The sequence below is a fragment of the Corythoichthys intestinalis genome, chromosome 14 (assembly GCF_030265065.1).
Source record: "Corythoichthys intestinalis isolate RoL2023-P3 chromosome 14, ASM3026506v1, whole genome shotgun sequence".
In the NCBI taxonomy this organism is placed as follows: domain Eukaryota; kingdom Metazoa; phylum Chordata; class Actinopteri; order Syngnathiformes; family Syngnathidae; genus Corythoichthys; species Corythoichthys intestinalis.
The window spans coordinates 55,957,325-56,028,778 of NC_080408.1; positions in this window are offsets into that span (position 1 = coordinate 55,957,325).

Genomic DNA, 71,454 nt, shown 5'->3' on the forward strand with positions numbered 1-71,454 from the left:
AAGTAATTTGCTGGGACTATTACAGAATAGGCTTGGGAAAGCCTGTCTACCTGTCAGGGGCAAGCAAGTAATGTGCAGGGGCTATTAGAGAATTGGCTTGGGAAGGCCTGTCTACCTACCAGGGGCAAGCAAATAATGTGCTGGGGCTATTCGAGAATTGTCTTGGGAAGGCCTGTCTACCTACCAGGGGCAAGCAAATAATTTGCTGGGGCTATTCGAGAATTGGCTTGGGCTATAAGAGAACTGGTTTGGGAAGGCCTGTCTACCTACCAGGGGCAAGCAAGTAATTTGCTGGGACTATTACATAATAGGCTTGGGAAGCCTTGTCTACCTACCAGGGGCAAGCAAGTAATTTGCTGGGGCTATTACAGAATAGGTTTGGGAAGGCCTGTCTAGCTACCAGGGACAAGCAAGTAATTTGCTGGGACTATTACAGAATAGGCTTGGGAAGACCTGTCTACCTACCAGGGGCAAGCAAGTAATTTGCAGCGGCTATTACAGAAGAGGCTTGGGAAGGCCTGTCTACCTACCAGGGAGAAATAAATCATGGGCTGAGGCGATGAGAGAATAGGCTTGGGAAGGCGTGTCTACCTACCAGGGGCAAGCAAGTAATTTGCAGCGGCTATTACAGAATAGGCTTGGGAAGGCCTGTCTACCGACCAGGGGCAAGCAAGTAATTTGCAGGTGCTATTACAGTATAGGCTTGGGAAGGCCTGTCTGCCTACCAGGGGCAAGCAAGTAATTTGCTGGGGCTATTACAGAATAGGCTTGGGAAGGCCTGTCTACCTACCAGGGGCAAGCAAGTAATTTGCAGCGGCTATTACAGAAGAGGCTTGGGAAGGCCTGTCTACCTACCAGGGAGAAATAAGTCATGGGCTGAGTCGATGAGAGAATAGGCTTGGGAAGGCGTGTCTACCTACCAGGGGCAAGCAAGTAATTTGCAGCGGCTATTACAGAATAGGCTTGGGAAAACCTGTCTACCTACCAGGGGCAAGCAAGTAATGTGCAGGGGCTATTAGAGAATTGGCTTGGGAAGGCCTGTCTACCTACAAGCAAATAATGTGCTGGCGCTATTAGAGAATTGGCTTGGGATATAAGAGAATTGGTTCGGGAAGGCCAGTCGACCTACCAGGGAGAAGTAAGTCATGGGCTGAGGCAATGAAAGAATAGGCTTGGGAAGGGCAGTCTACCTACCAGGGGCAAGCAAGTAATTTGCTGGGGCGATGAGAGAAAAGGCTTGGGAAGGCCTGTCTACCTACCAGGGGCAAGAAAATAATGTGCTGGGGCTATTCGAGAATTGGCTTGGGCTATAAGAGAATTGGTTTGGGAAGGCCTGTCTACCTACCAGGGGCAAGCAAGTAATTTGCTGGGACTATTACAGAATAGGCTTAGGAAGGCCTGTCTACATACCAGGGGCAAGCAAGTAATTTGCTGGGGCTATTACAGAATAGGCTTGGGAAGGCCTGTCTACCTACCAGGGGCAAGCAAGTAATTTGCTGGGGCTATTACAGAATAGGCTTGGGAAGGCCTATCTACCTACCAGGGGCAAGCAAATAATATGCTGGAGCTATTCGAGAATTGGCTTGGGCTATAAGAGAATTGGTTTGGGAAGGCCTGTCTACCTACCAGGGGCAAGCAAGTAATTTGCTGGGACTATTACAGAATAGGCTTGGGAAGGCCTGTCTACCTACCAGGGATAAATAAGTCATGGGCTGAGGCGATGAAGAATAGGCTTGGGAAGGCCTATCTACCTACCAGGGGCAAGCAAGTGATTTGCTGGGACTATTACAGAATAGGCTTGGGAAGGCTTGTCTACCTACCAGGGGCAAGCAAGTAATTTGCTGGGGCTATTGCAGAATAGGCTTGGGAAAGCCTGTCTACCTACCTGGGGCAAGCAAGTAATGTGCTGGGGCTATTCGAGAATTGGCTTGGGCTATAAGACAATTGGTTTGGAAAGGCCTGTCTACCTACCAGGGACAAGCAAGTAATTTGCTGGGACTATTACAGAATAGGCTTGGGAAGGCCTGTCTACCTACCAGGGAGAAATAAGTCATGGGCTGAGGCGATGAGAGAATAGGCTTGGGAAGGCCTATCTACCTACCAGGGGCAAGCAAGTAATTTGCTGGGAGTATTACAGAATAGGCTTGGGAAAGCCTAACTACCAGGGGAAAGCAAGTAAAGTGCAGGGGCTATTAGAGAATTGGCTTAGGAAGGCCTGTCTACCTACCAGGGGCAAGCAAATAATATGCTGGAGCTATTCGAGAATTGGCTTGGGCTATAAGAGAATTGGTTTGGGAAGGCCTGTCTACCTACCAGGGGCAAGCAAGTAATTTGCTGGGACTATTACAGAATAGGCTTGGAAAGGCCTGTCTACCTACCAGGGATAAATAAGTCATGGGCTGAGGCGATGAGAGAATAGGCTTGGGAAGGCCTATCTACCTACCAGGGGCAAGCAAGTAATTTGCTGGGACTATTACAGAATAGGCTTGGGAAAGCCTGTCTTCCTGTCAGGGGCAAGCAAGTAATGTGCAGGGGCTATTAGAGAATTGGCTTGGGAAGGCCTGTCTACCTACCAGGGGCAAGCAAATAATGTGCTGGGGCTATTCGAGAATTGTCTTGGGAAGGCCTGTCTACCTACCAGGGGCAAGCAAATAATTTGCTGGGGCTATTCGAGAATTGGCTTGGGCTATAAGAGAATTGGTTTGGGAAGGCCTGTCTACCTACCAGGGGCAAGCAAGTAATTTGCTGGGACTATTACATAATAGGCTTGGGAAGCCTTGTCTACCTACCAGGGGCAAGCAAGTAATTTGCTGGGGCTATTACAGAATAGGCTTGGGAAGGCCTGTCTACCTACCAGGGGCAAGCAAGTAATTTGCAGCGGCTATTACAGAAGAGGCTTGGGAAGGCCTGTCTACCTACCAGGGAGAAATAAGTCATGGGCTGAGGCGATGAGAGAATAGGCTTGGGAAGGCGTGTCTACCTACCAGGGGCAAGCAAGTAATTTGCAGCGGCTATTACAGAATAGGCTTGGGAAAACCTGTCTACCTACCAGTGGCAAGCAAGTAAAGTGCAGGGGCTATTAGAGAATTGGCTTGGGAAGGCCTGTCTACCTACCAGGGGCAAGCAAATAATATGCTGGGGCTATTCGAGAATTGGCTTGGGCTATAAGAGAATTGGTTTGGGAAGGCCTGTCTACCTACCAGGGGCAAGCAAGTAATTTGCTGGGACTATTACAGAATAGGCTTAGGAAGGCCTGTCTACATACCAGGGGCAAGCAAGTAATTTGCTGGGGCTATTACAGAATAGGCTTGGGAAGGCCTGTCTACCTACCAGGGGCAAGCAAGTAATTTGCTGGGGCTATTACAGAATAGGCTTGGGAAGGCCTGTCTACCTACCAGGGGCAAGCAAGTAATTTGCTGGGACTATTACAGAATAGGTTTGGGAAGGCCTGTCTACCTACCAGGGGCAAGCAAGTAATGTGCAGGGGCTATGAGAGAAAAGGCTTGGAAAGAACTGTCTACCTACCTGGGGCAAGCAAGTAATTTGCTGGGGCTATTACAGAATAGGCTTGGGAAGGCCTGTCTACCTACCAGGGGCAAGCAAGTAATTTGCTGGGACTATTACAGAATAGGCTTAGGAAGGCCTGTCTACATACCAGGGGCAAGCAAGTAATTTGCTGGGGCTATTACAGAATAGGCTTGGGAAGGCCTGTCTACCTACCAGGGGCAAGCAAGTAATTTGCTGGGGCTATTACAGAATAGGCTTGGGAAGGCCTGTCTACCTACCAGGGGCAAGCAAGTAATTTGCTGGGACTATTACAGAATAGGCTTAGGAAGGCCTGTCTACATACCAGGGGCAAGCAAGTAATTTGCTGGGGCTATTACAGAATAGGCTTGGGAAGGCCTGTCTACCTACCAGGGACAAGCAAGTAATTTGCTGGGACTATTACAGAATAGGCTTGGGAAAGCCTGTCTACCTACCAGGGGCAAGCAAGTAATTTGCTGGGACTATTACAGAATAGGTTTGGGAAGGCCTGTCTACCTACCAGGGGCAAGCAAGTAATGTGCAGGGGCTATGAGAGAAAAGGCTTGGAAAGAACTGTCTACCTACCTGGGGCAAGCAAGTAATTTGCTGGGGCTATTACAGAATAGGCTTGGGAAGGCCTGTCTACCTACCAGGGGCAAGAAAATAATGTGCTGGGGCTATTCGAGAATTGGCTTGGGCTATAAGAGAATTGGTTTGGGAAGGCCTGTCTACCTACCAGGGGCTAGCAAATAATTTGCTGGGACTATTACAGAATAGGCTTGGGAAAGCCTGTCTACCTACCAGGGGCAAGCAAGTAAAGTGCAGGGGCTATTAGAGAATTGGCTTGGGAAGGCCTGTCTACCTACCAGGGGCAAGCAAATAATATGCTGGGGCTATTCGAGAATTGGCTTGGGCTATAAGAGAATTGGTTTGGGAAGGCCTGTCTACCTACCAGGGGCAAGCAAGTAATTTGCTGGGACTATTACAGAATAGGCTTAGGAAGGCCTGTCTACATACCAGGGGCAAGCAAGTAATTTGCTGGGGCTATTACAGAATAGGCTTGGGAAGGCCTGTCTACCTACCAGGGGCAAGCAAGTAATTTGCTGGGGCTATTACAGAATAGGCTTGGGAAGGCCTATCTACCTACCAGGGGCAAGCAAATAATATGCTGGAGCTATTCGAGAATTGGCTTGGGCTATAAGAGAATTGGTTTGGGAAGGCCTGTCTACCTACCAGGGGCAAGCAAGTAATTTGCTGGGACTATTACAGAATAGGCTTGGGAAGGCCTGTCTACCTACCAGGGATAAATAAGTCATGGGCTGAGGCGATGAAGAATAGGCTTGGGAAGGCCTATCTACCTACCAGGGGCAAGCAAGTGATTTGCTGGGACTATTACAGAATAGGCTTGGGAAGGCTTGTCTACCTACCAGGGGCAAGCAAGTAATTTGCTGGGGCTATTGCAGAATAGGCTTGGGAAAGCCTGTCTACCTACCTGGGGCAAGCAAGTAATGTGCTGGGGCTATTCGAGAATTGGCTTGGGCTATAAGACAATTGGTTTGGAAAGGCCTGTCTACCTACCAGGGACAAGCAAGTAATTTGCTGGGACTATTACAGAATAGGCTTGGGAAGGCCTGTCTACCTACCAGGGAGAAATAAGTCATGGGCTGAGGCGATGAGAGAATAGGCTTGGGAAGGCCTATCTACCTACCAGGGGCAAGCAAGTAATTTGCTGGGAGTATTACAGAATAGGCTTGGGAAAGCCTAACTACCAGGGGAAAGCAAGTAAAGTGCAGGGGCTATTAGAGAATTGGCTTAGGAAGGCCTGTCTACCTACCAGGGGCAAGCAAATAATATGCTGGAGCTATTCGAGAATTGGCTTGGGCTATAAGAGAATTGGTTTGGGAAGGCCTGTCTACCTACCAGGGGCAAGCAAGTAATTTGCTGGGACTATTACAGAATAGGCTTGGAAAGGCCTGTCTACCTACCAGGGATAAATAAGTCATGGGCTGAGGCGATGAGAGAATAGGCTTGGGAAGGCCTATCTACCTACCAGGGGCAAGCAAGTAATTTGCTGGGACTATTACAGAATAGGCTTGGGAAAGCCTGTCTACCTGTCAGGGGCAAGCAAGTAATGTGCAGGGGCTATTAGAGAATTGGCTTGGGAAGGCCTGTCTACCTACCAGGGGCAAGCAAATAATGTGCTGGGGCTATTCGAGAATTGTCTTGGGAAGGCCTGTCTACCTACCAGGGGCAAGCAAATAATTTGCTGGGGCTATTCGAGAATTGGCTTGGGCTATAAGAGAATTGGTTTGGGAAGGCCTGTCTACCTACCAGGGGCAAGCAAGTAATTTGCTGGGACTATTACATAATAGGCTTGGGAAGCCTTGTCTACCTACCAGGGGCAAGCAAGTAATTTGCTGGGGCTATTACAGAATAGGTTTGGGAAGGCCTGTCTAGCTACCAGGGACAAGCAAGTAATTTGCTGGGACTATTACAGAATAGGCTTGGGAAGGCCTGTCTACCTACCAGGGGCAAGCAAGTAATTTGCAGCGGCTATTACAGAAGAGGCTTGGGAAGGCCTGTCTACCTACCAGGGAGAAATAAGTCATGGGCTGAGGCGATGAGAGAATAGGCTTGGGAAGGCGTGTCTACCTACCAGGGGCAAGCAAGTAATTTGCAGCGGCTATTACAGAATAGGCTTGGGAAAACCTGTCTACCTACCAGGGGCAAGCAAGTAATGTGCAGGGGCTATTAGAGAATTGGCTTGGGAAGGCCTGTCTACCTACAAGCAAATAATGTGCTGGTGCTATTAGAGAATTGGCTTGGGATATAAGAGAATTGGTTCGGGAAGGCCAGTCGACCTACCAGGGAGAAGTAAGTCATGGGCTGAGGCAATGAAAGAATAGGCTTGGGAAGGGCAGTCTACCTACCAGGGGCAAGCAAGTAATTTGCTGGGGCGATGAGAGAAAAGGCTTGGGAAGGCCTATCTACCTACCAGGGGCAAGAAAATAATGTGCTGGGGCTATTCGAGAATTGGCTTGGGCTATAAGAGAATTGGTTTGGGAAGGCCTGTCTACCTACCAGGGGCAAGCAAATAATTTGCTGGGACTATTACAGAATAGGCTTGGGAAAGCCTGTCTACCTACCAGGGGCAAGCAAGTAAAGTGCAGGGGCTATTAGAGAATTGGCTTGGGAAGGCCTGTCTACCTACCAGGGGCAAGCAAATAATATGCTGGGGCTATTCGAGAATTGGCTTGGGCTATAAGAGAATTGGTTTGGGAAGGCCTGTCTACCTACCAGGGGCAAGCAAGTAATATGCTGGGACTATTACAGAATAGGCTTAGGAAGGCCTGTCTACATACCAGGGGCAAGCAAGTAATTTGCTGGGGCTATTACAGAATAGGCTTGGGAAGGCCTGTCTACCTACCAGGGGCAAGCAAGTAATTTGCTGGGGCTATTACAGAATAGGCTTGGGAAGGCCTGTCTACCTACCAGGGGCAAGCAAGTAATTTGCTGGGACTATTACAGAATAGGCTTAGGAAGGCCTGTCTACATACCAGGGGCAAGCAAGTAATTTGCTGGGGCTATTACAGAATAGGCTTGGGAAGGCCTGTCTACCTACCAGGGACAAGCAAGTAATTTGCTGGGACTATTACAGAATAGGCTTGGGAAAGCCTGTCTACCTACCAGGGGCAAGCAAGTAATTTGCTGGGACTATTACAGAATAGGTTTGGGAAGGCCTGTCTACCTACCAGGGGCAAGCAAGTAATGTGCAGGGGCTATGAGAGAAAAGGCTTGGGAAGAACTGTCTACCTACCTGGGGCAAGCAAGTAATTTGCTTGGGCTATTACAGAATAGGCTTGGGAAGGCCTGTCTACCTACCAGGGGCAAGAAAATAATGTGCTGGGGCTATTCGAGAATTGGCTTGGGCTATAAGAGAATTGGTTTGGGAAGGCCTGTCTACCTACCAGGGGCAAGCAAATAATTTGCTGGGACTATTACAGAATAGGCTTGGGAAAGCCTGTCTACCTACCAGGGGCAAGCAAGTAAAGTGCAGGGGCTATTAGAGAATTGGCTTGGGAAGGCCTGTCTACCTACCAGGGGCAAGCAAATAATATGCTGGGGCTATTCGAGAATTGGCTTGGGCTATAAGAGAATTCGTTTGAGAAGGCCTGTCTACCTACCAGGGGCAAGCAAGTAATTTGCTGGGACTATTACAGAATAGGCTTAGGAAGGCCTGTCTACATACCAGGGGCAAGCAAGTAATTTGCTGGGGCTATTACAGAATAGGCTTGGGAAGGCCTGTCTACCTACCAGGGGCAAGCAAGTAATTTGCTGGGGCTATTACAGAATAGGCTTGGGAAGGCCTATCTACCTACCAGGGGCAAGCAAATAATATGCTGGAGCTATTCGAGAATTGGCTTGGGCTATAAGAGAATTGGTTTGGGAAGGCCTGTCTACCTACCAGGGGCAAGCAAGTAATTTGCTGGGACTATTACAGAATAGGCTTGGGAAGGCCTGTCTACCTACCAGGGATAAATAAGTCATGGGCTGAGGCGATGAAGAATAGGCTTGGGAAGGCCTATCTACCTACCAGGGGCAAGCAAGTGATTTGCTGGGACTATTACAGAATAGGCTTGGGAAGGCTTGTCTACCTACCAGGGGCAAGCAAGTAATTTGCTGGGGCTATTGCAGAATAGGCTTGGGAAAGCCTGTCTACCTACCTGGGGCAAGCAAGTAATGTGCTGGGGCTATTCGAGAATTGGCTTGGGCTATAAGACAATTGGTTTGGAAAGGCCTGTCTACCTACCAGGGACAAGCAAGTAATTTGCTGGGACTATTACAGAATAGGCTTGGGAAGGCCTGTCTACCTACCAGGGAGAAATAAGTCATGGGCTGAGGCGATGAGAGAATAGGCTTGGGAAGGCCTATCTACCTACCAGGGGCAAGCAAGTAATTTGCTGGGAGTATTACAGAATAGGCTTGGGAAAGCCTAACTACCATGGGAAAGCAAGTAAAGTGCAGGGGCTATTAGAGAATTGGCTTAGGAAGGCCTGTCTACCTACCAGGGGCAAGCAAATAATATGCTGGAGCTATTCGAGAATTGGCTTGGGCTATAAGAGAATTGGTTTGGGAAGGCCTGTCTACCTACCAGGGGCAAGCAAGTAATTTGCTGGGACTATTACAGAATAGGCTTGGAAAGGCCTGTCTACTTACCAGGGATAAATAAGTCATGGGCTGAGGCGATGAGAGAATAGGCTTGGGAAGGCCTATCTACCTACCAGGGGCAAGCAAGTAATTTGCTGGGACTATTACAGAATAGGCTTGGGAAAGCCTGTCTACCTGTCAGGGGCAAGCAAGTAATGTGCAGGGGCTATTAGAGAATTGGCTTGGGAAGGCCTGTCTACCTACCAGGGGCAAGCAAATAATGTGCTGGGGCTATTCGAGAATTGTCTTGGGAAGGCCTGTCTACCTACCAGGGGCAAGCAAATAATTTGCTGGGGCTATTCGAGAATTGGCTTGGGCTATAAGAGAATTGGTTTGGGAAGGCCTGTCTACCTACCAGGGGCAAGCAAGTAATTTGCTGGGACTATTACATAATAGGCTTGGGAAGCCTTGTCTACCTACCAGGGGCAAGCAAGTAATTTGCTGGGGCTATTACAGAATAGGTTTGGGAAGGCCTGTCTAGCTACCAGGGACAAGCAAGTAATTTGCTGGGACTATTACAGAATAGGCTTGGGAAGGCCTGTCTACCTACCAGGGGCAAGCAAGTAATTTGCAGCGGCTATTACAGAAGAGGCTTGGGAAGGCCTGTCTACCTACCAGGGAGAAATAAGTCATGGGCTGAGGCGATGAGAGAATAGGCTTGGGAAGGCGTGTCTACCTACCAGGGGCAAGCAAGTAATTTGCAGCGGCTATTACAGAATAGGCTTGGGAAAACCTGTCTACCTACCAGGGGCAAGCAAGTAATGTGCAGGGGCTATTAGAGAATTGGCTTGGGAAGGCCTGTCTACCTACAAGCAAATAATGTGCTGGTGCTATTAGAGAATTGGCTTGGGATATAAGAGAATTGGTTCGGGAAGGCCAGTCGACCTACCAGGGAGAAGTAAGTCATGGGCTGAGGCAATGAAAGAATAGGCTTGGGAAGGGCAGTCTACCTACCAGGGGCAAGCAAGTAATTTGCTGGGGCGATGAGAGAAAAGGCTTGGGAAGGCCTATCTACCTACCAGGGGCAAGAAAATAATGTGCTGGGGCTATTCGAGAATTGGCTTGGGCTATAAGAGAATTGGTTTGGGAAGGCCTGTCTACCTACCAGGGGCAAGCAAATAATTTGCTGGGACTATTACAGAATAGGCTTGGGAAAGCCTGTCTACCTACCAGGGGCAAGCAAGTAAAGTGCAGGGGCTATTACAGAATAGGCTTGGGAAGGCCTGTCTACCTACCAGGGGCAAGCAAGTAATTTGCTGGGGCTATTACAGAATAGGCTTGGGAAGGCCTGTCTACCTACCAGGGGCAAGCAAGTAATTTGCTGGGGCTATTACAGAATAGGCTTGGGAAGGCCTATCTACCTACCAGGGGCAAGCAAATAATATGCTGGAGCTATTCGAGAATTGGCTTGGGCTATAAGAGAATTGGTTTGGGAAGGCCTGTCTACCTACCAGGGGCAAGCAAGTAATTTGCTGGGACTATTACAGAATAGGCTTGGGAAGGCCTGTCTACCTACCAGGGATAAATAAGTCATGGGCTGAGGCGATGAAGAATAGGCTTGGGAAGGCCTATCTACCTACCAGGGGCAAGCAAGTGATTTGCTGGGACTATTACAGAATAGGCTTGGGAAGGCTCTTCTACCTACCAGGGGCAAGCAAGTAATTTGCTGGGGCTATTGCAGAATAGGCTTGGGAAAGCCTGTCTACCTACCTGGGGCAAGCAAGTAATGTGCTGGGGCTATTCGAGAATTGGCTTGGGCTATAAGACAATTGGTTTGGAAAGGCCTGTCTACCTACCAGGGACAAGCAAGTAATTTGCTGGGACTATTACAGAATAGGCTTGGGAAGGCCTGTCTACCTACCAGGGAGAAATAAGTCATGGGCTGAGGCGATGAGAGAATAGGCTTGGGAAGGCCTATCTACCTACCAGGGGCAAGCAAGTAATTTGCTGGGAGTATTACAGAATAGGCTTGGGAAAGCCTAACTACCATGGGAAAGCAAGTAAAGTGCAGGGGCTATTAGAGAATTGGCTTAGGAAGGCCTGTCTACCTACCAGGGGCAAGCAAATAATATGCTGGAGCTATTCGAGAATTGGCTTGGGCTATAAGAGAATTGGTTTGGGAAGGCCTGTCTACCTACCAGGGGCAAGCAAGTAATTTGCTGGGACTATTACAGAATAGGCTTGGAAAGGCCTGTCTACTTACCAGGGATAAATAAGTCATGGGCTGAGGCGATGAGAGAATAGGCTTGGGAAGGCCTATCTACCTACCAGGGGCAAGCAAGTAATTTGCTGGGACTATTACAGAATAGGCTTGGGAAAGCCTGTCTACCTGTCAGGGGCAAGCAAGTAATGTGCAGGGGCTATTAGAGAATTGGCTTGGGAAGGCCTGTCTACCTACCAGGGGCAAGCAAATAATGTGCTGGGGCTATTCGAGAATTGTCTTGGGAAGGCCTGTCTACCTACCAGGGGCAAGCAAATAATTTGCTGGGGCTATTCGAGAATTGGCTTGGGCTATAAGAGAATTGGTTTGGGAAGGCCTGTCTACCTACCAGGGGCAAGCAAGTAATTTGCTGGGACTATTACATAATAGGCTTGGGAAGCCTTGTCTACCTACCAGGGGCAAGCAAGTAATTTGCTGGGGCTATTACAGAATAGGTTTGGGAAGGCCTGTCTAGCTACCAGGGACAAGCAAGTAATTTGCTGGGACTATTACAGAATAGGCTTGGGAAGGCCTGTCTACCTACCAGGGGCAAGCAAGTAATTTGCAGCGGCTATTACAGAAGAGGCTTGGGAAGGCCTGTCTACCTACCAGGGAGAAATAAGTCATGGGCTGAGGCGATGAGAGAATAGGCTTGGGAAGGCGTGTCTACCTACCAGGGGCAAGCAAGTAATTTGCAGCGGCTATTACAGAATAGGCTTGGGAAAACCTGTCTACCTACCAGGGGCAAGCAAGTAATGTGCAGGGGCTATTAGAGAATTGGCTTGGGAAGGCCTGTCTACCTACAAGCAAATAATGTGCTGGTGCTATTAGAGAATTGGCTTGGGATATAAGAGAATTGGTTCGGGAAGGCCAGTCGACCTACCAGGGAGAAGTAAGTCATGGGCTGAGGCAATGAAAGAATAGGCTTGGGAAGGGCAGTCTACCTACCAGGGGCAAGCAAGTAATTTGCTGGGGCTATTAGAGAATTGGCTTGGGAAGGCCTGTCTACCTACCAGGGGCAAGCAAATAATATGCTGGGGCTATTCGAGAATTGGCTTGGGCTATAAGAGAATTGGTTTGGGAAGGCCTGTCTACCTACCAGGGGCAAGCAAGTAATTTGCTGGGACTATTACAGAATAGGCTTAGGAAGGCCTGTCTACATACCAGGGGCAAGCAAGTAATTTGCTGGGGCTATTACAGAATAGGCTTGGGAAGGCCTGTCTACCTACCAGGGGCAAGCAAGTAATTTGCTGGGGCTATTACAGAATAGGCTTGGGAAGGCCTGTCTACCTACCAGGGGCAAGCAAGTAATTTGCTGGGACTATTACAGAATAGGCTTAGGAAGGCCTGTCTACATACCAGGGGCAAGCAAGTAATTTGCTGGGGCTATTACAGAATAGGCTTGGGAAGGCCTGTCTACCTACCAGGGACAAGCAAGTAATTTGCTGGGACTATTACAGAATAGGCTTGGGAAAGCCTGTCTACCTACCAGGGGCAAGCAAGTAATTTGCTGGGACTATTACAGAATAGGTTTGGGAAGGCCTGTCTACCTACCAGGGGCAAGCAAGTAATGTGCAGGGGCTATGAGAGAAAAGGCTTGGGAAGAACTGTCTACCTACCTGGGGCAAGCAAGTAATTTGCTGGGGCTATTACAGAATAGGCTTGGGAAGGCCTGTCTACCTACCAGGGGCAAGAAAATAATGTGCTGGGGCTATTCGAGAATTGGCTTGGGCTATAAGAGAATTGGTTTGGGAAGGCCTGTCTACCTACCAGGGGCAAGCAAATAATTTGCTGGGACTATTACAGAATAGGCTTGGGAAAGCCTGTCTACCTACCAGGGGCAAGCAAGTAAAGTGCAGGGGCTATTAGAGAATTGGCTTGGGAAGGCCTGTCTACCTACCAGGGGCAAGCAAATAATATGCTGGGGCTATTCGAGAATTGGCTTGGGCTATAAGAGAATTCGTTTGAGAAGGCCTGTCTACCTACCAGGGGCAAGCAAGTAATTTGCTGGGACTATTACAGAATAGGCTTAGGAAGGCCTGTCTACATACCAGGGGCAAGCAAGTAATTTGCTGGGGCTATTACAGAATAGGCTTGGGAAGGCCTGTCTACCTACCAGGGGCAAGCAAGTAATTTGCTGGGGCTATTACAGAATAGGCTTGGGAAGGCCTATCTACCTACCAGGGGCAAGCAAATAATATGCTGGAGCTATTCGAGAATTGGCTTGGGCTATAAGAGAATTGGTTTGGGAAGGCCTGTCTACCTACCAGGGGCAAGCAAGTAATTTGCTGGGACTATTACAGAATAGGCTTGGGAAGGCCTGTCTACCTACCAGGGATAAATAAGTCATGGGCTGAGGCGATGAAGAATAGGCTTGGGAAGGCCTATCTACCTACCAGGGGCAAGCAAGTGATTTGCTGGGACTATTACAGAATAGGCTTGGGAAGGCTTGTCTACCTACCAGGGGCAAGCAAGTAATTTGCTGGGGCTATTGCAGAATAGGCTTGGGAAAGCCTGTCTACCTACCTGGGGCAAGCAAGTAATGTGCTGGGGCTATTCGAGAATTGGCTTGGGCTATAAGACAATTGGTTTGGAAAGGCCTGTCTACCTACCAGGGACAAGCAAGTAATTTGCTGGGACTATTACAGAATAGGCTTGGGAAGGCCTGTCTACCTACCAGGGAGAAATAAGTCATGGGCTGAGGCGATGAGAGAATAGGCTTGGGAAGGCCTATCTACCTACCAGGGGCAAGCAAGTAATTTGCTGGGAGTATTACAGAATAGGCTTGGGAAAGCCTAACTACCAGGGGAAAGCAAGTAAAGTGCAGGGGCTATTAGAGAATTGGCTTAGGAAGGCCTGTCTACCTACCAGGGGCAAGCAAATAATATGCTGGAGCTATTCGAGAATTGGCTTGGGCTATAAGAGAATTGGTTTGGGAAGGCCTGTCTACCTACCAGGGGCAAGCAAGTAATTTGCTGGGACTATTACAGAATAGGCTTGGAAAGGCCTGTCTACCTACCAGGGATAAATAAGTCATGGGCTGAGGCGATGAGAGAATAGGCTTGGGAAGGCCTATCTACCTACCAGGGGCAAGCAAGTAATTTGCTGGGACTATTACAGAATAGGCTTGGGAAAGCCTGTCTACCTGTCAGGGGCAAGCAAGTAATGTGCAGGGGCTATTAGAGAATTGGCTTGGGAAGGCCTGTCTACCTACCAGGGGCAAGCAAATAATGTGCTGGGGCTATTCGAGAATTGTCTTGGGAAGGCCTGTCTACCTACCAGGGGCAAGCAAATAATTTGCTGGGGCTATTCGAGAATTGGCTTGGGCTATAAGAGAATTGGTTTGGGAAGGCCTGTCTACCTACCAGGGGCAAGCAAGTAATTTGCTGGGACTATTACATAATAGGCTTGGGAAGCCTTGTCTACCTACCAGGGGCAAGCAAGTAATTTGCTGGGGCTATTACAGAATAGGTTTGGGAAGGCCTGTCTAGCTACCAGGGACAAGCAAGTAATTTGCTGGGACTATTACAGAATAGGCTTGGGAAGGCCTGTCTACCTACCAGGGGCAAGCAAGTAATTTGCAGCGGCTATTACAGAAGAGGCTTGGGAAGGCCTGTCTACCTACCAGGGAGAAATAAGTCATGGGCTGAGGCGATGAGAGAATAGGCTTGGGAAGGCGTGTCTACCTACCAGGGGCAAGCAAGTAATTTGCAGCGGCTATTACAGAATAGGCTTGGGAAAACCTGTCTACCTACCAGGGGCAAGCAAGTAATGTGCAGGGGCTATTAGAGAATTGGCTTGGGAAGGCCTGTCTACCTACAAGCAAATAATGTGCTGGTGCTATTAGAGAATTGGCTTGGGATATAAGAGAATTGGTTCGGGAAGGCCAGTCGACCTACCAGGGAGAAGTAAGTCATGGGCTGAGGCAATGAAAGAATAGGCTTGGGAAGGGCAGTCTACCTACCAGGGGCAAGCAAGTAATTTGCTGGGGCTATTAGAGAATTGGCTTGGGAAGGCCTGTCTACCTACCAGGGGCAAGCAAATAATATGCTGGGGCTATTCGAGAATTGGCTTGGGCTATAAGAGAATTGGTTTGGGAAGGCCTGTCTACCTACCAGGGGCAAGCAAGTAATTTGCTGGGACTATTACAGAATAGGCTTAGGAAGGCCTGTCTACATACCAGGGGCAAGCAAGTAATTTGCTGGGGCTATTACAGAATAGGCTTGGGAAGGCCTGTCTACCTACCAGGGGCAAGCAAGTAATTTGCTGGGGCTATTACAGAATAGGCTTGGGAAGGCCTGTCTACCTACCAGGGGCAAGCAAGTAATTTGCTGGGACTATTACAGAATAGGCTTAGGAAGGCCTGTCTACATACCAGGGGCAAGCAAGTAATTTGCTGGGGCTATTACAGAATAGGCTTGGGAAGGCCTGTCTACCTACCAGGGACAAGCAAGTAATTTGCTGGGACTATTACAGAATAGGCTTGGGAAAGCCTGTCTACCTACCAGGGGCAAGCAAGTAATTTGCTGGGACTATTACAGAATAGGTTTGGGAAGGCCTGTCTACCTACCAGGGGCAAGCAAGTAATGTGCAGGGGCTATGAGAGAAAAGGCTTGGGAAGAACTGTCTACCTACCTGGGGCAAGCAAGTAATTTGCTGGGGCTATTACAGAATAGGCTTGGGAAGGCCTGTCTACCTACCAGGGGCAAGAAAATAATGTGCTGGGGCTATTCGAGAATTGGCTTGGGCTATAAGAGAATTGGTTTGGGAAGGCCTGTCTACCTACCAGGGGCAAGCAAATAATTTGCTGGGACTATTACAGAATAGGCTTGGGAAAGCCTGTCTACCTACCAGGGGCAAGCAAGTAAAGTGCAGGGGCTATTAGAGAATTGGCTTGGGAAGGCCTGTCTACCTACCAGGGGCAAGCAAATAATATGCTGGGGCTATTCGAGAATTGGCTTGGGCTATAAGAGAATTCGTTTGAGAAGGCCTGTCTACCTACCAGGGGCAAGCAAGTAATTTGCTGGGACTATTACAGAATAGGCTTAGGAAGGCCTGTCTACATACCAGGGGCAAGCAAGTAATTTGCTGGGGCTATTACAGAATAGGCTTGGGAAGGCCTGTCTACCTACCAGGGGCAAGCAAGTAATTTGCTGGGGCTATTACAGAATAGGCTTGGGAAGGCCTATCTACCTACCAGGGGCAAGCAAATAATATGCTGGAGCTATTCGAGAATTGGCTTGGGCTATAAGAGAATTGGTTTGGGAAGGCCTGTCTACCTACCAGGGGCAAGCAAGTAATTTGCTGGGACTATTACAGAATAGGCTTGGGAAGGCCTGTCTACCTACCAGGGATAAATAAGTCATGGGCTGAGGCGATGAAGAATAGGCTTGGGAAGGCCTATCTACCTACCAGGGGCAAGCAAGTGATTTGCTGGGACTATTACAGAATAGGCTTGGGAAGGCTTGTCTACCTACCAGGGGCAAGCAAGTAATTTGCTGGGGCTATTGCAGAATAGGCTTGGGAAAGCCTGTCTACCTACCTGGGGCAAGCAAGTAATGTGCTGGGGCTATTCGAGAATTGGCTTGGGCTATAAGACAATTGGTTTGGAAAGGCCTGTCTACCTACCAGGGACAAGCAAGTAATTTGCTGGGACTATTACAGAATAGGCTTGGGAAGGCCTGTCTACCTACCAGGGAGAAATAAGTCATGGGCTGAGGCGATGAGAGAATAGGCTTGGGAAGGCCTATCTACCTACCAGGGGCAAGCAAGTAATTTGCTGGGAGTATTACAGAATAGGCTTGGGAAAGCCTAACTACCAGGGGAAAGCAAGTAAAGTGCAGGGGCTATTAGAGAATTGGCTTAGGAAGGCCTGTCTACCTACCAGGGGCAAGCAAATAATATGCTGGAGCTATTCGAGAATTGGCTTGGGCTATAAGAGAATTGGTTTGGGAAGGCCTGTCTACCTACCAGGGGCAAGCAAGTAATTTGCTGGGACTATTACAGAATAGGCTTGGAAAGGCCTGTCTACCTACCAGGGATAAATAAGTCATGGGCTGAGGCGATGAGAGAATAGGCTTGGGAAGGCCTATCTACCTACCAGGGGCAAGCAAGTAATTTGCTGGGACTATTACAGAATAGGCTTGGGAAAGCCTGTCTACCTGTCAGGGGCAAGCAAGTAATGTGCAGGGGCTATTAGAGAATTGGCTTGGGAAGGCCTGTCTACCTACCAGGGGCAAGCAAATAATGTGCTGGGGCTATTCGAGAATTGTCTTGGGAAGGCCTGTCTACCTACCAGGGGCAAGCAAATAATTTGCTGGGGCTATTCGAGAATTGGCTTGGGCTATAAGAGAATTGGTTTGGGAAGGCCTGTCTACCTACCAGGGGCAAGCAAGTAATTTGCTGGGACTATTACATAATAGGCTTGGGAAGCCTTGTCTACCTACCAGGGGCAAGCAAGTAATTTGCTGGGGCTATTACAGAATAGGTTTGGGAAGGCCTGTCTAGCTACCAGGGACAAGCAAGTAATTTGCTGGGACTATTACAGAATAGGCTTGGGAAGGCCTGTCTACCTACCAGGGGCAAGCAAGTAATTTGCAGCGGCTATTACAGAAGAGGCTTGGGAAGGCCTGTCTACCTACCAGGGAGAAATAAGTCATGGGCTGAGGCGATGAGAGAATAGGCTTGGGAAGGCGTGTCTACCTACCAGGGGCAAGCAAGTAATTTGCAGCGGCTATTACAGAATAGGCTTGGGAAAACCTGTCTACCTACCAGGGGCAAGCAAGTAATGTGCAGGGGCTATTAGAGAATTGGCTTGGGAAGGCCTGTCTACCTACAAGCAAATAATGTGCTGGCGCTATTAGAGAATTGGCTTGGGATATAAGAGAATTGGTTCGGGAAGGCCAGTCGACCTACCAGGGAGAAGTAAGTCATGGGCTGAGGCAATGAAAGAATAGGCTTGGGAAGGGCAGTCTACCTACCAGGGGCAAGCAAGTAATTTGCTGGGGCGATGAAAGAAAAGGCTTGGGAAGGCCTGTCTACCTACCAGGGGCAAGAAAATAATGTGCTGGGGCTATTCGAGAATTGGCTTGGGCTATAAGAGAATTGGTTTGGGAAGGCCTGTCTACCTACCAGGGGCAAGCAAATAATTTGCTGGGACTATTACAGAATAGGCTTGGGAAAGCCTGTCTACCTACCAGGGGCAAGCAAGTAAAGTGCAGGGGCTATTAGAGAATTGGCTTGGGAAGGCCTGTCTACCTACCAGGGGCAAGCAAATAATATGCTGGGGCTATTCGAGAATTGGCTTGGGCTATAAGAGAATTGGTTTGGGAAGGCCTGTCTACCTACCAGGGGCAAGCAAGTAATTTGCTGGGACTATTACAGAATAGGCTTAGGAAGGCCTGTCTACATACCAGGGGCAAGCAAGTAATTTGCTGGGGCTATTACAGAATAGGCTTGGGAAGGCCTGTCTACCTACCAGGGGCAAGCAAGTAATTTGCTGGGGCTATTACAGAATAGGCTTGGGAAGGCCTGTCTACCTACCAGGGGCAAGCAAGTAATTTGCTGGGACTATTACAGAATAGGCTTAGGAAGGCCTGTCTACATACCAGGGGCAAGCAAGTAATTTGCTGGGGCTATTACAGAATAGGCTTGGGAAGGCCTGTCTACCTACCAGGGACAAGCAAGTAATTTGCTGGGACTATTACAGAATAGGCTTGGGAAAGCCTGTCTACCTACCAGGGGCAAGCAAGTAATTTGCTGGGACTATTACAGAATAGGTTTGGGAAGGCCTGTCTACCTACCAGGGGCAAGCAAGTAATGTGCAGGGGCTATGAGAGAAAAGGCTTGGGAAGAACTGTCTACCTACCTGGGGCAAGCAAGTAATTTGCTGGGGCTATTACAGAATAGGCTTGGGAAGGCCTGTCTACCTACCAGGGGCAAGAAAATAATGTGCTGGGGCTATTCGAGAATTGGCTTGGGCTATAAGAGAATTGGTTTGGGAAGGCCTGTCTACCTACCAGGGGCAAGCAAATAATTTGCTGGGACTATTACAGAATAGGCTTGGGAAAGCCTGTCTACCTACCAGGGGCAAGCAAGTAAAGTGCAGGGGCTATTAGAGAATTGGCTTGGGAAGGCCTGTCTACCTACCAGGGGCAAGCAAATAATATGCTGGGGCTATTCGAGAATTGGCTTGGGCTATAAGAGAATTCGTTTGAGAAGGCCTGTCTACCTACCAGGGGCAAGCAAGTAATTTGCTGGGACTATTACAGAATAGGCTTAGGAAGGCCTGTCTACATACCAGGGGCAAGCAAGTAATTTGCTGGGGCTATTACAGAATAGGCTTGGGAAGGCCTGTCTACCTACCAGGGGCAAGCAAGTAATTTGCTGGGGCTATTACAGAATAGGCTTGGGAAGGCCTATCTACCTACCAGGGGCAAGCAAATAATATGCTGGAGCTATTCGAGAATTGGCTTGGGCTATAAGAGAATTGGTTTGGGAAGGCCTGTCTACCTACCAGGGGCAAGCAAGTAATTTGCTGGGACTATTACAGAATAGGCTTGGGAAGGCCTGTCTACCTACCAGGGATAAATAAGTCATGGGCTGAGGCGATGAAGAATAGGCTTGGGAAGGCCTATCTACCTACCAGGGGCAAGCAAGTGATTTGCTGGGACTATTACAGAATAGGCTTGGGAAGGCTTGTCTACCTACCAGGGGCAAGCAAGTAATTTGCTGGGGCTATTGCAGAATAGGCTTGGGAAAGCCTGTCTACCTACCTGGGGCAAGCAAGTAATGTGCTGGGGCTTTTCGAGAATTGGCTTGGGCTATAAGACAATTGGTTTGGAAAGGCCTGTCTACCTACCAGGGACAAGCAAGTAATTTGCTGGGACTATTACAGAATAGGCTTGGGAAGGCCTGTCTACCTACCAGGGGCAAGCAAGTAATTTGCAGCGGCTATTACAGAAGAGGCTTGGGAAGGCCTGTCTACCTACCAGGGAGAAATAAGTCATGGGCTGAGGCGATGAGAGAATAGGCTTGGGAAGGCGTGTCTACCTACCAGGGGCAAGCAAGTAATTTGCAGCGGCTATTACAGAATAGGCTTGGGAAAACCTGTCTACCTACCAGGGGCAAGCAAGTAATGTGCAGGGGCTATTAGAGAATTGGCTTGGGAAGGCCTGTCTACCTACAAGCAAATAATGTGCTGGTGCTATTAGAGAATTGGCTTGGGATATAAGAGAATTGGTTCGGGAAGGCCAGTCGACCTACCAGGGAGAAGTAAGTCATGGGCTGAGGCAATGAAAGAATAGGCTTGGGAAGGGCAGTCTACCTACCAGGGGCAAGCAAGTAATTTGCTGGGGCTATTAGAGAATTGGCTTGGGAAGGCCTGTCTACCTACCAGGGGCAAGCAAATAATATGCTGGGGCTATTCGAGAATTGGCTTGGGCTATAAGAGAATTGGTTTGGGAAGGCCTGTCTACCTACCAGGGGCAAGCAAGTAATTTGCTGGGACTATTACAGAATAGGCTTAGGAAGGCCTCTCTACATACCAGGGGCAAGCAAGTAATTTGCTGGGGCTATTACAGAATAGGCTTGGGAAGGCCTGTCTACCTACCAGGGGCAAGCAAGTAATTTGCTGGGGCTATTACAGAATAGGCTTGGGAAGGCCTGTCTACCTACCAGGGGCAAGCAAGTAATTTGCTGGGACTATTACAGAATAGGCTTAGGAAGGCCTGTCTACATACCAGGGGCAAGCAAGTAATTTGCTGGGGCTATTACAGAATAGGCTTGGGAAGGCCTGTCTACCTACCAGGGACAAGCAAGTAATTTGCTGGGACTATTACAGAATAGGCTTGGGAAAGCCTGTCTACCTACCAGGGGCAAGCAAGTAATTTGCTGGGACTATTACAGAATAGGTTTGGGAAGGCCTGTCTACCTACCAGGGGCAAGCAAGTAATGTGCAGGGGCTATGAGAGAAAAGGCTTGGGAAGAACTGTCTACCTACCTGGGGCAAGCAAGTAATTTGCTGGGGCTATTACAGAATAGGCTTGGGAAGGCCTGTCTACCTACCAGGGGCAAGAAAATAATGTGCTGGGGCTATTCGAGAATTGGCTTGGGCTATAAGAGAATTGGTTTGGGAAGGCCTGTCTACCTACCAGGGGCAAGCAAATAATTTGCTGGGACTATTACAGAATAGGCTTGGGAAAGCCTGTCTACCTACCAGGGGCAAGCAAGTAAAGTGCAGGGGCTATTAGAGAATTGGCTTGGGAAGGCCTGTCTACCTACCAGGGGCAAGCAAATAATATGCTGGGGCTATTCGAGAATTGGCTTGGGCTATAAGAGAATTCGTTTGAGAAGGCCTGTCTACCTACCAGGGGCAAGCAAGTAATTTGCTGGGACTATTACAGAATAGGCTTAGGAAGGCCTGTCTACATACCAGGGGCAAGCAAGTAATTTGCTGGGGCTATTACAGAATAGGCTTGGGAAGGCCTGTCTACCTACCAGGGGCAAGCAAGTAATTTGCTGGGGCTATTACAGAATAGGCTTGGGAAGGCCTATCTACCTACCAGGGGCAAGCAAATAATATGCTGGAGCTATTCGAGAATTGGCTTGGGCTATAAGAGAATTGGTTTGGGAAGGCCTGTCTACCTACCAGGGGCAAGCAAGTAATTTGCTGGGACTATTACAGAATAGGCTTGGGAAGGCCTGTCTACCTACCAGGGATAAATAAGTCATGGGCTGAGGCGATGAAGAATAGGCTTGGGAAGGCCTATCTACCTACCAGGGGCAAGCAAGTGATTTGCTGGGACTATTACAGAATAGGCTTGGGAAGGCTTGTCTACCTACCAGGGGCAAGCAAGTAATTTGCTGGGGCTATTGCAGAATAGGCTTGGGAAAGCCTGTCTACCTACCTGGGGCAAGCAAGTAATGTGCTGGGGCTATTCGAGAATTGGCTTGGGCTATAAGACAATTGGTTTGGAAAGGCCTGTCTACCTACCAGGGACAAGCAAGTAATTTGCTGGGACTATTACAGAATAGGCTTGGGAAGGCCTGTCTACCTACCAGGGAGAAATAAGTCATGGGCTGAGGCGATGAGAGAATAGGCTTGGGAAGGCCTATCTACCTACCAGGGGCAAGCAAGTAATTTGCTGGGAGTATTACAGAATAGGCTTGGGAAAGCCTAACTACCAGGGGAAAGCAAGTAAAGTGCAGGGGCTATTAGAGAATTGGCTTAGGAAGGCCTGTCTACCTACCAGGGGCAAGCAAATAATATGCTGGAGCTATTCGAGAATTGGCTTGGGCTATAAGAGAATTGGTTTGGGAAGGCCTGTCTACCTACCAGGGGCAAGCAAGTAATTTGCTGGGACTATTACAGAATAGGCTTGGAAAGGCCTGTCTACCTACCAGGGATAAATAAGTCATGGGCTGAGGCGATGAGAGAATAGGCTTGGGAAGGCCTATCTACCTACCAGGGGCAAGCAAGTAATTTGCTGGGACTATTACAGAATAGGCTTGGGAAAGCCTGTCTACCTGTCAGGGGCAAGCAAGTAATGTGCAGGGGCTATTAGAGAATTGGCTTGGGAAGGCCTGTCTACCTACCAGGGGCAAGCAAATAATGTGCTGGGGCTATTCGAGAATTGTCTTGGGAAGGCCTGTCTACCTACCAGGGGCAAGCAAATAATTTGCTGGGGCTATTCGAGAATTGGCTTGGGCTATAAGAGAATTGGTTTGGGAAGGCCTGTCTACCTACCAGGGGCAAGCAAGTAATTTGCTGGGACTATTACATAATAGGCTTGGGAAGCCTTGTCTACCTACCAGGGGCAAGCAAGTAATTTGCTGGGGCTATTACAGAATAGGTTTGGGAAGGCCTGTCTAGCTACCAGGGACAAGCAAGTAATTTGCTGGGACTATTACAGAATAGGCTTGGGAAGGCCTGTCTACCTACCAGGGGCAAGCAAGTAATTTGCAGCGGCTATTACAGAAGAGGCTTGGGAAGGCCTGTCTACCAACCAGGGAGAAATAAGTCATGGGCTGAGGCGATGAGAGAATAGGCTTGGGAAGGCGTGTCTACCTACCAGGGGCAAGCAAGTAATTTGCAGCGGCTATTACAGAATAGGCTTGGGAAAACCTGTCTACCTACCAGGGGCAAGCAAGTAATGTGCAGGGGCTATTAGAGAATTGGCTTGGGAAGGCCTGTCTACCTACAAGCAAATAATGTGCTGGCGCTATTAGAGAATTGGCTTGGGATATAAGAGAATTGGTTCGGGAAGGCCAGTCGACCTACCAGGGAGAAGTAAGTCATGGGCTGAGGCAATGAAAGAATAGGCTTGGGAAGGGCAGTCTACCTACCAGGGTTAAGCAAGTAATTTGCTGGGGCGATGAAAGAAAAGGCTTGGGAAGGCCTGTCTACCTACCAGGGGCAAGAAAATAATGTGCTGGGGCTATTCGAGAATTGGCTTGGGCTATAAGAGAATTGGTTTGGGAAGGCCTGTCTACCTACCAGGGGCAAGCAAATAATTTGCTGGGACTATTACAGAATAGGCTTGGGAAAGCCTGTCTACCTACCAGGGGCAAGCAAGTAAAGTGCAGGGGCTATTAGAGAATTGGCTTGGGAAGGCCTGTCTACCTACCAGGGGCAAGCAAATAATATGCTGGGGCTATTCGAGAATTGGCTTGGGCTATAAGAGAATTGGTTTGGGAAGGCCTGTCTACCTACCAGGGGCAAGCAAGTAATTTGCTGGGACTATTACAGAATAGGCTTAGGAAGGCCTGTCTACATACCAGGGGCAAGCAAGTAATTTGCTGGGGCTATTACAGAATAGGCTTGGGAAGGCCTGTCTACCTACCAGGGGCAAGCAAGTAATTTGCTGGGGCTATTACAGAATAGGCTTGGGAAGGCCTGTCTACCTACCAGGGGCAAGCAAGTAATTTGCTGGGACTATTACAGAATAGGCTTAGGAAGGCCTGTCTACATACCAGGGGCAAGCAAGTAATTTGCTGGGGCTATTACAGAATAGGCTTGGGAAGGCCTGTCTACCTACCAGGGACAAGCAAGTAATTTGCTGGGACTATTACAGAATAGGCTTGGGAAAGCCTGTCTACCTACCAGGGGCAAGCAAGTAATTTGCTGGGACTATTACAGAATAGGTTTGGGAAGGCCTGTCTACCTACCAGGGGCAAGCAAGTAATGTGCAGGGGCTATGAGAGAAAAGGCTTGGGAAGAACTGTCTACCTACCTGGGGCAAGCAAGTAATTTGCTGGGGCTATTACAGAATAGGCTTGGGAAGGCCTGTCTACCTACCAGGGGCAAGAAAATAATTTGCTGGGGCTATTCGAGAATTGGCTTGGGCTATAAGAGAATTGGTTTGGGAAGGCCTGTCTACCTACCAGGGGCAAGCAAATAATTTGCTGGGACTATTACAGAATAGGCTTGGGAAAGCCTGTCTACCTACCAGGGGCAAGCAAGTAAAGTGCAGGGGCTATTAGAGAATTGGCTTGGGAAGGCCTGTCTACCTACCAGGGGCAAGCAAATAATATGCTGGGGCTATTCGAGAATTGGCTTGGGCTATAAGAGAATTCGTTTGAGAAGGCCTGTCTACCTACCAGGGATAAATAAGTCATGGGCTGAGGCGATGAAGAATAGGCTTGGGAAGGCCTATCTACCTACCAGGGGCAAGCAAGTGATTTGCTGGGACTATTACAGAATAGGCTTGGGAAGGCTTGTCTACCTACCAGGGGCAAGCAAGTAATTTGCTGGGGCTATTGCAGAATAGGCTTGGGAAAGCCTGTCTACCTACCTGGGGCAAGCAAGTAATGTGCTGGGGCTATTCGAGAATTGGCTTGGGCTATAAGACAATTGGTTTGGAAAGGCCTGTCTACCTACCAGGGACAAGCAAGTAATTTGCTGGGACTATTACAGAATAGGCTTGGGAAGGCCTGTCTACCTACCAGGGAGAAATAAGTCATGGGCTGAGGCGATGAGAGAATAGGCTTGGGAAGGCCTATCTACCTACCAGGGGCAAGCAAGTAATTTGCTGGGAGTATTACAGAATAGGCTTGGGAAAGCCTAACTACCAGGGGAAAGCAAGTAAAGTGCAGGGGCTATTAGAGAATTGGCTTAGGAAGGCCTGTCTACCTACCAGGGGCAAGCAAATAATATGCTGGAGCTATTCGAGAATTGGCTTGGGCTATAAGAGAATTGGTTTGGGAAGGCCTGTCTACCTACCAGGGGCAAGCAAGTAATTTGCTGGGACTATTACAGAATAGGCTTGGAAAGGCCTGTCTACCTACCAGGGATAAATAAGTCATGGGCTGAGGCGATGAGAGAATAGGCTTGGGAAGGCCTATCTACCTACCAGGGGCAAGCAAGTAATTTGCTGGGACTATTACAGAATAGGCTTGGGAAAGCCTGTCTACCTGTCAGGGGCAAGCAAGTAATGTGCAGGGGCTATTAGAGAATTGGCTTGGGAAGGCCTGTCTACCTACCAGGGGCAAGCAAATAATGTGCTGGGGCTATTCGAGAATTGTCTTGGGAAGGCCTGTCTACCTACCAGGGGCAAGCAAATAATTTGCTGGGGCTATTCGAGAATTGGCTTGGGCTATAAGAGAATTGGTTTGGGAAGGCCTGTCTACCTACCAGGGGCAAGCAAGTAATTTGCTGGGACTATTACATAATAGGCTTGGGAAGCCTTGTCTACCTACCAGGGGCAAGCAAGTAATTTGCTGGGGCTATTACAGAATAGGTTTGGGAAGGCCTGTCTAGCTACCAGGGACAAGCAAGTAATTTGCTGGGACTATTACAGAATAGGCTTGGGAAGGCCTGTCTACCTACCAGGGGCAAGCAAGTAATTTGCAGCGGCTATTACAGAAGAGGCTTGGGAAGGCCTGTCTACCTACCAGGGAGAAATAAGTCATGGGCTGAGGCGATGAGAGAATAGGCTTGGGAAGGCGTGTCTACCTACCAGGGGCAAGCAAGTAATTTGCAGCGGCTATTACAGAATAGGCTTGGGAAAACCTGTCTACCTACCAGGGGCAAGCAAGTAATGTGCAGGTGCTATTAGAGAATTGGCTTGGGAAGGCCTGTCTACCTACAAGCAAATAATGTGCTGGCGCTATTAGAGAATTGGCTTGGGATATAAGAGAATTGGTTCGGGAAGGCCAGTCGACCTACCAGGGAGAAGTAAGTCATGGGCTGAGGCAATGAAAGAATAGGCTTGGGAAGGGCAGTCTACCTACCAGGGGCAAGAAAATAATGTGCTGGGGCTATTCGAGAATTGGCTTGGGCTATAAGAGAATTGGTTTGGGAAGGCCTGTCTACCTACCAGGGGCAAGCAAATAATTTGCTGGGACTATTACAGAATAGGCTTGGGAAGGGCAGTCTACCTACCAGGGGCAAGCAAGTAAAGTGCAGGGGCTATTAGAGAATTGGCTTGGGAAGGCCTGTCTACCTACCAGGGGCAAGCAAATAATATGCTGGGGCTATTACAGAATAGGCTTGGGAAGGCCTGTCTACCTACCAGGGGCAAGCAAGTAATTTGCTGGGGCTATTACAGAATAGGCTTGGGAAGGCCTGTCTACCTACCAGGGACAAGCAAGTAATTTGCTGGGACTATTACAGAATAGGCTTGGGAAAGCCTGTCTACCTACCAGGGGCAAGCAAGTAATTTGCTGGGACTATTACAGAATAGGTTTGGGAAGGCCTGTCTACCTACCAGGGGCAAGCAAGTAATGTGCAGGGGCTATGAGAGAAAAAGCTTGGGAAGAACTGTCTACCTACCTGGGGCAAGCAAGTAATTTGCTGGGGCTATTACAGAATAGGCTTGGGAAGGCCTGTCTACCTACCAGGGGCAAGAAAATAATGTGCTGGGGCTATTCGAGAATTGGCTTGGGCTATAAGAGAATTGGTTTGGGAAGGCCTGTCTACCTACCAGGGGCAAGCAAATAATTTGCTGGGACTATTACAGAATAGGCTTGGGAAAGCCTGTCTACCTACCAGGGGCAAGCAAGTAAAGTGCAGGGGCTATTAGAGAATTGGCTTGGGAAGGCCTGTCTACCTACCAGGGGCAAGCAAATAATATGCTGGGGCTATTCGAGAATTGGCTTGGGCTATAAGAGAATTCGTTTGAGAAGGCCTGTCTACCTACCAGGGGCAAGCAAGTAATTTGCTGGGACTATTACAGAATAGGCTTAGGAAGGCCTGTCTACATACCAGGGGCAAGCAAGTAATTTGCTGGGGCTATTACAGAATAGGCTTGGGAAGGCCTGTCTACCTACCAGGGGCAAGCAAGTAATTTGCTGGGGCTATTACAGAATAGGCTTGGGAAGGCCTATCTACTTACCAGGGGCAAGCAAATAATATGCTGGAGCTATTCGAGAATTGGCTTGGGCTATAAGAGAATTGGTTTGGGAAGGCCTGTCTACCTACCAGGGGCAAGCAAGTAATTTGCTGGGACTATTACAGAATAGGCTTGGGAAGGCCTGTCTACCTACCAGGGATAAATAAGTCATGGGCTGAGGCGATGAAGAATAGGCTTGGGAAGGCCTGTCTACCTACCAGGGGCAAGCAAGTAATGTGCAGGGGCTATGAGAGAAAAGGCTTGGGAAGAACTGTCTACCTACCTGGGGCAAGCAAGTAATTTGCTGGGGCTATTGCAGAATAGGCTTGGGAAAGCCTGTCTACCTACCTGGGGCAAGCAAGTAATGTGCTGGGGCTATTCGAGAATTGGCTTGGGCTATAAGACAATTGGTTTGGAAAGGCCTGTCTACCTACCAGGGACAAGCAAGTAATTTGCTGGGACTATTACAGAATAGGCTTGGGAAGGCCTGTCTACCTACCAGGGAGAAATAAGTCATGGGCTGAGGCGATGAGAGAATAGGCTTGGGAAGGCCTATCTACCTACCAGGGGCAAGCAAGTAATGTGCAGGGGCTATGAGAGAAAAGGCTTGGGAAGAACTGTCTACCTACCTGGGGCAAGCAAGTAATTTGCTGGGGCTATTACAGAATAGGCTTGGGAAGGCCTGTCTACCTACCAGGGGCAAGAAAATAATGTGCTGGGGCTATTCGAGAATTGGCTTGGGCTATAAGAGAATTGGTTTGGGAAGGCCTGTCTACCTACCAGGGGCAAGCAAATAATTTGCTGGGACTATTACAGAATAGGCTTGGGAAAGCCTGTCTACCTACCAGGGGCAAGCAAGTAAAGTGCAGGGGCTATTAGAGAATTGGCTTGGGAAGGCCTGTCTACCTACCAGGGGCAAGCAAATAATATGCTGGGGCTATTCGAGAATTGGCTTGGGCTATAAGAGAATTCGTTTGAGAAGGCCTGTCTACCTACCAGGGGCAAGCAAGTAATTTGCTGGGACTATTACAGAATAGGCTTAGGAAGGCCTGTCTACATACCAGGGGCAAGCAAGTAATTTGCTGGGGCTATTACAGAATAGGCTTGGGAAGGCCTGTCTACCTACCAGGGGCAAGCAAGTAATTTGCTGGGGCTATTACAGAATAGGCTTGGGAAGGCCTATCTACCTACCAGGGGCAAGCAAATAATATGCTGGAGCTATTCGAGAATTGGCTTGGGCTATAAGAGAATTGGTTTGGGAAGGCCTGTCTACCTACCAGGGGCAAGCAAGTAATTTGCTGGGACTATTACAGAATAGGCTTGGGAAGGCCTGTCTACCTACCAGGGATAAATAAGTCATGGGCTGAGGCGATGAAGAATAGGCTTGGGAAGGCCTATCTACCTACCAGGGGCAAGCAAGTGATTTGCTGGGACTATTACAGAATAGGCTTGGGAAGGCTTGTCTACCTACCAGGGGCAAGCAAGTAATTTGCTGGGGCTATTGCAGAATAGGCTTGGGAAAGCCTGTCTACCTACCTGGGGCAAGCAAGTAATGTGCTGGGGCTATTCGAGAATTGGCTTGGGCTATAAGACAATTGGTTTGGAAAGGCCTGTCTACCTACCAGGGACAAGCAAGTAATTTGCTGGGACTATTACAGAATAGGCTTGGGAAGGCCTGTCTACCTACCAGGGAGAAATAAGTCATGGGCTGAGGCGATGAGAGAATAGGCTTGGGAAGGCCTATCTACCTACCAGGGGCAAGCAAGTAATTTGCTGGGAGTATTACAGAATAGGCTTGGGAAAGCCTAACTACCAGGGGAAAGCAAGTAAAGTGCAGGGGCTATTAGAGAATTGGCTTAGGAAGGCCTGTCTACCTACCAGGGGCAAGCAAATAATATGCTGGAGCTATTCGAGAATTGGCTTGGGCTATAAGAGAATTGGTTTGGGAAGGCCTGTCTACCTACCAGGGGCAAGCAAGTAATTTGCTGGGACTATTACAGAATAGGCTTGGAAAGGCCTGTCTACCTACCAGGGATAAATAAGTCATGGGCTGAGGCGATGAGAGAATAGGCTTGGGAAGGCCTATCTACCTACCAGGGGCAAGCAAGTAATTTGCTGGGACTATTACAGAATAGGCTTGGGAAAGCCTGTCTACCTGTCAGGGGCAAGCAAGTAATGTGCAGGGGCTATTAGAGAATTGGCTTGGGAAGGCCTGTCTACCTACCAGGGGCAAGCAAATAATGTGCTGGGGCTATTCGAGAATTGTCTTGGGAAGGCCTGTCTACCTACCAGGGGCAAGCAAATAATTTGCTGGGGCTATTCGAGAATTGGCTTGGGCTATAAGAGAATTGGTTTGGGAAGGCCTGTCTACCTACCAGGGGCAAGCAAGTAATTTGCTGGGACTATTACATAATAGGCTTGGGAAGCCTTGTCTACCTACCAGGGGCAAGCAAGTAATTTGCTGGGGCTATTACAGAATAGGTTTGGGAAGGCCTGTCTAGCTACCAGGGACAAGCAAGTAATTTGCTGGGACTATTACAGAATAGGCTTGGGAAGGCCTGTCTACCTACCAGGGGCAAGCAAGTAATTTGCAGCGGCTATTACAGAAGAGGCTTGGGAAGGCCTGTCTACCTACCAGGGAGAAATAATTCATGGGCTGAGGCGATGAGAGAATAGGCTTGGGAAGGCGTGTCTACCTACCAGGGGCAAGCAAGTAATTTGCAGCGGCTATTACAGAATAGGCTTGGGAAAACCTGTCTACCTACCAGGGGCAAGCAAGTAATGTGCAGGTGCTATTAGAGAATTGGCTTGGGAAGGCCTGTCTACCTACAAGCAAATAATGTGCTGGCGCTATTAGAGAATTGGCTTGGGATATAAGAGAATTGGTTCGGGAAGGCCAGTCGACCTACCAGGGAGAAGTAAGTCATGGGCTGAGGCAATGAAAGAATAGGCTTGGGAAGGGCAGTCTACCTACCAGGGGCAAGAAAATAATGTGCTGGGGCTATTCGAGAATTGGCTTGGGCTATAAGAGAATTGGTTTGGGAAGGCCTGTCTACCTACCAGGGGCAAGCAAATAATTTGCTGGGACTATTACAGAATAGGCTTGGGAAGGGCAGTCTACCTACCAGGGGCAAGCAAGTAAAGTGCAGGGGCTATTAGAGAATTGGCTTGGGAAGGCCTGTCTACCTACCAGGGGCAAGCAAATAATATGCTGGGGCTATTCGAGAATTGGCTTGGGCTATAAGAGAATTGGTTTGGGAAGGCCTGTCTACCTACCAGGGGCAAGCAAGTAATTTGCTGGGACTATTACAGAATAGGCTTAGGAAGGCCTGTCTACATACCAGGGGCAAGCAAGTAATTTGCTGGGGCTATTACAGAATAGGCTTGGGAAGGCCTGTCTACCTACCAGGGGCAAGCAAGTAATTTGCTGGGGCTATTACAGAATAGGCTTGGGAAGGCCTGTCTACCTACCAGGGGCAAGCAAGTAATTTGCTGGGGCTATTACAGAATAGGCTTGGGAAGGCCTGTCTACCTACCAGGGACAAGCAAGTAATTTGCTGGGACTATTACAGAATAGGCTTGGGAAAGCCTGTCTACCTACCAGGGGCAAGCAAGTAATTTGCTGGGACTATTACAGAATAGGTTTGGGAAGGCCTGTCTACCTACCAGGGGCAAGCAAGTAATGTGCAGGGGCTATGAGAGAAAAAGCTTGGGAAGAACTGTCTACCTACCTGGGGCAAGCAAGTAATTTGCTGGGGCTATTACAGAATAGGCTTGGGAAGGCCTGTCTACCTACCAGGGGCAAGAAAATAATGTGCTGGGGCTATTCGAGAATTGGCTTGGGCTATAAGAGAATTGGTTTGGGAAGGCCTGTCTACCTACCAGGGGCAAGCAAATAATTTGCTGGGACTATTACAGAATAGGCTTGGGAAAGCCTGTCTACCTACCAGGGGCAAGCAAGTAAAGTGCAGGGGCTATTAGAGAATTGGCTTGGGAAGGCCTGTCTACCTACCAGGGGCAAGCAAATAATATGCTGGGGCTATTCGAGAATTGGCTTGGGCTATAAGAGAATTCGTTTGAGAAGGCCTGTCTACCTACCAGGGGCAAGCAAGTAATTTGCTGGGACTATTACAGAATAGGCTTAGGAAGGCCTGTCTACATACCAGGGGCAAGCAAGTAATTTGCTGGGGCTATTACAGAATAGGCTTGGGAAGGCCTGTCTACCTACCAGGGGCAAGCAAGTAATTTGCTGGGGCTATTACAGAATAGGCTTGGGAAGGCCTATCTACTTACCAGGGGCAAGCAAATAATATGCTGGAGCTATTCGAGAATTGGCTTGGGCTATAAGAGAATTGGTTTGGGAAGGCCTGTCTACCTACCAGGGGCAAGCAAGTAATTTGCTGGGACTATTACAGAATAGGCTTGGGAAGGCCTGTCTACCTACCAGGGATAAATAAGTCATGGGCTGAGGCGATGAAGAATAGGCTTGGGAAGGCCTGTCTACCTACCAGGGGCAAGCAAGTAATGTGCAGGGGCTATGAGAGAAAAGGCTTGGGAAGAACTGTCTACCTACCTGGGGCAAGCAAGTAATTTGCTGGGGCTATTGCAGAATAGGCTTGGGAAAGCCTGTCTACCTACCTGGGGCAAGCAAGTAATGTGCTGGGGCTATTCGAGAATTGGCTTGGGCTATAAGACAATTGGTTTGGAAAGGCCTGTCTACCTACCAGGGACAAGCAAGTAATTTGCTGGGACTATTACAGAATAGGCTTGGGAAGGCCTGTCTACCTACCAGGGAGAAATAAGTCATGGGCTGAGGCGATGAGAGAATAGGCTTGGGAAGGCCTATCTACCTACCAGGGGCAAGCAAGTAATTTGCTGGGAGTATTACAGAATAGGCTTGGGAAAGCCTAACTACCAGGGGAAAGCAAGTAAAGTGCAGGGGCTATTAGAGAATTGGCTTAGGAAGGCCTGTCTACCTACCAGGGGCAAGCAAATAATATGCTGGAGCTATTCGAGAATTGGCTTGGGCTATAAGAGAATTGGTTTGGGAAGGCCTGTCTACCTACCAGGGGCAAGCAAGTAATTTGCTGGGACTATTACAGAATAGGCTTGGAAAGGCCTGTCTACCTACCAGGGATAAATAAGTCATGGGCTGAGGCGATGAGAGAATAGGCTTGGGAAGGCCTATCTACCTACCAGGGGCAAGCAAGTAATTTGCTGGGACTATTACAGAATAGGCTTGGGAAAGCCTGTCTACCTGTCAGGGGCAAGCAAGTAATGTGCAGGGGCTATTAGAGAATTGGCTTGGGAAGGCCTGTCTACCTACCAGGGGCAAGCAAATAATGTGCTGGGGCTATTCGAGAATTGTCTTGGGAAGGCCTGTCTACCTACCAGGGGCAAGCAAATAATTTGCTGGGGCTATTCGAGAATTGGCTTGGGCTATAAGAGAATTGGTTTGGGAAGGCCTGTCTACCTACCAGGGGCAAGCAAGTAATTTGCTGGGACTATTACATAATAGGCTTGGGAAGCCTTGTCTACCTACCAGGGGCAAGCAAGTAATTTGCTGGGGCTATTACAGAATAGGTTTGGGAAGGCCTGTCTAGCTACCAGGGACAAGCAAGTAATTTGCTGGGACTATTACAGAATAGGCTTGGGAAGGCCTGTCTACCTACCAGGGGCAAGCAAGTAATTTGCAGCGGCTATTACAGAAGAGGCTTGGGAAGGCCTGTCTACCTACCAGGGAGAAATAAGTCATGGGCTGAGGCGATGAGAGAATAGGCTTGGGAAGGCGTGTCTACCTACCAGGGGCAAGCAAGTAATTTGCAGCGGCTATTACAGAATAGGCTTGGGAAAACCTGTCTACCTACCAGGGGCAAGCAAGTAATGTGCAGGGGCTATTAGAGAATTGGCTTGGGAAGGCCTGTCTACCTACAAGCAAATAATGTGCTGGCGCTATTAGAGAATTGGCTTGGGATATAAGAGAATTGGTTCGGGAAGGCCAGTCGACCTACCAGGGAGAAGTAAGTCATGGGCTGAGGCAATGAAAGAATAGGCTTGGGAAGGCCTATCTACCTACCAGGGGCAAGCAAGTGATTTGCTGGGACTATTACAGAATAGGCTTGGGAAGGCTTGTCTACCTACCAGGGGCAAGCAAGTAATTTGCTGGGGCTATTGCAGAATAGGCTTGGGAAAGCCTGTCTACCTACCTGGGGCAAGCAAGTAATGTGCTGGGGCTATTCGAGAATTGGCTTGGGCTATAAGACAATTGGTTTGGAAAGGCCTGTCTACCTACCAGGGACAAGCAAGTAATTTGCTGGGACTATTACAGAATAGGCTTGGGAAGGCCGTCTACCTACCAGGGAGAAATAAGTCATGGGCTGAGGCGATGAGAGAATAGGCTTGGGAAGGCCTATCTACCTACCAGGGGCAAGCAAGTAATTTGCTGGGAGTATTACAGAATAGGCTTGGGAAAGCCTAACTACCAGGGGAAAGCAAGTAAAGTGCAGGGGCTATTAGAGAATTGGCTTAGGAAGGCCTGTCTACCTACCAGGGGCAAGCAAATAATATGCTGGAGCTATTCGAGAATTGGCTTGGGCTATAAGAGAATTGGTTTGGGAAGGCCTGTCTACCTACCAGGGGCAAGCAAGTAATTTGCTGGGACTATTACAGAATAGGCTTGGAAAGGCCTGTCTACCTACCAGGGATAAATAAGTCATGGGCTGAGGCGATGAGAGAATAGGCTTGGGAAGGCCTATCTACCTACCAGGGGCAAGCAAGTAATTTGCTGGGACTATTACAGAATAGGCTTGGGAAAGCCTGTCTACCTGTCAGGGGCAAGCAAGTAATGTGCAGGGGCTATTAGAGAATTGGCTTGGGAAGGCCTGTCTACCTACCAGGGGCAAGCAAATAATGTGCTGGGGCTATTCGAGAATTGTCTTGGGAAGGCCTGTCTACCTACCAGGGGCAAGCAAATAATTTGCTGGGGCTATTCGAGAATTGGCTTGGGCTATAAGAGAATTGGTTTGGGAAGGCCTGTCTACCTACCAGGGGCAAGCAAGTAATTTGCTGGGACTATTACATAATAGGCTTGGGAAGCCTTGTCTACCTACCAGGGGCAAGCAAGTAATTTGCTGGGGCTATTACAGAATAGGTTGGGGAAGGCCTGTCTAGCTACCAGGGACAAGCAAGTAATTTGCTGGGACTATTACAGAATAGGCTTGGGAAGGCCTGTCTACCTACCAGGGGCAAGCAAGTAATTTGCAGCGGCTATTACAGAAGAGGCTTGGGAAGGCCTGTCTACCTACCAGGGAGAAATAAGTCATGGGCTGAGGCGATGAGAGAATAGGCTTGGGAAGGCGTGTCTACCTACCAGGGGCAAGCAAGTAATTTGCAGCGGCTATTACAGAATAGGCTTGGGAAAACCTGTCTACCTACCAGGGGCAAGCAAGTAATGTGCAGGGGCTATTAGAGAATTGGCTTGGGAAGGCCTGTCTACCTACAAGCAAATAATGTGCTGGCGCTATTAGAGAATTGGCTTGGGATATAAGAGAATTGGTTCGGGAAGGCCAGTCGACCTACCAGGGAGAAGTAAGTCATGGGCTGAGGCAATGAAAGAATAGGCTTGGGAAGGGCAGTCTACCTACCAGGGGCAAGCAAGTAATTTGCTGGGGCGATGAGAGAAAAGGCTTGGGAAGGCCTGTCTACCTACCAGGGGCAAGAAAATAATGTGCTGGGGCTATTCGAGAATTGGCTTGGGCTATAAGAGAATTGGTTTGGGAAGGCCTGTCTACCTACCAGGGGCAAGCAAATAATTTGCTGGGACTATTACAGAATAGGCTTGGGAAAGCCTGTCTACCTACCAGGGGCAAGCAAGTAAAGTGCAGGGGCTATTAGAGAATTGGCTTGGGAAGGCCTGTCTACCTACCAGGGGCAAGCAAATAATATGCTGGGGCTATTCGAGAATTGGCTTGGGAAGGCCTGTCTACCTACCAGGGGCAAGCAAGTAATTTGCTGGGACTATTACAGAATAGGCTTAGGAAGGCCTGTCTACATACCAGGGGCAAGCAAGTAATTTGCTGGGGCTATTACAGAATAGGCTTGGGAAGGCCTGTCTACCTACCAGGGACAAGCAAGTAATTTGCTGGGACTATTACAGAATAGGCTTGGGAAAGCCTGTCTACCTACCAGGGGCAAGCAAGTAATTTGCTGGGACTATTACAGAATAGGTTTGGGAAGGCCTGTCTACCTACCAGGGGCAAGCAAGTAATGTGCAGGGGCTATGAGAGAAAAGGCTTGGGAAGAACTGTCTACCTACCTGGGGCAAGCAAGTAATTTGCTGGGGCTATTGCAGAATAGGCTTGGGAAAGCCTGTCTACCTACCTGGGGCAAGCAAGTAATGTGCTGGGGCTATTCGAGAATTGGCTTGGGCTATAAGACAATTGGTTTGGAAAGGCCTGTCTACCTACCAGGGACAAGCAAGTAATTTGCTGGGACTATTACAGAATAGGCTTGGGAAGGCCTGTCTACCTACCAGGGAGAAATAAGTCATGGGCTGAGGCGATGAGAGAATAGGCTTGGGAAGGCCTATCTACCTACCAGGGGCAAGCAAGTAATTTGCTGGGAGTATTACAGAATAGGCTTGGGAAAGCCTAACTACCAGGGGAAAGCAAGTAAAGTGCAGGGGCTATTAGAGAATTGGCTTAGGAAGGCCTGTCTACCTACCAGGGGCAAGCAAATAATATGCTGGAGCTATTCGAGAATTGGCTTGGGCTATAAGAGAATTGGTTTGGGAAGGCCTGTCTACCTACCAGGGGCAAGCAAGTAATTTGCTGGGACTATTACAGAATAGGCTTGGAAAGGCCTGTCTACCTACCAGGGATAAATAAGTCATGGGCTGAGGCGATGAGAGAATAGGCTTGGGAAGGCCTATCTACCTACCAGGGGCAAGCAAGTAATTTGCTGGGACTATTACAGAATAGGCTTGGGAAAGCCTGTCTACCTGTCAGGGGCAAGCAAGTAATGTGCAGGGGCTATTAGAGAATTGGCTTGGGAAGGCCTGTCTACCTACCAGGGGCAAGCAAATAATGTGCTGGGGCTATTCGAGAATTGTCTTGGGAAGGCCTGTCTACCTACCAGGGGCAAGCAAATAATTTGCTGGGGCTATTCGAGAATTGGCTTGGGCTATAAGAGAATTGGTTTGGGAAGGCCTGTCTACCTACCAGGGGCAAGCAAGTAATTTGCTGGGACTATTACATAATAGGCTTGGGAAGCCTTGTCTACCTACCAGGGGCAAGCAAGTAATTTGCTGGGGCTATTACAGAATAGGTTTGGGAAGGCCTGTCTAGCTACCAGGGACAAGCAAGTAATTTGCTGGGACTATTACAGAATAGGCTTGGGAAGGCCTGTCTACCTACCAGGGGCAAGCAAGTAATTTGCAGCGGCTATTACAGAAGAGGCTTGGGAAGGCCTGTCTACCTACCAGGGAGAAATAAGTCATGGGCTGAGGCGATGAGAGAATAGGCTTGGGAAGGCGTGTCTACCTACCAGGGGCAAGCAAGTAATTTGCAGCGGCTATTACAGAATAGGCTTGGGAAAACCTGTCTACCTACCAGGGGCAAGCAAGTAATGTGCAGGGGCTATTAGAGAATTGGCTTGGGAAGGCCTGTCTACCTACAAGCAAATAATGTGCTGGCGCTATTAGAGAATTGGCTTGGGATATAAGAGAATTGGTTCGGGAAGGCCAGTCGACCTACCAGGGAGAAGTAAGTCATGGGCTGAGGCAATGAAAGAATAGGCTTGGGAAGGGCAGTCTACCTACCAGGGGCAAGAAAATAATGTGCTGGGGCTATTCGAGAATTGGCTTGGGCTATAAGAGAATTGGTTTGGGAAGGCCTGTCTACCTACCAGGGGCAAGCAAATAATTTGCTGGGACTATTACAGAATAGGCTTGGGAAGGGCAGTCTACCTACCAGGGGCAAGCAAGTAAAGTGCAGGGGCTATTAGAGAATTGGCTTGGGAAGGCCTGTCTACCTACCAGGGGCAAGCAAATAATATGCTGGGGCTATTCGAGAATTGGCTTGGGCTATAAGAGAATTGGTTTGGGAAGGCCTGTCTACCTACCAGGGGCAAGCAAGTAATTTGCTGGGACTATTACAGAATAGGCTTAGGAAGGCCTGTCTACATACCAGGGGCAAGCAAGTAATTTGCTGGGGCTATTACAGAATAGGCTTGGGAAGGCCTGTCTACCTACCAGGGGCAAGCAAGTAATTTGCTGGGGCTATTACAGAATAGGCTTGGGAAGGCCTGTCTACCTACCAGGGGCAAGCAAGTAATTTGCTGGGACTATTACAGAATAGGCTTAGGAAGGCCTGTCTACATACCAGGGGCAAGCAAGTAATTTGCTGGGGCTATTACAGAATAGGCTTGGGAAGGCCTGTCTACCTACCAGGGACAAGCAAGTAATTTGCTGGGACTATTACAGAATAGGCTTGGGAAAGCCTGTCTACCTACCAGGGGCAAGCAAGTAATTTGCTGGGACTATTACAGAATAGGTTTGGGAAGGCCTGTCTACCTACCAGGGGCAAGCAAGTAATGTGCAGGGGCTATGAGAGAAAAAGCTTGGGAAGAACTGTCTACCTACCTGGGGCAAGCAAGTAATTTGCTGGGGCTATTACAGAATAGGCTTGGGAAGGCCTGTCTACCTACCAGGGGCAAGAAAATAATGTGCTGGGGCTATTCGAGAATTGGCTTGGGCTATAAGAGAATTGGTTTGGGAAGGCCTGTCTACCTACCAGGGGCAAGCAAATAATTTGCTGGGACTATTACAGAATAGGCTTGGGAAAGCCTGTCTACCTACCAGGGGCAAGCAAGTAAAGTGCAGGGGCTATTAGAGAATTGGCTTGGGAAGGCCTGTCTACCTACCAGGGGCAAGCAAATAATATGCTGGGGCTATTCGAGAATTGGCTTGGGCTATAAGAGAATTCGTTTGAGAAGGCCTGTCTACCTACCAGGGGCAAGCAAGTAATTTGCTGGGACTATTACAGAATAGGCTTAGGAAGGCCTGTCTACATACCAGGGGCAAGCAAGTAATTTGCTGGGGCTATTACAGAATAGGCTTGGGAAGGCCTGTCTACCTACCAGGGGCAAGCAAGTAATTTGCTGGGGCTATTACAGAATAGGCTTGGGAAGGCCTATCTACTTACCAGGGGCAAGCAAATAATATGCTGGAGCTATTCGAGAATTGGCTTGGGCTATAAGAGAATTGGTTTGGGAAGGCCTGTCTACCTACCAGGGGCAAGCAAGTAATTTGCTGGGACTATTACAGAATAGGCTTGGGAAGGCCTGTCTACCTACCAGGGATAAATAAGTCATGGGCTGAGGCGATGAAGAATAGGCTTGGGAAGGCCTATCTACCTACCAGGGGCAAGCAAGTGATTTGCTGGGACTATTACAGAATAGGCTTGGGAAGGCTTGTCTACCTACCAGGGGCAAGCAAGTAATTTGCTGGGGCTATTGCAGAATAGGCTTGGGAAAGCCTGTCTACCTACCTGGGGCAAGCAAGTAATGTGCTGGGGCTATTCGAGAATTGGCTTGGGCTATAAGACAATTGGTTTGGAAAGGCCTGTCTACCTACCAGGGACAAGCAAGTAATTTGCTGGGACTATTACAGAATAGGCTTGGGAAGGCCTGTCTACCTACCAGGGAGAAATAAGTCATGGGCTGAGGCGATGAGAGAATAGGCTTGGGAAGGCCTATCTACCTACCAGGGGCAAGCAAGTAATTTGCTGGGAGTATTACAGAATAGGCTTGGGAAAGCCTAACTACCAGGGGAAAGCAAGTAAAGTGCAGGGGCTATTAGAGAATTGGCTTAGGAAGGCCTGTCTACCTACCAGGGGCAAGCAAATAATATGCTGGAGCTATTCGAGAATTGGCTTGGGCTATAAGAGAATTGGTTTGGGAAGGCCTGTCTACCTACCAGGGGCAAGCAAGTAATTTGCTGGGACTATTACAGAATAGGCTTGGAAAGGCCTGTCTACCTACCAGGGATAAATAAGTCATGGGCTGAGGCGATGAGAGAATAGGCTTGGGAAGGCCTATCTACCTACCAGGGGCAAGCAAGTAATTTGCTGGGACTATTACAGAATAGGCTTGGGAAAGCCTGTCTACCTGTCAGGGGCAAGCAAGTAATGTGCAGGGGCTATTAGAGAATTGGCTTGGGAAGGCCTGTCTACCTACCAGGGGCAAGCAAATAATGTGCTGGGGCTATTCGAGAATTGTCTTGGGAAGGCCTGTCTACCTACCAGGGGCAAGCAAATAATTTGCTGGGGCTATTCGAGAATTGGCTTGGGCTATAAGAGAATTGGTTTGGGAAGGCCTGTCTACCTACCAGGGGCAAGCAAGTAATTTGCTGGGACTATTACATAATAGGCTTGGGAAGCCTTGTCTACCTACCAGGGGCAAGCAAGTAATTTGCTGGGGCTATTACAGAATAGGTTGGGGAAGGCCTGTCTAGCTACCAGGGACAAGCAAGTAATTTGCTGGGACTATTACAGAATAGGCTTGGGAAGGCCTGTCTACCTACCAGGGGCAAGCAAGTAATTTGCAGCGGCTATTACAGAAGAGGCTTGGGAAGGCCTGTCTACCTACCAGGGAGAAATAAGTCATGGGCTGAGGCGATGAGAGAATAGGCTTGGGAAGGCGTGTCTACCTACCAGGGGCAAGCAAGTAATTTGCAGCGGCTATTACAGAATAGGCTTGGGAAAACCTGTCTACCTACCAGGGGCAAGCAAGTAATGTGCAGGGGCTATTAGAGAATTGGCTTGGGAAGGCCTGTCTACCTACAAGCAAATAATGTGCTGGCGCTATTAGAGAATTGGCTTGGGATATAAGAGAATTGGTTCGGGAAGGCCAGTCGACCTACCAGGGAGAAGTAAGTCATGGGCTGAGGCAATGAAAGAATAGGCTTGGGAAGGGCAGTCTACCTACCAGGGGCAAGCAAGTAATTTGCTGGGGCGATGAGAGAAAAGGCTTGGGAAGGCCTGTCTACCTACCAGGGGCAAGAAAATAATGTGCTGGGGCTATTCGAGAATTGGCTTGGGCTATAAGAGAATTGGTTTGGGAAGGCCTGTCTACCTACCAGGGGCAAGCAAATAATTTGCTGGGACTATTACAGAATAGGCTTGGGAAAGCCTGTCTACCTACCAGGGGCAAGCAAGTAAAGTGCAGGGGCTATTAGAGAATTGGCTTGGGAAGGCCTGTCTACCTACCAGGGGCAAGCAAATAATATGCTGGGGCTATTCGAGAATTGGCTTGGGAAGGCCTGTCTACCTACCAGGGGCAAGCAAGTAATTTGCTGGGACTATTACAGAATAGGCTTAGGAAGGCCTGTCTACATACCAGGGGCAAGCAAGTAATTTGCTGGGGCTATTACAGAATAGGCTTGGGAAGGCCTGTCTACCTACCAGGGACAAGCAAGTAATTTGCTGGGACTATTACAGAATAGGCTTGGGAAAGCCTGTCTACCTACCAGGGGCAAGCAAGTAATTTGCTGGGACTATTACAGAATAGGTTTGGGAAGGCCTGTCTACCTACCAGGGGCAAGCAAGTAATGTGCAGGGGCTATGAGAGAAAAGGCTTGGGAAGAACTGTCTACCTACCTGGGGCAAGCAAGTAATTTGCTGGGGCTATTACAGAATAGGCTTGGGAAGGCCTGTCTACCTACCAGGGGCAAGAAAATAATTTGCTGGGGCTATTCGAGAATTGGCTTGGGCTATAAGAGAATTGGTTTGGGAAGGCCTGTCTACCTACCAGGGGCAAGCAAATAATTTGCTGGGACTATTACAGAATAGGCTTGGGAAAGCCTGTCTACCTACCAGGGGCAAGCAAGTAAAGTGCAGGGGCTATTAGAGAATTGGCTTGGGAAGGCCTGTCTACCTACCAGGGGCAAGCAAATAATATGCTGGGGCTATTCGAGAATTGGCTTGGGCTATAAGAGAATTCGTTTGAGAAGGCCTGTCTACCTACCAGGGGCAAGCAAGCAATTTGCTGGGACTATTACAGAATAGGCTTAGGAAGGCCTGTCTACATACCAGGGGCAAGCAAGTAATTTGCTGGGGCTATTACAGAATAGGCTTGGGAAGGCCTGTCTACCTACCAGGGGCAAGCAAGTAATTTGCTGGGGCTATTACAGAATAGGCTTGGGAAGGCCTATCTACCTACCAGGGGCAAGCAAATAATATGCTGGAGCTATTCGAGAATTGGCTTGGGCTATAAGAGAATTGGTTTGGGAAGGCCTGTCTACCTACCAGGGGCAAGCAAGTAATTTGCTGGGACTATTACAGAATAGGCTTGGGAAGGCCTGTCTACCTACCAGGGATAAATAAGTCATGGGCTGAGGCGATGAAGAATAGGCTTGGGAAGGCCTATCTACCTACCAGGGGCAAGCAAGTGATTTGCTGGGACTATTACAGAATAGGCTTGGGAAGGCTTGTCTACCTACCAGGGGCAAGCAAGTAATTTGCTGGGGCTATTGCAGAATAGGCTTGGGAAAGCCTGTCTACCTACCTGGGGCAAGCAAGTAATGTGCTGGGGCTATTCGAGAATTGGCTTGGGCTATAAGACAATTGGTTTGGAAAGGCCTGTCTACCTACCAGGGACAAGCAAGTAATTTGCTGGGACTATTACAGAATAGGCTTGGGAAGGCCTGTCTACCTACCAGGGAGAAATAAGTCATGGGCTGAGGCGATGAGAGAATAGGCTTGGGAAGGCCTATCTACCTACCAGGGGCAAGCAAGTAATTTGCTGGGAGTATTACAGAATAGGCTTGGGAAAGCCTAACTACCAGGGGAAAGCAAGTAAAGTGCAGGGGCTATTAGAGAATTGGCTTAGGAAGGCCTGTCTACCTACCAGGGGCAAGCAAATAATATGCTGGAGCTATTCGAGAATTGGCTTGGGCTATAAGAGAATTGGTTTGGGAAGGCCTGTCTACCTACCAGGGGCAAGCAAGTAATTTGCTGGGACTATTACAGAATAGGCTTGGAAAGGCCTGTCTACCTACCAGGGATAAATAAGTCATGGGCTGAGGCGATGAGAGAATAGGCTTGGGAAGGCCTATCTACCTACCAGGGGCAAGCAAGTAATTTGCTGGGACTATTACAGAATAGGCTTGGGAAAGCCTGTCTACCTGTCAGGGGCAAGCAAGTAATGTGCAGGGGCTATTAGAGAATTGGCTTGGGAAGGCCTGTCTACCTACCAGGGGCAAGCAAATAATGTGCTGGGGCTATTCGAGAATTGTCTTGGGAAGGCCTGTCTACCTACCAGGGGCAAGCAAATAATTTGCTGGGGCTATTCGAGAATTGGCTTGGGCTATAAGAGAATTGGTTTGGGAAGGCCTGTCTACCTACCAGGGGCAAGCAAGTAATTTGCTGGGACTATTACATAATAGGCTTGGGAAGCCTTGTCTACCTACCAGGGGCAAGCAAGTAATTTGCTGGGGCTATTACAGAATAGGTTTGGGAAGGCCTGTCTAGCTACCAGGGACAAGCAAGTAATTTGCTGGGACTATTACAGAATAGGCTTGGGAAGGCCTGTCTACCTACCAGGGGCAAGCAAGTAATTTGCAGCGGCTATTACAGAAGAGGCTTGGGAAGGCCTGTCTACCTACCAGGGAGAAATAAGTCATGGGCTGAGGCGATGAGAGAATAGGCTTGGGAAGGCGTGTCTACCTACCAGGGGCAAGCAAGTAATTTGCAGCGGCTATTACAGAATAGGCTTGGGAAAACCTGTCTACCTACCAGGGGCAAGCAAGTAATGTGCAGGGGCTATTAGAGAATTGGCTTGGGAAGGCCTGTCTACCTACAAGCAAATAATGTGCTGGCGCTATTAGAGAATTGGCTTGGGATATAAGAGAATTGGTTCGGGAAGGCCAGTCGACCTACCAGGGAGAAGTAAGTCATGGGCTGAGGCAATGAAAGAATAGGCTTGGGAAGGGCAGTCTACCTACCAGGGGTAAGAAAATAATGTGCTGGGGCTATTCGAGAATTGGCTTGGGCTATAAGAGAATTGGTTTGGGAAGGCCTGTCTACCTACCAGGGGCAAGCATATAATTTGCTGGGACTATTACAGAATAGGCTTGGGAAAGCCTGTCTACCTACCAGGGGCAAGCAAGTAAAGTGCAGGGGCTATTAGAGAATTGGCTTGGGAAGGCCTGTCTACCTACCAGGGGCAAGCAAATAATATGCTGGGGCTATTCGAGAATTGGCTTGGGCTATAAGAGAATTGGTTTGGGAAGGCCTGTCTACCTACCAGGGGCAAGCAAGTAATTTGCTGGGACTATTACAGAATAGGCTTAGGAAGGCCTGTCTACATACCAGGGGCAAGCAAGTAATTTGCTGGGGCTATTACAGAATAGGCTTGGGAAGGCCTGTCTACCTACCAGGGGCAAGCAAGTAATTTGCTGGGGCTATTACAGAATAGGCTTGGGAAGGCCTGTCTACCTACCAGGGGCAAGCAAGTAATTTGCTGGGACTATTACAGAATAGGCTTAGGAAGGCCTGTCTACATACCAGGGGCAAGCAAGTAATTTGCTGGGGCTATTACAGAATAGGCTTGGGAAGGCCTGTCTACCTACCAGGGACAAGCAAGTAATTTGCTGGGACTATTACAGAATAGGCTTGGGAAAGCCTGTCTACCTACCAGGGGCAAGCAAGTAATTTGCTGGGACTATTACAGAATAGGTTTGGGAAGGCCTGTCTACCTACCAGGGGCAAGCAAGTAATGTGCAGGGGCTATGAGAGAAAAGGCTTGGGAAAACCTGTCTACCTACCTGGGGCAAGCAAGTAATTTGCTGGGGCTATTACAGAATATGCTTGGGAAGGCCTGTCTACCTACCAGGGGCAAGCAAGTAATGTGCAGGGGCTATGAGAGAAAAGGCTTGGGAAAACCTGTCTACCTACCTGGGGCAAGCAAGTAATTTGCTGGGGCTATTACAGTATAGGCTTGGGAAGGCCTGTCTGCCTACCAAGGGCAAGCAAGTAATTTTCTGGGGCTATTACAGAATAGGCTTGGGAAGGCCTGTCTACCTACCAGGGGCAAGCAAGGAATTTGCTGGGGCTATTACAGAATAGGCTTGGGGAGGCCTGTCTAGCTACCAGGGAGAAATAAGTCATGGGCTAAGGCGATGAGAGAATAGGCTTGGGAAGGCGTGTCTACCTACCAGGGGCAAGCAAGTAATTTGCAGCGGCTATTACAGAATAGGCTTGGGAAGGCCTGTCTACCTACCAGGGGCAAGCAAGTAATTTGCTGGGACTATTACAGAATAGGCTTGGGAAGCCCTGTCTACCATACTTGGGCAAGCAAGTAATTTGCTGGGGCTATTACAGAATAGGCTTGGGAAAGCCTGTCTACATACCAGGGGCAAGCAAGTAATTTGCTGGGACTATTACAGAATAGGTTTGGGAAGACCTGTCTACCTACCAGGGGCAAGCAAGTAATTTGCTGGGGCGATGAGAGAAAAGGCTTGGGCTATAAGAGAATTGGTTTGGGAAGGCCTGTCTACCTACCAGGGGCAAGCAAGTAATTTGCTGGGACTATTACAGAATAGGCTTGGGAAGGCCTGTCTACCTACCAGGGGCAAGCAAGTAATTTGCTGGGGCTATTACAGAATAGGTTTGGGAAGGCCTGTCAACCTACCAGGGGCAAGAAAATAATGAGCTGGGGCTATTCGAGAATTGGCTTGGGCTATAAGAGAATTGGTTTGGGAAGGCCTGTCTACCTACCAGGGGCAAGCAAGTAATTTGCTGGGACTATTACAGAATAGGCTTGGGAAAGCCTGTCTACCTACCAGGGGCAAGCAAGTAAAGTGCAGGGGCTATTAGAGAGTTGGCTTGGGAAGGCCTGTCTAATTACCTGGGGCAAGCAAATAATGTGCTGGGGCTATTAGAGAATTGGCTTGGGCTATAAGAGAATTGGTTTGGGAAGGCCTGTCTACCTACCAGGGGCAAGCAAGTAATTTGCTGGGACTATTACAGAATAGGCTTGGGAAGGCCTGTCTACCTACCAGTGGCAAGCAAGTAATTTGCTGGGGCTATTACAGAAAAGGCTTGGGAAGGCCTGTCTACCTACCAGGGGTAAGCAAGTAATTTGCTGGGACTATTACAGAATAGGCTTAGGAAGGCCTGTCTACACACCAGGGGTAAGCAAATAATTTGCTGGGGCTATTACAGAATAGGCTTGGGAAAGCCTGTCTACCTACCTGGGGCAAGCAAGTAAAGTGCAGGGGCTATTAGAGAATTGGCTTGGGAAGGCCTGTCTACCTACCAGGGCCAAGCAAATAATATGCTGGAGCTATTAGAGAATTGGCTTGGGATATAAGAGAATTGGCTCGGGAAGGCCAGTCGACCTACCAGGGAGAAGTAAGTCATGGGCTGAGGCAATGAAAGAATAGGCTTGGGAAGGGCAGTCTACCTACCAGGGGCAAGCAAGTAATTTGCTGGGGCGATGAGAGAAAAGGCTTGGGAAGGCCTGTCTACCTACCAGGGGCAAGAAAATAATGTGCTGGGGCTATTCGAGAATTGGCTTGGGCTATAAGAGAATTGGTTTGGGAAGGCCTGTCTACCTACCAGGGGCAAGCAAATAATTTGCTGGGACTATTACAGAATAGGCTTGGGAAAGCCTGTCTACCTACCAGGGGCAAGCAAGTAAAGTGCAGGGGCTATTAGAGAATTGGCTTGGGAAGGCCTGTCTACCTACCAGGGGCAAGCAAATAATATGCTGGGGCTATTCGAGAATTGGCTTGGGCTATAAGAGAATTGGTTTGGGAAGGCCTGTCTACCTACCAGGGGCAAGCAAGTAATTTGCTGGGACTATTACAGAATAGGCTTAGGAAGGCCTGTCTACATACCAGGGGCAAGCAAGTAATTTGCTGGGGCTATTACAGAATAGGCTTGGGAAGGCCTGTCTACCTACCAGGGGCAAGCAAGTAATTTGCTGGGGCTATTACAGAATAGGCTTGGGAAGGCCTGTCTACCTACCAGGGGCAAGCAAGTAATTTGCTGGGACTATTACAGAATAGGCTTGGGAAAGCCTGTCTACCTACCAGGGGCAAGCAAGTAATTTGCTGGGACTATTACAGAATAGGTTTGGGAAGGCCTGTCTACCTACCAGGGGCAAGCAAGTAATGTGCAGGGGCTATGAGAGAAAAGGCTTGGGAAAACCTGTCTACCTACCTGGGGCAAGCAAGTAATTTGCTGGGGCTATTACAGAATAGGCTTGGGAAGGCCTGTCTACCTACCAGGGGCAAGCAAGTAATGTTCTTGGACTATTCGAGAATTGGCTTGGGCTATAGGAGAATTGGTTTGGGAAGGCCTGTCTACCTACCAGGGGCAAGCAAGGAATTTGCTGGGGCTATTACAGAATAGGCTTGGGGAGGCCTGTCTAGCTACCAGGGAGAAATAAGTCATGGGCTAAGGCGATGAGAGAATAGGCTTGGGAAGGCGTGTCTACCTACCAGGGGCAAGCAAGTAATTTGCAGCGGCTATTACAGAATAGGCTTGGGAAGGCCTGTCTACCTACCAGGGGCAAGCAAGTAATTTGCTGGGACTATTACAGAATAGGCTTGGGAAGCCCTGTCTACCATACTTGGGCAAGCAAGTAATTTGCTGGGGCTATTACAGAATAGGCTTGGGAAAGCCTGTCTACATACCAGGGGCAAGCAAGTAATTTGCTGGGACTATTACAGAATAGGTTTGGGAAGACCTGTCTACCTACCAGGGGCAAGCAAGTAATTTGCTGGGGCGATGAGAGAAAAGGCTTGGGCTATAAGAGAATTGGTTTGGGAAGGCCTGTCTACCTACCAGGGGCAAGAAAATAATGAGCTGGGGCTATTCGAGAATTGGCTTGGGCTATAAGAGAATTGGTTTGGGAAGGCCTGTCTACCTACCAGGGGCAAGCAAGTAATTTGCTGGGACTATTACAGAATAGGCTTGGGAAAGCCTGTCTACCTACCAGGGGCAAGCAAGTAAAGTGCAGGGGCTATTAGAGAATTGGCTTGGGAAGGCCTGTCTACCTACCAGGGGCAAGCAAATAATATGCTGGGGCTATTCGAGAATTGGCTTGGGCTATAAGAGAATTGGTTTGGGAAGGCCTGTCTACCTACCAGGGGCAAGCAAGTAATTTGCTGGGACTATTACAGAATAGGCTTAGGAAGGCCTGTCTACATACCAGGGGCAAGCAAGTAATTTGCTGGGGCTATTACAGAATAGGCTTGGGAAGGCCTGTCTACCTACCAGGGGCAAGCAAGTAATTTGCTGGGGCTATTACAGAATAGGCTTGGGAAGGCCTGTCTACCTACCAGGGGCAAGCAAGTAATTTGCTGGGACTATTACAGAATAGGCTTAGGAAGGCCTGTCTACATACCAGGGGCAAGCAAGTAATTTGCTGGGGCTATTACAGAATAGGCTTGGGAATGCCTGTCTACCTACCAGGGACAAGCAAGTAATTTGCTGGGACTATTACAGAATAGGCTTGGGAAAGCCTGTCTACCTACCAGGGGCAAGCAAGTAATTTGCTGGGACTATTACAGAATAGGTTTGGGAAGGCCTGTCTACCTACCAGGGGCAAGCAAGTAATGTGCAGGGGCTATGAGAGAAAAGGCTTGGGAAAACCTGTCTACCTACCTGGGGCAAGCAAGTAATTTGCTGGGGCTATTACAGAATAGGCTTGGGAAGGCCTGTCTACCTACCAGGGGCAAGCAAGTAATGTTCTTGGACTATTCGAGAATTGGCTTGGGCTATAGGAGAATTGGTTTGGGAAGGCCTGTCTACCTACCAGGGGCAAGCAAGGAATTTGCTGGGGCTATTACAGAATAGGCTTGGGGAGGCCTGTCTAGCTACCAGGGAGAAATAAGTCATGGGCTAAGGCGATGAGAGAATAGGCTTGGGAAGGCGTGTCTACCTACCAGGGGCAAGCAAGTAATTTGCAGCGGCTATTACAGAATAGGCTTGGGAAGGCCTGTCTACCTACCAGGGGCAAGCAAGTAATTTGCTGGGACTATTACAGAATAGGCTTGGGAAGCCCTGTCTACCATACTTGGGCAAGCAAGTAATTTGCTGGGGCTATTACAGAATAGGCTTGGGAAAGCCTGTCTACATACCAGGGGCAAGCAAGTAATTTGCTGGGACTATTACAGAATAGGTTTGGGAAGACCTGTCTACCTACCAGGGGCAAGCAAGTAATTTGCTGGGGCGATGAGAGAAAAGGCTTGGGCTATAAGAGAATTGGTTTGGGAAGGCCTGTCTACCTACCAGGGGCAAGAAAATAATGAGCTGGGGCTATTCGAGAATTGGCTTGGGCTATAAGAGAATTGGTTTGGGAAGGCCTGTCTACCTACCAGGGGCAAGCAAGTAATTTGCTGGGACTATTACAGAATAGGCTTGGGAAAGCCTGTCTACCTACCAGGGGCAAGCAAGTAAAGTGCAGGGGCTATTAGAGAGTTGGCTTGGGAAGGCCTGTCTACCTACCAGGGGCAAGCAAATAATGTGCTGGGGCTATTCGAGAATTGGCTTGGGCTATAAGAGAATTGGTTTGGGAAGGCCTGTCTACCTACCAGGGGCAAGCAAGTAATTTGCTGGGACTATTACAGAATAGGCTTGGGAAGGCCTGTCTACCTACCAGTGGCAAGCAAGTAATTTGCTGGGGCTATTACAGAAAAGGCTTGGGAAGGCCTGTCTACCTACCAGGGGTAAGCAAGTAATTTGCTGGGACTATTACAGAATAGGCTTAGGAAGGCCTGTCTACACACCAGGGGTAAGCAAATAATTTGCTGGGGCTATTACAGAATAGGCTTGGGAAAGCCTGTCTACCTACCTGGGGCAAGCAAGTAAAGTGCAGGGGCTATTAGAGAATTGGCTTGGGAAGGCCTGTCTACCTACCAGGGCCAAGCAAATAATATGCTGGAGCTATTAGAGAATTGGCTTGGGATATAAGAGAATTGGCTCGGGAAGGCCAGTGGACCTACCAGGGAGAAGTAAGTCATGGGCTGAGGCAATGAGAGAATAGGCTTGGGAAGGGCAGTCTACCTACCAGGGAGAAATAAGTCATGGGCTGAGGCGATGAAGAATAGGCTTGGGAAGGCCTATCTACCTACCAGGGGCAAGCAAGTGATTTGCTGGGACTATTACAGAATAGGCTTGGGAAGGCTTGTCTACCTACCAGGGGCAAGCAAGTAATGTGCAGGGGCTATGAGAGAAAAGGCTTGGGAAGGCCTGTCTACCTACCTGGGGCAAGCAAGTAATTTGCTGGGGCTATTAGAGAATTGGCTTGGGAAGGCCTGTCTGCCTACCAAGGGCAAGCAAGTTATTTGCTGGGACTATTACAGAATAGGCTTGGGAAAGCCTGTCTACCTACCAGGGGCAAGCAAGTAAAGTGCAGGGGCTATTAGAGAATTGGCTTGGGAAGGCCTGTCTACCTACCAGGGGCAAGCAAGGAATTTGCAAGGGCTATTACAGTATAGGCTTGGGAAGGCCTGTCTGCCTACCAAGGGCAAGCAAGTAATTTTCTGGGGCTATTACAGAATAGGCTTGGGAAGGCCTGTCTACCTACCAGGGGCAAATAAGTAATTTGCAGCGGCTATTACAGAAGAGGCTTGGGAAGGCCTGTCTACCTATCAGGGAGAAATAAGTCATGGGCTGAGGCGAAGAGAGAATAGGCTTGGGAAGGCGTGTCTACCTACCAGGGGCAAGCAAGTAATTTGCAGCGGCTATTACAGAATAGGCTTGGGAAAACCTGTCTACCTACCAGGGGCAAGCAAGTAATGTGCAGGGGCTATTAGAGAATTGGCTTGGGAAGGCCTGTCTACCTACAAGCAAATAATGTGCTGGCGCTATTAGAGAATTGGCTTGGGATATAAGAGAATTGGTTCGGGAAGGCCAGTCGACCTACCAGGGAGAAGTAAGTCATGGGCTGAGGCAATGAAAGAATAGGCTTGGGAAGGGCAGTCTACCTACCAGGGGCAAGCAAGTAATTTGCTGGGGCGATGAGAGAAAAGGCTTGGGAAGGCCTGTCTACCTACCAGGGGCAAGAAAATAATGTGCTGGGGCTATTCGAGAATTGGCTTGGGCTATAAGAGAATTGGTTTGGGAAGGCCTGTCTACCTACCAGGGGCAAGCAAGTAATTTGCTGGGACTATTACAGAATAGGCTTGGGAAAGCCTGTCTACCTACCAGGGGCAAGCAAATAATATGCTGGGGCTATTTTAGAATTGGCTTGGGCTATAAGAGAATTGGTTTGGGAAGGCCTGTCTACCTACCAGGGGCAAGCAAGTAATTTGCTGGGGCTATTACAGAATAGGCTTGGGAAGGCCTGTCTACCTACCAGGGGCAAGCAAGTAATTTGCTGGGACTATTACAGAATAGGCTTGGGAAGCCCTGTCTACCATACTTGGGCAAGCAAGTAATTTGCTGGGGCTATTACAGAATAGGCTTGGGAAAGCCTGTCTACATACCAGGGGCAAGCAAGTAATTTGCTGGGACTATTACAGAATAGGTTTGGGAAGACCTGTCTACCTACCAGGGGCAAGCAAGTAATTTGCTGGGGCGATGAGAGAAAAGGCTTGGGCTACAAGAGAATTGGTTTGGGAAGGCCTGTCTACCTACCAGGGGCAAGAAAATAATTAGCTGGGGCTATTCGAGAATTGGCTTGGGCTATAAGAGAATTGGTTTGGGAAGTCCTGTCTACCTACCAGGGGCAAGCAAGTAATTTGCTGGGACTATTACAGAATAGGCTTGGGAAAGCCTGTCTACCTACCAGGGGCAAGCAAGTAAAGTGCAGGGGCTATTAGAGAGTTGGCTTGGGAAGGCCTGTCTACCTACCAGGGGCAAGCAAATAATGTGCTGGGGCTATTCGAGAATTGGCTTGGGCTATAAGAGAATTGGTTTGGGAAGGCCTGTCTACCTACCAGGGGCAAGCAAGTAATTTGCTGGGACTATTACAGAATAGGCTTGGGAAGGCCTGTCTACCTACCAGTGGCAAGCAAGTAATTTGCTGGGGCTATTACAGAAAAGGCTTGGGAAGGCCTGTCTACACACCAGGGGCAAGCAAGTAATTTGCAGCGGCTATTACAGAAGAGGCTTGGGAAAGCCTGTCTACCTATCAGGGGCAAGCAAGTAATTTGCTGGGACTATTACAGAATAGGCTTGGGAAAGCCTGTCTACCTATCAGGGGCAAGCAAGTAATGTGCAGGGGCTATTAGAGAATTGGCTTAGGAAGGCCTGTCTACCTACCAGGGGCAAGCAAATAATGTGCTGGGGCTATTCGAGAATTGGCTTGGGAAGGCCTGTCTACCTACCAGGGGAAAGCAAATAATTTGCTGGGGCTATTCGAGAATTGGCTTGGGCTATAAGAGAATTGGTTTGGGAAGGCCTGTCTACCTACCAGGGGCAAGCAAGTAATTTGCTGGGACTATTACAGAATAGGCTTGGGAAGCCCTGTCTACCTACCAGGAGCAAGCAAGTAATTTGATGGGGCTATTACAGAATAGGCTTGGGAAGGCCTGTCTACCTACCAGGGACAAGCAAGTAATTTGCTAGGACTATTACAGAATAGGCTTGGGAAAGCCTGTCTACCTACCAGGGGCAAGCAAGTAATTTGCTGGGACTATTACAGAATAGGCTTGGGAAGGCCTGTCTACCTACCAGGGGCAAGCAAGTAATGTGCAGGGGCTATGAGAGAAAAGGCTTGGGAAGGCCTGTCTGCTTACCAGGGGCAAGCAAGTAATTTGCATGGGCTATTACAGAATAGGTTTGGGAAGGCCTGTCTAGCTACCAGGGACAAGCAAGTAATTTGCTGGGACTATTACAGAATAGGCTTGGGAAGGCCTGTCTACCTACCAGGGGCAAGTAAGTAATGTGCAGGGGCTATTAGAGAATTGGCTTGGGATATAAGAGAATTGGCTCGGGAAGGCCAGTGGACCTACCAGGGAGAAGTAAGTCATGGGCTGAGGCAATGAGAGAATAGGCTTGGGAAGGGCAGTCTACCTACCAGGGGCAAGCAAGTATTTTGCTGGGGCTATTAGAGAATTGGCTTGGGAAGGCCTGTCTACCTACCAGGGGCAAGCAAATAATATGCTGGGGCTATTCGATAATTGGCTTGGGCTATGAGAGAATTGGTTTGGGAAGGCCTGTCTACCTACCAGGGGCAAGCAAGTAATTTGCTGGGACTATTACAGAATAGGCTTGGGAAAACCTGTCTACCTAACAGGGGCAAGCAAGTAATGTGCAGGGGCTATTAGAGAATTGGCTTGGGAAGGCCTGTCTACCTACAAGCAAATAATGTGCTGGCGCTATTAGAGAATTGGCTTGGGATATAAGAGAATTGGTTCGGGAAGGCCAGTCGACCTACCAGGGAGAAGTAAGTCATGGGCTGAGGCAATGAAAGAATAGGCTTGTGAAGGGCAGTCTACCTACCAGGGGCAAGCAAGTAATTTGCTGGGGCTATTACAGAATAGGCTTGGGAAAGCCTGTCTACCTACCAGGGGCAAGCAAATAATATGCTGGGGCTATTCGAGAATTGGCTTGGGCTATAAGAGAATTGGTTTGGGAAGGCCTGTCTACCTACCAGGGGCAAGCAAGTAATTTGCTGGGGCTATTACAGAATAGGCTTGGGAAGGCCTGTCTACCTACCAGGGGCAAGCAAGTAATTTGCTGGGACTATTACAGAATAGGCTTGGGAAGCCCTGTCTACCATACTTGGGCAAGCAAGTAATTTGCTGGGGCTATTACAGAATAGGCTTGGGAAAGCCTGTCTACATACCAGGGGCAAGCAAGTAATTTGCTGGGACTATTACAGAATAGGTTTGGGAAGACCTGTCTACCTACCAGGGGCAAGCAAGTAATTTGCTGGGGCGATGAGAGAAAAGGCTTGGGCTACAAGAGAATTGGTTTGGGAAGGCCTGTCTACCTACCAGGGGCAAGAAAATAATGAGCTGGGGCTATTCGAGAATTGGCTTGGGCTATAAGAGAATTGGTTTGGGAAGTCCTGTCTACCTACCAGGGGCAAGCAAGTAATTTGCTGGGACTATTACAGAATAGGCTTGGGAAAGCCTGTCTACCTACCAGGGGCAAGCAAGTAAAGTGCAGGGGCTATTAGAGAGTTGGCTTGGGAAGGCCTGTCTACCTACCAGGGGCAAGCAAATAATGTGCTGGGGCTATTCGAGAATTGGCTTGGGCTATAAGAGAATTGGTTTGGGAAGGCCTGTCTACCTACCAGGGGCAAGCAAGTAATTTGCTGGGACTATTACAGAATAGGCTTGGGAAGGCCTGTCTACCTACCAGTGGCAAGCAAGTAATTTGCTGGGGCTATTACAGAAAAGGCTTGGGAAGGCCTGTCTACACACCAGGGGCAAGCAAGTAATTTGCAGCGGCTATTACAGAAGAGGCTTGGGAAAGCCTGTCTACCTATCAGGGGCAAGCAAGTAATTTGCTGGGACTATTACAGAATAGGCTTGGGAAAGCCTGTCTACCTATCAGGGGCAAGCAAGTAATGTGCAGGGGCTATTAGAGAATTGGCTTAGGAAGGCCTGTCTACCTACCAGGGGCAAGCAAATAATGTGCTGGGGCTATTCGAGAATTGGCTTGGGAAGGCCTGTCTACCTACCAGGGGAAAGCAAATAATTTGCTGGGGCTATTCGAGAATTGGCTTGGGCTATAAGAGAATTGGTTTGGGAAGGCCTGTCTACCTACCAGGGGCAAGCAAGTAATTTGCTGGGACTATTACAGAATAGGCTTGGGAAGCCCTGTCTACCTACCAGGAGCAAGCAAGTAATTTGATGGGGCTATTACAGAATAGGCTTGGGAAGGCCTGTCTACCTACCAGGGACAAGCAAGTAATTTGCTAGGACTATTACAGAATAGGCTTGGGAAAGCCTGTCTACCTACCAGGGGCAAGCAAGTAATTTGCTGGGACTATTACAGAATAGGCTTGGGAAGGCCTGTCTACCTACCAGGGGCAAGCAAGTAATGTGCAGGGGCTATGAGAGAAAAGGCTTGGGAAGGCCTGTCTGCTTACCAGGGGCAAGCAAGTAATTTGCATGGGCTATTACAGAATAGGTTTGGGAAGGCCTGTCTAGCTACCAGGGACAAGCAAGTAATTTGCTGGGACTATTACAGAATAGGCTTGGGAAGGCCTGTCTACCTACCAGGGGCAAGCAAGTAATGTGCAGGGGCTATTAGAGAATTGGCTTGGGATATAAGAGAATTGGCTCGGGAAGGCCAGTGGACCTACCAGGGAGAAGTAAGTCATGGGCTGAGGCAATGAGAGAATAGGCTTGGGAAGGGCAGTCTACCTACCAGGGGCAAGCAAGTATTTTGCTGGGGCTATTAGAGAATTGGCTTGGGAAGGCCTGTCTACCTACCAGGGGCAAGCAAATAATATGCTGGGGCTATTCGATAATTGGCTTGGGCTATGAGAGAATTGGTTTGGGAAGGCCTGTCTACCTACCAGGGGCAAGCAAGTAATTTGCTGGGACTATTACAGAATAGGCTTGGGAAAACCTGTCTACCTAACAGGGGCAAGCAAGTAATGTGCAGGGGCTATTAGAGAATTGGCTTGGGAAGGCCTGTCTACCTACAAGCAAATAATGTGCTGGCGCTATTAGAGAATTGGCTTGGGATATAAGAGAATTGGTTCGGGAAGGCCAGTCGACCTACCAGGGAGAAGTAAGTCATGGGCTGAGGCAATGAAAGAATAGGCTTGTGAAGGGCAGTCTACCTACCAGGGGCAAGCAAGTAATTTGCTGGGGCGATGAGAGAAAAGGCTTGGGAAGGCCTGTCTACCTACCAGGGGCAAGAAAATAATGTGCTGGGGCTATTCGAGAATTGGCTTGGGCTATAAGAGAATTGGTTTGGGAAGGCCTGTCTACCTACCAGGGGCAAGCAAGTAATTTGCTGGGACTATTACAGAATAGGCTTGGGAAAGCCTGTCTACCTACCAGGGGCAAGCAAATAATATGCTGGGGCTATTCGAGAATTGGCTTGGGCTATAAGAGAATTGGTTTGGGAAGGCCTGTCTACCTACCAGGGGCAAGCAAGTAATTTGCTGGGGCTATTACAGAATAGGCTTGGGAAGGCCTGTCTACCTACCAGGGGCAAGCAAGTAATTTGCTGGGACTATTACAGAATAGGCTTGGGAAGCCCTGTCTACCATACTTGGGCAAGCAAGTAATTTGCTGGGGCTATTACAGAATAGGCTTGGGAAAGCCTGTCTACATACCAGGGGCAAGCAAGTAATTTGCTGGGACTATTACAGAATAGGTTTGGGAAGACCTGTCTACCTACCAGGGGCAAGCAAGTAATTTGCTGGGGCGATGAGAGAAAAGGCTTGGGCTACAAGAGAATTGGTTTGGGAAGGCCTGTCTACCTACCAGGGGCAAGCAAGTAATTTGCTGGGACTATTACAGAATAGGCTTGGGAAGCCCTGTCTACCATACTTGGGCAAGCAAGTAATTTGCTGGGGCTATTACAGAATAGGCTTGGGAAAGCCTGTCTACATACCAGGGGCAAGCAAGTAATTTGCTGGGACTATTACAGAATAGGCTTGGGAAGGGCAGTCTACCTACCAGGGGCAAGCAAGTATTTTGCTGGGGCTATTAGAGAATTGGCTTGGGAAGGCCTGTCTACCTACCAGGGGCAAGCAAATAATATGCTGGGGCTATTCGATAATTGGCTTGGGCTATGAGAGAATTGGTTTGGGAAGGCCTGTCTACCTACCAGGGGCAAGCAAGTAATTTGCTGGGACTATTACAGAATAGGCTTGGGAAGGCCTGTCTACCTACCAGGGGCAAGCAAGTAAAGTACAGGGGCTATTAGAGAATTGGCTTGGGAAGGCCTGTCTGCCTACCAAGGGCAAGCAAGTAATTTGCTGGGACTATTACAGAATAGGCTTGGGAAAGCCTGTCTACCTACCAGGGGCAAGCAAGTAAAGTGCAGGGGCTATTAGAGAATTGGCTTGGGAAGGCCTGTCTACCTACCAGGGGCAAGCAAGGAATTTGCAAGGGCTATTACAGTATAGGCTTGGGAAGGCCTGTCTGCCTACCAAGGGCAAGCAAGTAATTTTCTGGGGCTATTACAGAATAGGCTTGGGAAGGCCTGTCTACCTACCAGGGGCAAATAAGTAATTTGCAGCGGCTATTACAGAAGAGGCTTGGGAAGGCCTGTCTACCTATCAGGGAGAAATAAGTCATGGGCTGAGGCGAAGAGAGAATAGGCTTGGGAAGGCGTGTCTACCTACCAGGGGCAAGCAAGTAATTTGCAGCGGCTATTACAGAATAGGCTTGGGAAAACCTGTCTACCTACCATGGGCAAGAGAGTAATGTGCAGGGGCTATTAGAGAATTGGCTTGGGAAGGCCTGTCTACCTACAAGCAAATAATGTGCTGGCGCTATTAGAGAATTGGCTTGGGATATAAGAGAATTGGTTCGGGAAGGCCAGTCGACCTACCAGGGAGAAGTAAGTCATGGGCTGAGGCAATGAAAGAATAGGCTTGGGAAGGGCAGTCTACCTACCAGGGGCAAGCAAGTAATTTGCTGGGGCGATGAGAGAAAAGGCTTGGGAAGGCCTGTCTACCTACCAGGGGCAAGAAAATAATGTGCTGGGGCTATTCGAGAATTGGCTTGGGCTATAAGAGAATTGGTTTGGGAAGGCCTGTCTACCTACCAGGGGCAAGCAAGTAATTTGCTGGGACTATTACAGAATAGGCTTGGGAAAGCCTGTCTACCTACCAGGGGCAAGCAAATAATATGCTGGGGCTATTCGAGAATTGGCTTGGGCTATAAGAGAATTGGTTTGGGAAGGCCTGTCTACCTACCAGGGGCAAGCAAGTAATTTGCTGGGGCTATTACAGAATAGGCTTGGGAAGGCCTGTCTACCTACCAGGGGCAAGCAAGTAATTTGCTGGGACTATTACAGAATAGGCTTGGGAAGCCCTGTCTACCATACTTGGGCAAGCAAGTAATTTGCTGGGGCTATTACAGAATAGGCTTGGGAAAGCCTGTCTACATACCAGGGGCAAGCAAGTAATTTGCTGGGACTATTACAGAATAGGTTTGGGAAGACCTGTCTACCTACCAGGGGCAAGCAAGTAATTTGCTGGGGCGATGAGAGAAAAGGCTTGGGCTACAAGAGAATTGGTTTGGGAAGGCCTGTCTACCTACCAGGGGCAAGAAAATAATGAGCTGGGGCTATTCGAGAATTGGCTTGGGCTATAAGAGAATTGGTTTGGGAAGTCCTGTCTACCTACCAGGGGCAAGCAAGTAATTTGCTGGGACTATTACAGAATAGGCTTGGGAAAGCCTGTCTACCTACCAGGGGCAAGCAAGTAAAGTGCAGGGGCTATTAGAGAGTTGGCTTGGGAAGGCCTGTCTACCTACCAGGGGCAAGCAAATAATGTGCTGGGGCTATTCGAGAATTGGCTTGGGCTATAAGAGAATTGGTTTGGGAAGGCCTGTCTACCTACCAGGGGCAAGCAAGTAATTTGCTGGGACTATTACAGAATAGGCTTGGGAAGGCCTGTCTACCTACCAGTGGCAAGCAAGTAATTTGCTGGGGCTATTACAGAAAAGGCTTGGGAAGGCCTGTCTACACACCAGGGGCAAGCAAGTAATTTGCAGCGGCTATTACAGAAGAGGCTTGGGAAAGCCTGTCTACCTATCAGGGGCAAGCAAGTAATTTGCTGGGACTATTACAGAATAGGCTTGGGAAAGCCTGTCTACCTATCAGGGGCAAGCAAGTAATGTGCAGGGGCTATTAGAGAATTGGCTTAGGAAGGCCTGTCTACCTACCAGGGGCAAGCAAATAATGTGCTGGGGCTATTCGAGAATTGGCTTGGGCTATAAGAGAATTGGTTTGGGAAGGCCTGTCTACCTACCAGGGGCAAGCAAGTAATTTGCTGGGACTATTACAGAATAGGCTTGGGAAGGCCTGTCTACCTACCAGTGGCAAGCAAGTAATTTGCTGGGGCTATTACAGAAAAGGCTTGGGAAGGCCTGTCTACCTACCAGGGGTAAGCAAGTAATTTGCTGGGACTATTACAGAATAGGCTTAGGAAGGCCTGTCTACACACCAGGGGCAAGCAAGTAATTTGCAGCGGCTATTACAGAAGAGGCTTGGGAAAGCCTGTCTACCTACCAGGGGCAAGCAAGTAATTTGCTGGGACTATTACAGAATAGGCTTGGGGAGGCCTGTCTACCTACCAGGGGCAAGCAAGTAATGTGCAGGGGCTATGAGAGAAAAGGCTTGGGAAGGCCTGTCTGCTTACCAGGGGCAAGCAAGTAATTTGCATGGGCTATTACAGAATAGGTTTGGGAAGGCCTGTCTAGCTACCAGGGACAAGCAAGTAATTTGCTGGGACTATTACAGAATAGGCTTGGGAAGGCCTGTCTACCTACCAGGGGCAAGCAAGTAATGTGCAGGGGCTATTAGAGAATTGGCTTGGGATATAAGAGAATTGGCTCGGGAAGGCCAGTGGACCTACCAGGGAGAAGTAAGTCATGGGCTGAGGCAATGAGAGAATAGGCTTGGGAAGGGCAGTCTACCTACCAGGGGCAAGCAAGTATTTTGCTGGGGCTATTAGAGAATTGGCTTGGGAAGGCCTGTCTACCTACCAGGGGCAAGCAAATAATATGCTGGGGCTATTCGATAATTGGCTTGGGCTATGAGAGAATTGGTTTGGGAAGGCCTGTCTACCTACCAGGGGCAAGCAAGTAATTTGCTGGGACTATTACAGAATAGGCTTGGGAAGGCCTGTCTACCTACCAGGGGCAAGCAAGTAAAGTACAGGGGCTATTAGAGAATTGGCTTGGGAAGGCCTGTCTGCCTACCAAGGGCAAGCAAGTAATTTGCTGGGACTATTACAGAATAGGCTTGGGAAAGCCTGTCTACCTACCAGGGGCAAGCAAGTAAAGTGCAGGGGCTATTAGAGAATTGGCTTGGGAAGGCCTGTCTACCTACCAGGGGCAAGCAAGGAATTTGCAAGGGCTATTACAGTATAGGCTTGGGAAGGCCTGTCTGCCTACCAAGGGCAAGCAAGTAATTTTCTGGGGCTATTACAGAATAGGCTTGGGAAGGCCTGTCTACCTACCAGGGGCAAATAAGTAATTTGCAGCGGCTATTACAGAAGAGGCTTGGGAAGGCCTGTCTACCTATCAGGGAGAAATAAGTCATGGGCTGAGGCGAAGAGAGAATAGGCTTGGGAAGGCGTGTCTACCTACCAGGGGCAAGCAAGTAATTTGCAGCGGCTATTACAGAATAGGCTTGGGAAAACCTGTCTACCTACCATGGGCAAGAGAGTAATGTGCAGGGGCTATTAGAGAATTGGCTTGGGAAGGCCTGTCTACCTACAAGCAAATAATGTGCTGGCGCTATTAGAGAATTGGCTTGGGATATAAGAGAATTGGTTCGGGAAGGCCAGTCGACCTACCAGGGAGAAGTAAGTCATGGGCTGAGGCAATGAAAGAATAGGCTTGGGAAGGGCAGTCTACCTACCAGGGGCAAGCAAGTAATTTGCTGGGGCGATGAGAGAAAAGGCTTGGGAAGGCCTGTCTACCTACCAGGGGCAAGAAAATAATGTGCTGGGGCTATTCGAGAATTGGCTTGGGCTATAAGAGAATTGGTTTGGGAAGGCCTGTCTACCTACCAGGGGCAAGCAAGTAATTTGCTGGGACTATTACAGAATAGGCTTGGGAAAGCCTGTCTACCTACCAGGGGCAAGCAAATAATATGCTGGGGCTATTCGAGAATTGGCTTGGGCTATAAGAGAATTGGTTTGGGAAGGCCTGTCTACCTACCAGGGGCAAGCAAGTAATTTGCTGGGGCTATTACAGAATAGGCTTGGGAAGGCCTGTCTACCTACCAGGGGCAAGCAAGTAATTTGCTGGGACTATTACAGAATAGGCTTGGGAAGCCCTGTCTACCATACTTGGGCAAGCAAGTAATTTGCTGGGGCTATTACAGAATAGGCTTGGGAAAGCCTGTCTACATACCAGGGGCAAGCAAGTAATTTGCTGGGACTATTACAGAATAGGTTTGGGAAGACCTGTCTACCTACCAGGGGCAAGCAAGTAATTTGCTGGGGCGATGAGAGAAAAGGCTTGGGCTACAAGAGAATTGGTTTGGGAAGGCCTGTCTACCTACCAGGGGCAAGCAAGTAATTTGCTGGGACTATTACAGAATAGGCTTGGGAAGCCCTGTCTACCATACTTGGGCAAGCAAGTAATTTGCTGGGGCTATTACAGAATAGGCTTGGGAAAGCCTGTCTACATACCAGGGGCAAGCAAGTAATTTGCTGGGACTATTACAGAATAGGCTTGGGAAGGGCAGTCTACCTACCAGGGGCAAGCAAGTATTTTGCTGGGGCTATTAGAGAATTGGCTTGGGAAGGCCTGTCTACCTACCAGGGGCAAGCAAATAATATGCTGGGGCTATTCGATAATTGGCTTGGGCTATGAGAGAATTGGTTTGGGAAGGCCTGTCTACCTACCAGGGGCAAGCAAGTAATTTGCTGGGACTATTACAGAATAGGCTTGGGAAGGCCTGTCTACCTACCAGGGGCAAGCAAGTAAAGTACAGGGGCTATTAGAGAATTGGCTTGGGAAGGCCTGTCTGCCTACCAAGGGCAAGCAAGTAATTTGCTGGGACTATTACAGAATAGGCTTGGGAAAGCCTGTCTACCTACCAGGGGCAAGCAAGTAAAGTGCAGGGGCTATTAGAGAATTGGCTTGGGAAGGCCTGTCTACCTACCAGGGGCAAGCAAGGAATTTGCAAGGGCTATTACAGTATAGGCTTGGGAAGGCCTGTCTGCCTACCAAGGGCAAGCAAGTAATTTTCTGGGGCTATTACAGAATAGGCTTGGGAAGGCCTGTCTACCTACCAGGGGCAAATAAGTAATTTGCAGCGGCTATTACAGAAGAGGCTTGGGAAGGCCTGTCTACCTATCAGGGAGAAATAAGTCATGGGCTGAGGCGAAGAGAGAATAGGCTTGGGAAGGCGTGTCTACCTACCAGGGGCAAGCAAGTAATTTGCAGCGGCTATTACAGAATAGGCTTGGGAAAACCTGTCTACCTACCATGGGCAAGAGAGTAATGTGCAGGGGCTATTAGAGAATTGGCTTGGGAAGGCCTGTCTACCTACAAGCAAATAATGTGCTGGCGCTATTAGAGAATTGGCTTGGGATATAAGAGAATTGGTTCGGGAAGGCCAGTCGACCTACCAGGGAGAAGTAAGTCATGGGCTGAGGCAATGAAAGAATAGGCTTGGGAAGGGCAGTCTACCTACCAGGGGCAAGCAAGTAATTTGCTGGGGCGATGAGAGAAAAGGCTTGGGAAGGCCTGTCTACCTACCAGGGGCAAGAAAATAATGTGCTGGGGCTATTCGAGAATTGGCTTGGGCTATAAGAGAATTGGTTTGGGAAGGCCTGTCTACCTACCAGGGGCAAGCAAGTAATTTGCTGGGACTATTACAGAATAGGCTTGGGAAAGCCTGTCTACCTACCAGGGGCAAGCAAATAATATGCTGGGGCTATTCGAGAATTGGCTTGGGCTATAAGAGAATTGGTTTGGGAAGGCCTGTCTACCTACCAGGGGCAAGCAAGTAATTTGCTGGGGCTATTACAGAATAGGCTTGGGAAGGCCTGTCTACCTACCAGGGGCAAGCAAGTAATTTGCTGGGACTATTACAGAATAGGCTTGGGAAGCCCTGTCTACCATACTTGGGCAAGCAAGTAATTTGCTGGGGCTATTACAGAATAGGCTTGGGAAAGCCTGTCTACATACCAGGGGCAAGCAAGTAATTTGCTGGGACTATTACAGAATAGGTTTGGGAAGACCTGTCTACCTACCAGGGGCAAGCAAGTAATTTGCTGGGGCGATGAGAGAAAAGGCTTGGGCTACAAGAGAATTGGTTTGGGAAGGCCTGTCTACCTACCAGGGGCAAGAAAATAATGAGCTGGGGCTATTCGAGAATTGGCTTGGGCTATAAGAGAATTGGTTTGGGAAGTCCTGTCTACCTACCAGGGGCAAGCAAGTAATTTGCTGGGACTATTACAGAATAGGCTTGGGAAAGCCTGTCTACCTACCAGGGGCAAGCAAGTAAAGTGCAGGGGCTATTAGAGAGTTGGCTTGGGAAGGCCTGTCTACCTACCAGGGGCAAGCAAATAATGTGCTGGGGCTATTCGAGAATTGGCTTGGGCTATAAGAGAATTGGTTTGGGAAGGCCTGTCTACCTACCAGGGGCAAGCAAGTAATTTGCTGGGACTATTACAGAATAGGCTTGGGAAGGCCTGTCTACCTACCAGTGGCAAGCAAGTAATTTGCTGGGGCTATTACAGAAAAGGCTTGGGAAGGCCTGTCTACACACCAGGGGCAAGCAAGTAATTTGCAGCGGCTATTACAGAAGAGGCTTGGGAAAGCCTGTCTACCTATCAGGGGCAAGCAAGTAATTTGCTGGGACTATTACAGAATAGGCTTGGGAAAGCCTGTCTACCTATCAGGGGCAAGCAAGTAATGTGCAGGGGCTATTAGAGAATTGGCTTAGGAAGGCCTGTCTACCTACCAGGGGCAAGCAAATAATGTGCTGGGGCTATTCGAGAATTGGCTTGGGCTATAAGAGAATTGGTTTGGGAAGGCCTGTCTACCTACCAGGGGCAAGCAAGTAATTTGCTGGGACTATTACAGAATAGGCTTGGGAAGGCCTGTCTACCTACCAGTGGCAAGCAAGTAATTTGCTGGGGCTATTACAGAAAAGGCTTGGGAAGGCCTGTCTACCTACCAGGGGTAAGCAAGTAATTTGCTGGGACTATTACAGAATAGGCTTAGGAAGGCCTGTCTACACACCAGGGGCAAGCAAGTAATTTGCAGCGGCTATTACAGAAGAGGCTTGGGAAAGCCTGTCTACCTACCAGGGGCAAGCAAGTAATTTGCTGGGACTATTACAGAATAGGCTTGGGGAGGCCTGTCTACCTACCAGGGGCAAGCAAGTAATGTGCAGGGGCTATGAGAGAAAAGGCTTGGGAAGGCCTGTCTGCTTACCAGGGGCAAGCAAGTAATTTGCATGGGCTATTACAGAATAGGTTTGGGAAGGCCTGTCTAGCTACCAGGGACAAGCAAGTAATTTGCTGGGACTATTACAGAATAGGCTTGGGAAGGCCTGTCTACCTACCAGGGGCAAGCAAGTAATGTGCAGGGGCTATTAGAGAATTGGCTTGGGATATAAGAGAATTGGCTCGGGAAGGCCAGTGGACCTACCAGGGAGAAGTAAGTCATGGGCTGAGGCAATGAGAGAATAGGCTTGGGAAGGGCAGTCTACCTACCAGGGGCAAGCAAGTATTTTGCTGGGGCTATTAGAGAATTGGCTTGGGAAGGCCTGTCTACCTACCAGGGGCAAGCAAATAATATGCTGGGGCTATTCGATAATTGGCTTGGGCTATGAGAGAATTGGTTTGGGAAGGCCTGTCTACCTACCAGGGGCAAGCAAGTAATTTGCTGGGACTATTACAGAATAGGCTTGGGAAGGCCTGTCTACCTACCAGGGGCAAGCAAGTAAAGTACAGGGGCTATTAGAGAATTGGCTTGGGAAGGCCTGTCTGCCTACCAAGGGCAAGCAAGTAATTTGCTGGGACTATTACAGAATAGGCTTGGGAAAGCCTGTCTACCTACCAGGGGCAAGCAAGTAAAGTGCAGGGGCTATTAGAGAATTGGCTTGGGAAGGCCTGTCTACCTACCAGGGGCAAGCAAGGAATTTGCAAGGGCTATTACAGTATAGGCTTGGGAAGGCCTGTCTGCCTACCAAGGGCAAGCAAGTAATTTTCTGGGGCTATTACAGAATAGGCTTGGGAAGGCCTGTCTACCTACCAGGGGCAAATAAGTAATTTGCAGCGGCTATTACAGAAGAGGCTTGGGAAGGCCTGTCTACCTATCAGGGAGAAATAAGTCATGGGCTGAGGCGAAGAGAGAATAGGCTTGGGAAGGCGTGTCTACCTACCAGGGGCAAGCAAGTAATTTGCAGCGGCTATTACAGAATAGGCTTGGGAAAACCTGTCTACCTACCATGGGCAAGAGAGTAATGTGCAGGGGCTATTAGAGAATTGGCTTGGGAAGGCCTGTCTACCTACAAGCAAATAATGTGCTGGCGCTATTAGAGAATTGGCTTGGGATATAAGAGAATTGGTTCGGGAAGGCCAGTCGACCTACCAGGGAGAAGTAAGTCATGGGCTGAGGCAATGAAAGAATAGGCTTGGGAAGGGCAGTCTACCTACCAGGGGCAAGCAAGTAATTTGCTGGGGCGATGAGAGAAAAGGCTTGGGAAGGCCTGTCTACCTACCAGGGGCAAGAAAATAATGTGCTGGGGCTATTCGAGAATTGGCTTGGGCTATAAGAGAATTGGTTTGGGAAGGCCTGTCTACCTACCAGGGGCAAGCAAGTAATTTGCTGGGACTATTACAGAATAGGCTTGGGAAAGCCTGTCTACCTACCAGGGGCAAGCAAATAATATGCTGGGGCTATTCGAGAATTGGCTTGGGCTATAAGAGAATTGGTTTGGGAAGGCCTGTCTACCTACCAGGGGCAAGCAAGTAATTTGCTGGGGCTATTACAGAATAGGCTTGGGAAGGCCTGTCTACCTACCAGGGGCAAGCAAGTAATTTGCTGGGACTATTACAGAATAGGCTTGGGAAGCCCTGTCTACCATACTTGGGCAAGCAAGTAATTTGCTGGGGCTATTACAGAATAGGCTTGGGAAAGCCTGTCTACATACCAGGGGCAAGCAAGTAATTTGCTGGGACTATTACAGAATAGGTTTGGGAAGACCTGTCTACCTACCAGGGGCAAGCAAGTAATTTGCTGGGGCGATGAGAGAAAAGGCTTGGGCTACAAGAGAATTGGTTTGGGAAGGCCTGTCTACCTACCAGGGGCAAGCAAGTAATTTGCTGGGACTATTACAGAATAGGCTTGGGAAGCCCTGTCTACCATACTTGGGCAAGCAAGTAATTTGCTGGGGCTATTACAGAATAGGCTTGGGAAAGCCTGTCTACATACCAGGGGCAAGCAAGTAATTTGCTGGGACTATTACAGAATAGGCTTGGGAAGGGCAGTCTACCTACCAGGGGCAAGCAAGTATTTTGCTGGGGCTATTAGAGAATTGGCTTGGGAAGGCCTGTCTACCTACCAGGGGCAAGCAAATAATATGCTGGGGCTATTCGATAATTGGCTTGGGCTATGAGAGAATTGGTTTGGGAAGGCCTGTCTACCTACCAGGGGCAAGCAAGTAATTTGCTGGGACTATTACAGAATAGGCTTGGGAAGGCCTGTCTACCTACCAGGGGCAAGCAAGTAAAGTACAGGGGCTATTAGAGAATTGGCTTGGGAAGGCCTGTCTGCCTACCAAGGGCAAGCAAGTAATTTGCTGGGACTATTACAGAATAGGCTTGGGAAAGCCTGTCTACCTACCAGGGGCAAGCAAGTAAAGTGCAGGGGCTATTAGAGAATTGGCTTGGGAAGGCCTGTCTACCTACCAGGGGCAAGCAAGGAATTTGCAAGGGCTATTACAGTATAGGCTTGGGAAGGCCTGTCTGCCTACCAAGGGCAAGCAAGTAATTTTCTGGGGCTATTACAGAATAGGCTTGGGAAGGCCTGTCTACCTACCAGGGGCAAATAAGTAATTTGCAGCGGCTATTACAGAAGAGGCTTGGGAAGGCCTGTCTACCTATCAGGGAGAAATAAGTCATGGGCTGAGGCGAAGAGAGAATAGGCTTGGGAAGGCGTGTCTACCTACCAGGGGCAAGCAAGTAATTTGCAGCGGCTATTACAGAATAGGCTTGGGAAAACCTGTCTACCTACCATGGGCAAGAGAGTAATGTGCAGGGGCTATTAGAGAATTGGCTTGGGAAGGCCTGTCTACCTACAAGCAAATAATGTGCTGGCGCTATTAGAGAATTGGCTTGGGATATAAGAGAATTGGTTCGGGAAGGCCAGTCGACCTACCAGGGAGAAGTAAGTCATGGGCTGAGGCAATGAAAGAATAGGCTTGGGAAGGGCAGTCTACCTACCAGGGGCAAGCAAGTAATTTGCTGGGGCGATGAGAGAAAAGGCTTGGGAAGGCCTGTCTACCTACCAGGGGCAAGAAAATAATGTGCTGGGGCTATTCGAGAATTGGCTTGGGCTATAAGAGAATTGGTTTGGGAAGGCCTGTCTACCTACCAGGGGCAAGCAAGTAATTTGCTGGGACTATTACAGAATAGGCTTGGGAAAGCCTGTCTACCTACCAGGGGCAAGCAAATAATATGCTGGGGCTATTCGAGAATTGGCTTGGGCTATAAGAGAATTGGTTTGGGAAGGCCTGTCTACCTACCAGGGGCAAGCAAGTAATTTGCTGGGGCTATTACAGAATAGGCTTGGGAAGGCCTGTCTACCTACCAGGGGCAAGCAAGTAATTTGCTGGGACTATTACAGAATAGGCTTGGGAAGCCCTGTCTACCATACTTGGGCAAGCAAGTAATTTGCTGGGGCTATTACAGAATAGGCTTGGGAAAGCCTGTCTACATACCAGGGGCAAGCAAGTAATTTGCTGGGACTATTACAGAATAGGTTTGGGAAGACCTGTCTACCTACCAGGGGCAAGCAAGTAATTTGCTGGGGCGATGAGAGAAAAGGCTTGGGCTACAAGAGAATTGGTTTGGGAAGGCCTGTCTACCTACCAGGGGCAAGAAAATAATGAGCTGGGGCTATTCGAGAATTGGCTTGGGCTATAAGAGAATTGGTTTGGGAAGTCCTGTCTACCTACCAGGGGCAAGCAAGTAATTTGCTGGGACTATTACAGAATAGGCTTGGGAAAGCCTGTCTACCTACCAGGGGCAAGCAAGTAAAGTGCAGGGGCTATTAGAGAGTTGGCTTGGGAAGGCCTGTCTACCTACCAGGGGCAAGCAAATAATGTGCTGGGGCTATTCGAGAATTGGCTTGGGCTATAAGAGAATTGGTTTGGGAAGGCCTGTCTACCTACCAGGGGCAAGCAAGTAATTTGCTGGGACTATTACAGAATAGGCTTGGGAAGGCCTGTCTACCTACCAGTGGCAAGCAAGTAATTTGCTGGGGCTATTACAGAAAAGGCTTGGGAAGGCCTGTCTACACACCAGGGGCAAGCAAGTAATTTGCAGCGGCTATTACAGAAGAGGCTTGGGAAAGCCTGTCTACCTATCAGGGGCAAGCAAGTAATTTGCTGGGACTATTACAGAATAGGCTTGGGAAAGCCTGTCTACCTATCAGGGGCAAGCAAGTAATGTGCAGGGGCTATTAGAGAATTGGCTTAGGAAGGCCTGTCTACCTACCAGGGGCAAGCAAATAATGTGCTGGGGCTATTCGAGAATTGGCTTGGGCTATAAGAGAATTGGTTTGGGAAGGCCTGTCTACCTACCAGGGGCAAGCAAGTAATTTGCTGGGACTATTACAGAATAGGCTTGGGAAGGCCTGTCTACCTACCAGTGGCAAGCAAGTAATTTGCTGGGGCTATTACAGAAAAGGCTTGGGAAGGCCTGTCTACCTACCAGGGGTAAGCAAGTAATTTGCTGGGACTATTACAGAATAGGCTTAGGAAGGCCTGTCTACACACCAGGGGCAAGCAAGTAATTTGCAGCGGCTATTACAGAAGAGGCTTGGGAAAGCCTGTCTACCTATCAGGGGCAAGCAAGTAATTTGCTGGGACTATTACAGAATAGGCTTGGGAAAGCCTGTTTACCTATCAGGGGCAAGCAAGTAATGTGCAGGGGCTATTAGAGAATTGGCTTAGGAAGGCCTGTCTACCTACCAGGGGCAAGCAAATAATGTGCTGGGGCTATTCGAGAATTGGCTTGGGAAGGCCTGTCTACCTACCAGGGGAAAGCAAATAATTTGCTGGGGCTATTCGAGAATTGGCTTGGGCTATAAGAGAATTGGTTTGGGAAGGCCTGTCTACCTACCAGGGGCAAGCAAGTAATTTGCTGGGACTATTACAGAATAGGCTTGGGAAGCCCTGTCTACCTACCAGGAGCAAGCAAGTAATTTGATGGGGCTATTACAGAATAGGCTTGGGAAGGCCTGTCTACCTACCAGGGACAAGCAAGTAATTTGCTAGGACTATTACAGAATAGGCTTGGGAAAGCCTGTCTACCTACCAGGGGCAAGCAAGTAATTTGCTGGGACTATTACAGAATAGGCTTGGGAAGGCCTGTCTGCTTACCAGGGGCAAGCAAGTAATTTGCATGGGCTATTACAGAATAGGTTTGGGAAGGCCTGTCTAGCTACCAGGGACAAGCAAGTAATTTGCTGGGACTATTACAGAATAGGCTTGGGAAGGCCTGTCTACCTACCAGGGGCAAGCAAGTAATGTGCAGGGGCTATTAGAGAATTGGCTTGGGATATAAGAGAATTGGCTCGGGAAGGCCAGTGGACCTACCAGGGAGAAGTAAGTCATGGGCTGAGGCAATGAGAGAATAGGCTTGGGAAGGGCAGTCTACCTACCAGGGGCAAGCAAGTATTTTGCTGGGGCTATTAGAGAATTGGCTTGGGAAGGCCTGTCTACCTACCAGGGGCAAGCAAATAATATGCTGGGGCTATTCGATAATTGGCTTGGGCTATGAGAGAATTGGTTTGGGAAGGCCTGTCTACCTACCAGGGGCAAGCAAGTAATTTGCTGGGACTATTACAGAATAGGCTTGGGAAGGCCTGTCTACCTACCAGTGGCAAGCAAGTAATTTGCTGGGGCTATTACAGAAAAGGCTTGGGAAGGCCTGTCTACACACCAGGGGCAAGCAAGTAATTTGCAGCGGCTATTACAGAAGAGGCTTGGGAAAGCCTGTCTACCTATCAGGGGCAAGCAAGTAATTTGCTGGGACTATTACAGAATAGGCTTGGGAAAGCCTGTCTACCTATCAGGGGCAAGCAAGTAATGTGCAGGGGCTATTAGAGAATTGGCTTAGGAAGGCCTGTCTACCTACCAGGGGCAAGCAAATAATGTGCTGGGGCTATTCGAGAATTGGCTTGGGCTATAAGAGAATTGGTTTGGGAAGGCCTGTCTACCTACCAGGGGCAAGCAAGTAATTTGCTGGGACTATTACAGAATAGGCTTGGGAAGGCCTGTCTACCTACCAGTGGCAAGCAAGTAATTTGCTGGGGCTATTACAGAAAAGGCTTGGGAAGGCCTGTCTACCTACCAGGGGTAAGCAAGTAATTTGCTGGGACTATTACAGAATAGGCTTAGGAAGGCCTGTCTACACACCAGGGGCAAGCAAGTAATTTGCAGCGGCTATTACAGAAGAGGCTTGGGAAAGCCTGTCTACCTATCAGGGGCAAGCAAGTAATTTGCTGGGACTATTACAGAATAGGCTTGGGAAAGCCTGTTTACCTATCAGGGGCAAGCAAGTAATGTGCAGGGGCTATTAGAGAATTGGCTTAGGAAGGCCTGTCTACCTACCAGGGGCAAGCAAATAATGTGCTGGGGCTATTCGAGAATTGGCTTGGGAAGGCCTGTCTACCTACCAGGGGAAAGCAAATAATTTGCTGGGGCTATTCGAGAATTGGCTTGGGCTATAAGAGAATTGGTTTGGGAAGGCCTGTCTACCTACCAGGGGCAAGCAAGTAATTTGCTGGGACTATTACAGAATAGGCTTGGGAAGCCCTGTCTACCTACCAGGAGCAAGCAAGTAATTTGATGGGGCTATTACAGAATAGGCTTGGGAAGGCCTGTCTACCTACCAGGGACAAGCAAGTAATTTGCTAGGACTATTACAGAATAGGCTTGGGAAAGCCTGTCTACCTACCAGGGGCAAGCAAGTAATTTGCTGGGACTATTACAGAATAGGCTTGGGAAGGCCTGTCTGCTTACCAGGGGCAAGCAAGTAATTTGCATGGGCTATTACAGAATAGGTTTGGGAAGGCCTGTCTAGCTACCAGGGACAAGCAAGTAATTTGCTGGGACTATTACAGAATAGGCTTGGGAAGGCCTGTCTACCTACCAGGGGCAAGCAAGTAATGTGCAGGGGCTATTAGAGAATTGGCTTGGGATATAAGAGAATTGGCTCGGGAAGGCCAGTGGACCTACCAGGGAGAAGTAAGTCATGGGCTGAGGCAATGAGAGAATAGGCTTGGGAAGGGCAGTCTACCTACCAGGGGCAAGCAAGTATTTTGCTGGGGCTATTAGAGAATTGGCTTGGGAAGGCCTGTCTACCTACCAGGGGCAAGCAAATAATATGCTGGGGCTATTCGATAATTGGCTTGGGCTATGAGAGAATTGGTTTGGGAAGGCCTGTCTACCTACCAGGGGCAAGCAAGTAATTTGCTGGGACTATTACAGAATAGGCTTGGGAAGGCCTGTCTACCTACCAGGGGCAAGCAAGTAAAGTACAGGGGCTATCAGAGAATTGGCTTGGGAAGGCCTGTCTGCCTACCAAGGGCAAGCAAGTAATTTGCTGGGACTATTACAGAATAGGCTTGGGAAAGCCTGTCTACCTACCAGGGGCAAGCAAGTAAAGTGCAGGGGCTATTAGAGAATTGGCTTGGGAAGGCCTGTCTACCTACCAGGGGCAAGCAAGGAATTTGCAGGGGCTATTACAGTATAGGCTTGGGAAGGCCTGTCTGCCTACCAGGGGCAAGCAAGTAATTTGCTGGGGCTATTACAGAATAGGCTTGGGAAGGCCTGTCTACCTACCAGGGGCAATCAAGTAATTTACAGCGGCTATTACAGAAGAGGCTTGGGAAGGCCTGTTTACCTACCAGGGAGAAATAAGTCATGGGCTGAGGCGATGAGAGAATAGGATTGGGAAGGCGTGTCTACCTACCAGGGGCAAGCAAGTAATTTGCAGCGGCTATTACAGAATAGGCTTGGGAAAACCTGTCTACCTACAAGGGGCAAGCAAGTAATGTGCAGGGGCTATTAGAGAATTGGCTTGGGAAGGCCTGTCTACCTACAAGCAAATAATGTGCTGGCGCTATTAGAGAATTGGCTTGGGATATAAGAGAATTGGTTCGGGAAGGCCAGTCGACCTACCAGGGAGAAGTAAGTCATGGGCTGAGGCAATGAAAGAATAGGCTTGGAAAGGGCAGTCTACCTACCAGGGGCAAGCAAGTATTTTGCTGGGGCGATGAGAGAAAAGGCTTGGGAAGGCCTGTCTACCTATCAGGGGCAAGAA